The sequence below is a fragment of the Moschus berezovskii genome, chromosome 1 (genome assembly GCF_049115385.1).
Source record: "Moschus berezovskii isolate FMDL1 chromosome 1, NW_MosBer_1.0, whole genome shotgun sequence".
NCBI lineage: Eukaryota > Metazoa > Chordata > Mammalia > Artiodactyla > Moschidae > Moschus > Moschus berezovskii.
The window spans coordinates 20,425,767-20,497,855 of record NC_142460.1 but is presented as its reverse complement, the minus strand read 5'-3'; the positions used below and the strand labels follow the sequence as shown (position 1 = coordinate 20,497,855).

The 72,089-nt window shown below is 44.1% G+C and overlaps 1 protein-coding gene across 1 annotated transcript; it reads left to right on the top strand.

The window, feature by feature from the left end:
• Positions 1–28,108: 28,108 nt before the first annotated feature.
• IFNAR1 (interferon alpha and beta receptor subunit 1) lies at positions 28,109–55,347 on the top strand. The gene is made up of 11 exons (XM_088835753.1): positions 28,109–28,615; positions 35,323–35,443; positions 40,990–41,171; positions 43,461–43,618; positions 43,725–43,866; positions 45,411–45,525; positions 48,298–48,497; positions 48,604–48,761; positions 49,986–50,136; positions 50,625–50,770; positions 51,992–55,347. Exons 1-11 carry the CDS (start codon positions 28,546–28,548, stop codon positions 52,229–52,231), a joined length of 1,683 nt encoding a protein of 560 aa, XP_088691879.1. The 5' UTR covers positions 28,109–28,545; the 3' UTR covers positions 52,232–55,347.
• Positions 55,348–72,089: the final 16,742 nt, after the last annotated feature.

Sequence of the window (72,089 nt, the reverse complement as noted above, 5' to 3'; positions counted from 1 at the left end):
GTTGAGCAGCCCATGTCCACAGGTGGGGAAATTCAAATATCAAATTGGTTGGCACAATGCAAGCAGTAAAACTCCTGCCACACCTACTCACACATTACAGTTTGTATCAGAAAGTTCTCAAGTGTGGAATCTTGGGGTCTTTCTCTTCTTGACCCCTAGGCGGCTAATGAGACTCATCACCAATGTTGTTCTCTTGAAAGCCTGAAATTGCCCCAGGCAGGCTACCCTCAAAGGCCCTGTCATTTTGACTGCACTCGCTGCCCTGGAGGCTTCAGGTGCCCCTGAGGTCCTGAGCAGACCCAGAGGTAGAAAGGCCTCTTCTTGTCAGTCTTAATGATTACTGAGAAATAAAAATCATTGTCTATCCCCTACATGTGGAGTCTAAAAAGAAGTGGTACAAATGAACTTACAAAACAGAGACTCATAGTCTTAGAGAAAAAATTTATGGTTCCCAGGGGGAAAGGATGGGGGAAAGGGCTTCTTAGGGAGTTTGGGATGGACATGGACAGGCTGCTATATCTAAAATGGATAAGAAACAAAGACCTACTGCATAGGCAAGGGAACTCTGCTCAATGTTATCTGGTGGCTTGGATGGGAGGGGAGTTTGGGGAAAATGGATACATGTATGTTTGGCTGAGCCCCTTCACTGCTCACCTGAAACTATCACAACATTGCTAATCAGCGATCAAGTGTTCAAGTGTCAGTTGCTCAGTCCTGTCCCACTCTGTGCGACCCCATGGACTATATCCTGCCAGGCTCCTCTTTCCTTGGAATTCTCCAGGCAAGAATACTGAAGTCGGTAGCCATTCCCTCCTCCAGGGGATCTTCCTGACCCAGGGATCACAGCATTGTTAATCAGATTAACAATGTTAACCTGTCAATGTTAATCATAACACAAATTTTTTTTTTAATTTTGTAATTAAAAAAAATTTTTTTAAATATTGTCTAGGTCCATTGAATTGGCCATAATTAGTCAATCCAAACCAGGCACTTCTTGGAACAAGCAGTTGCAAAATGGCTTCTACTGGATGCATCATAAAGACATGCAGTTGGACACAGTCCATTATCAGCCTCTACTTTCAAGATAAGACCTTCAAACAGCATCGTTTCTCAAGGAATTACAAGACCAAGGACATTAAAAAAAATCAAACTGAAACAATTTAGAGCCAATAACCTGGGCAGGGTCTCATGTAATAAAGTCCATGCAAAAAAGTTAAAGAGGCTCTTCTGCCTGGACACATCCCTTGGATGACAGATCCAAGTCTCCTGTCCCTGGTTCTGAGCTATCAACTGATAATGCTGTATTGATCATCATGGGCTTCCGATGTGGCATTAGGGGTAAAGAACCTGCCTGCTAATGCAGGAGACGTAAGAGACACAGGTTCAATCCCTGGGTCAGGAAGATCCCCTGGAGGAGGGCACAGCAACCCACTCCAGTATTCTTGCCTGGAGAATCCCATGGACAGAGGAGCCTGGTGGGCTAGAGTCCATATGGTTGCAAAGAGTCAGACATGACTGAATCGACTTAGCACACGTGAATGCTTTGATCATCCTAACTGGTCACCAAAGGTCACTCTGATTTTACAAGTTAGGCAGCTGAAATTGTAACCTGATTATCAATCAGGGGTCTAAAAGGAAAGAGACGGCACACTCCAACAGAGCAGTTGAAGAGGATCACAAGAAGGGACTATCTGTAGGGGGGTGGACAGGGTAAGGGAAACCAACAGGAAGCATGAGGGTGGTGGAGAGCTTACTAGCTCCAGGCCTGGAGGGGAATGGGAGGAGCCATTATTCCAGAGAGAGTAAAGGGGTTGGCAGCAGGGTCTGTAGCCAACCCACGGAGACCCTCCAGGAAGGGATCCCACCTCAGTGTCCCCCACCCTCCAATCTCCAGCTGATGCCTCCTCCTGGCAGGACCCAACCAGACTCATAAGGTAAAGGACTCCATTGCTGCATTTTATACAAAGTGTATCCCAGGGCAGACCAGGGGGAGAGTGGATCTGGAGGGGCAAGTGGAGGGCTCCAGTACCCCAGAAAAGCAATATGAAAAAGAGGGAGCTCAGCTTGGTCCTCTGTGGTGACCCAGATGGATGGGATGAGGGTTGAGTGGGAGGGAGATTCAAGAGGGAGGGGACACACGTATACATGTGACTGAGTCACTTTGTTGTACAGCAGACACTAGCACAACATTGTAAAGCAACTGTACTCCAATTTTAAAAAGAAAATAAGAATAAGAACAGAGATAATAAAGGAGAAAATTTAGATATATGACAGTGGCATTTTCGCAACAAAGTTTTGTGGGCTGTATATTGAAAATTTTGTAATCATTGCATTTATGTATGTCAGATTTTTAAGATACTTAACGCATTTTATACTATCTCATGGGGACTTCCCTAGTGGCTCAGTAGTAAAGCCTGCCAACACAGGAGACCCGGGTTCCATCGCTGGGTTGGGAAGATCCCCTGGAGAAGGAGATGGCAACACACTTCAGTATTCTTGCCTGGGAAATCCCATGAATAGAGGAGCCTAGTGGGCTACAGTCCAAGAGGTTGCAGGGTTGGACACAACTTAGCAATTCAAGTAGCAGCATACTATCTCATAATTTGCCTTACAATTTTCATCAAGTTTTCATTTGAAATAGTTTAACCGATTAAGATCGCTGTCAAAATGTTTGGGGAACTCTTGTTTGTGAAATTCATGTTTTTGATATAATAATCATCTAGAGAGAAGGTGAATATTTAGATAATTGTTAACTTTAAAAAAACAAATAATTTAATGTGCATTCCTGTCAGTATAGAAGGATCCCTTGGACATTAAAATTTTTAGATGGGGTAAGTGCAATGTCGTTATAAGCCAAGAAGGAGGTAAGTGACAGGTGACGTTGAAAATCTCCTTTCCCAAGTTCATAGCTGATTCTGTCCTGGGTTGGCCTTCAGAGCCCAGTTCCAGAGCCCAGTTTCTTAACCTGAGGTCTTATACAAGTTGTTCTAAGTAGAAGCACTGGGGCTTTCAAGAGCCTCACAGGGAATAAAAAGACAAATAATCCAATTTAAACATGGGCAAAAATTCTGAACAGACATTCCTCCAAAGAAGAAACACAGATGGTCAAGATGGATGTGAAAAGTTGCTCAAATCATTAACCATCAGAGCAATACCATCCAAACCACAGTGAGGTACCACTTCACATCCAATAGGATGGCCATAATTTAAAAGACAGATAATAACAGTGTTGGCAAGGATGCGGGAAAATCAGAACTCCTGTTCCCTGCTGTTAGGATTATAAAATGGTGCAGCCACTTCAGAGAAGAGTCTGGCTGTTCCCTAAACAGAATTATCGTTTGACCCAGCAATTCCACCCTTAGAGATATACCCAAGAGAAAGGAAAACGTGTGCCAATATAAAACTTTTATTCTTGGTATTCAAAAAAAGGAAGGCAGCTAGTAGTTGACCCTCAGGGTATGCTAGTGTTATTTGTGACCTCATTTGTTCCTCACCACCAACCTCAGATGGGTGCATTTCACAGATGAGTAAACTGAGGTTTGGGCCCTCCGTTTCCGTGTATTGTCCAGTGTTCCTTAGAATCTTGGACTCTCTGTGCTGGAAGGAGTATTAGACATGACCTAGTCAAATCCCCCTGCTTTATATGTGAAGAACCAAAGACTTACAGAGTCCAGGACGCGGCCAAAACGTTGGAGTCATCCTTTCCTCCTCGAGTTGCCTCTCACTCTCAAATACAATCCATCGCCAAGACTTGCATGGCGACCTTCAAAATAGCCCAGTGTGTAGCTTTTTGGGGGAGGGAAGCGTGCTGGGCAGGGTCTTCGTTGCCTCTCATGGGCTTTCTCTAGTTGTAGCAAGTGCAGGCTCCGTCCGCTTCATTGTGGTTCTCAGCCTTCTCCTTAAGGTGGCTCCTCTTGCTGGGGACACAGGCTCTAGGGTGCACAGTAGTTACAGCACATGGGCTCAGGAAGAGCAACTCCAGAGCACAGGCTCAATTGCTGTCATGCATGGGCTTAGTAGCCTGGAGGCTTGTGCGATCTTCCCGGACCAGGGATTGAACCCATATCCCCTGCATTGGCAGGCAGAATCTTAACCACTGGTCCACCAGGGAGGTCTTTTTTTTTTTCCTTTTTTTTCTGCAATGTGCAGCAGTTCTGTCCACCACCATTGCTTCTACCCCAACCAGCCCTCCTTTAACCAATCACCTGGATTACTACAGGACCTTTTCAAAGGGTTTCTTTACTTCCTCTCCATCCCACCACTCAATACTGTAATCAACGTACAGAAAGCAGAGTGATCCTTTTGAGACACAAGTTCATTCCTCTGAAATCTCTGTAACGGTTTCCATCTCACTCAGGACAAAACCCAAACCCTCCCCAGAGCCTGCAGGCCCGACAGACTACCTGCCTGGCTCCTTTCCTCTGCACCCCTCCCTCTCTGCACTCCAGCTCCTTCATCCTCCTTGCTGTGCCTGCGACATGCCAAGCACACGTATGTCTCAGAGCCTTCACACAGGTTTCTGCTTATGTCCAGAACGTTCTCTGTTTACACAGCCCGCTCTTCGTGTCCTTGCATTTCTGCTGCCGTGTCTCCTCTTTGGAGACATCTCCCTCACCACTGTCTCTTGTCTTGCCTGGTTCTCTCATAGCAGGTATCATCATTTGACCTTCAGCTCAGTTCATTTCAGTCGCTCAGTCGTGTCCGACTCTTTGCGACCCCATGGACTGCAGCATGCCAAGCTTCTCTGTCCATCACCAGCTCCCAGAGCTTTTACATTATTTCAATTCAGCTCAACAAATACTTGTTCACAGAGTTGTTTGTGTTCACGTTAAACTGCAGGCTCTGGGAGGTCAGAGACTGTGTGTCTTGTTCGCTGCTAGATCCCCAACCCTTAAAACAGTAAGTTTCGCGTTACAGTTGAATCTGCTGCACCACAGGCAATGCTTTTTCTTTTTTCCCCACTGAAGTGAGATTCACATAACATAAAACTGACCTTATGAAAGTGTACACTTGAGTTTCATCTAGCACATTCACAGTGTGGAGCAATCGCCACCCATATCAAGTTCCAAACCACTTTCATCGCCCATACCTATTAAGTAATCACTCCCCGTTCTCCCCCTCCCCCAGTTGGCAACCACCAATCAGCTTTCTGTCTCTACAGATTGGCTTATTCTGACTGGAATGTGTATAAATGGGGTTACACAATATGTGCCCTTTTATGTTTGGCTTCTTTCACTTAATGTGAGGAATAATAGTCATATACACACACGCACACAGCATTTGCTCATTCACCCACTGATGAATATCTGGGTAGTTTCAGGCAATGTTTTCTGCAGGGGATCTGTAAAGATAAAGCTAAGACAGGAATTTAGTGCTTTCTAAGTTATGAAAGAATCTCGACCACAGTGAAGAATTAAAATAACAGCACTGGTTTAGCAGGTCAGTTAGTTTTGGCACGGATTAGAGTGGTAGGTTAAGTATGACTAGCGCCTTTATTTACCATATTTGGAGCAAATTCCATTTCCAAAAACAAACATACCTCATGTATTTGTCATCAAATACATTATATTTCTCCAGAAAGCCTCATTTCCTTTTTCATCTTCGCTCTTGATAAATTTGAGAAGGTTTGGCGTGGGGGAATGGATACATGTGTACACATGGCTGAGTCCTTTTGTTGTCCACCTGAAACTATTGCAACATCATTAATCAGCCCTACTGCAATACAGAATGAAGCATTTAAAGTCTCACAATAAACTGTGGAAAATTCTGAAAGAGATGGGAAATACCAGGCCACCTGACCTGCCTCTTGAGAAACCTGTATGCAGGTCAGGAAGCAACAGTCAGAACTGTACATGGAACAACAGACTGGTTCCAAATAGGAAAAGGAGTACGTCAAGGTTGTATATTGTCACCCTGCTTATTTAACTTATATGCAGAGTACATCTGGAGAAGGCAATGGCAAGCCACTCCTGTACTCTTGCCTAGAAAATCCCGTCCATGGAGGAACCTGGTAGGCTGCAGTCCATGGGGTCGCTATGAGTCAGACATGACTGAGCGACTTCACTTTCACTTTTCATTTTCACACATTGGAGAAGGAAATGGCAACCCACTCCAGTGTTCTTGCCGGGAGAATCCCAGGGACGGGGAGCCTGGTGGGCTGCTGTCTGTGGGGTTGCACAGAGTCGGACACGACTGAAGTGACTTAGCAGCAGCAGCAGCAGCAGAGTACATTATGAGGAACGCTGGGCTGGAGGAAGCACAAGCTGGAATCAAGATTGCTGGGAGAAATATCAATAACCTCAGATATGCAGATGACACCACCCTTATAGCAGAAAGTGAAGAAGAACTAAAAAGCCTCTTGATGAAAGTGAAAGAGGAGAGTGAAAAGGTTGGCTTGAAGCTCAACATTCAGAAAACAAAGATCATGGCATCTGGTCCCATCACTTCATGGGAAATAGATGGGGAAACAGTGGAAACAGTGCCAGACTTTATTTTTTGGGGCTCCAAAATCACTGCAGATGCTGACTGCAGCCATGAAATTAAAAGACGCTTACTCCTTGGAAGGAAAGTTATGACCAACCTAGACAGCATATTAAAAAGCAGAGACATTACTTTGCCAACCAAGGTCCGTCTAGTCAAGGCTATGGTTTTTCCCGTGGTCATGTATGGATGTGAGAGTTGGACTGTGAAGAAAGCTGATGGCCGAAGAATTGATGCTTTTGAACTGTGGTGCTGGAGAAGACTCTTGAGAGTCCCTTGGACTGCAAGGAGATCCAACCAGTCCATCCTAAAGGAGATCAATCCTGGGTGTTCATTGGAAGGACTGATGCTAAAGCTGAAACTCCAATACTTTGGCCACCTCATGCAACGAGTTGACTCACTGGAAAAGACTCTGATGCTGGGAGGGATTGGGGGCGGGAGGAGAAGGGGACGACAGAGAATGAGATGGCTGGATGGCATCACCGACTCGATGGACATGAGTTTGAGTGAACGCCGGGAGTTGGTGATGGACAGGGAGGCCTGGTGTGCTGTGATTCGTGGGGTTGCAAAGAGTCGGACACGACTGAGCCACTGAACTAACTAACCTTTTTTGTATCTGGCTCTTCAACAGAGCAATTGAAGCTTACAGTGTTTCTTATTACAGAAAATTGTAGCATATTTCCTGATGAGGACCCTTCAGAGACAATTTCTGCTTAAGTCACACTGGTAATGCAACAGCAGCTATATCTTTGCTGCTTCCAACTCAGGGAGTTCTTTTGGTTCCCCATCCCACCCTCAGGACCACTTTTTTTTTTTCTCTCCAGCACCTGCTCCTTGCTCCACGCCTCCCTCCTCAGAGCTGCCTGCCCTGTTCTCTTGCTCATCCTCTCCAACCTGCCCAGACTGTCTGGGTCCCCACGGTGCACAGTTAAGCTCTGCTGGTGGCTTTCCTGTATGCTGGCCATGCTTGCCACAGCCTTGCAGCAGAGGTCTTGCCTTTCCTCTCTCCACCCCATTCCTGGTACCAATTTTCCACCTTCTGGAAACACTGCAGTCCACAAACTCCTTAGGGGACTTTGTTCTTTATTCTGGGAAGTACAATACAAATGCTTCAGACTTAGGAAGATCAAAGCTTTTCCTTCAGAGCCAATCACTTTATGCAAGTAAAGAGTGTCCTAAAAGATTGGAAACTTTGTACCTTTGACAGAAACTGAACTGCCTTTGCAATATATTTGGCTATATTCATTGTCACATCTGAGAATAATGAGATTTCCAATGGCATTTAAAATTCAACACAGTAGGCTAATATTTTACTGGGACGAAAGAACTGCTAGTGGAAGAGGCTAGCCTAATATAGTAGAAAATTCTGAATATCCTAACATCTCTAATAAGAAACTTTGAATCCACTAGATGTTGGGTTGGCCAAAAAGTTCGTTCAGATTTCCCATCACATCTTACGGGGGAAAAAAAAACAACAAGCAAACTCTTTGCCCAACCCAATACAATACAATCACATGGAAAACTACAAAGATTGTGTTAGAATATTCCATGAAAGGAACAGAGACTAAAAAAGTATAATCACCTTAGCTAGGCTGGGAAGAGCCTCAAAATTTCTTAAAGCAATGATTCTCCAAGTGTGCTCGTTGGACAGCAGTAATCACCTGAAAAACCTATCAGAAATGCAGACTCTCTGGTCCCAGCCCGACAGTACTGGATCAGAAACTCTAGGGGTGAGACTTAAAATTAGCTCTGTGTGCTGACAAGCCCTCGGGTGACTCTGAGGCACACAAAATGTGGAGGGCCACTCCCTTAAATGATGCATCAATTGTTAATTTATTATGAAATTTGCAGGTTTCTGTATTGTGGTGACTTCTTATTTTGCAGGACTCGAGAAGTACCCACTGTGGTGGAGATAAGTGGATGTGAAACACCAACATCAGCAGAAGAGACTCTTGGTGACAGCTGAGGTCTGTCCTCCTGCCCGTCTGGCAGGTTTGTGTTCTTTGTGGTTTAACAGTCTTAGAGACAGGTCTGCCACATTCTGAGCACAGGCATTCTTCCTCCCATTAGCAGTGGTAAATACTCCCTCGGAAGCACAAGAAGAGAAATCTGTCCCTCCTCACCAGACTCTCTTAATGAATTTCCAGAGAGAAAGGAGTGGGGCTTTTGGTAGAAGCAGAAATGGGGATGGTGTCAGCTTTTGGTTCACATTACGATCTATCTTAATTGAATCCCCCCCAGAAGATCCCAAGGTGATGATTGACAGCATGTAGTTTTCCTGGCAGGTGCAAAGACAAGAGCAGTGAGAACATGACACAGGGAAATGAAGATTTCCAATAAACCAGCTTTCAAGTGGATGAGTGAATCGCAATCCCACGGAGAAGCTCGAGAAAATGGTGTAGAACACATTGCTCAGAAGCATCCTGTCTAAAGGCTTAGGGAGCTGGAGTATTTATATCCCCCACACATCATTCCTGACAACTTCTAGGCTGGCTCCAACAAAGGTATAGGTGCGCTTCCCAATAGCAGATGCTGGCTGGCATACACAGACAGGTAAAGGGGTCCTCAAGGGCCATGGTTTACCACAGCATCGGTATATGGAAGGCCAGGCAATAATGTCTGGTCCCAATTCTAAGATGGGAAAATAAGACTCAGTCCCTGCTTAGGGTGGACTGCTATTTAAGTTTATTCCTGAAGCAGCAAATAAGCATTGCAAATGATCAAAATAAAAAACAGGTGGCTCTCAGTGGCTTCCCTTATGAATCAATTTCATAATTCTGTGGTCTCAGCAGTTGCACTGAGAAGAGCCTACTGTTGTGAATTCATAACCTTTTATTACCTCCAACCCAGCCACAACGTATTCTGTTAAATAAGACATCCGTTATGATGCTCAAGAACCATTTTTGGTGCGTTTTGAAAGGAAAAAAAACAACTTTTGATCAGTTAAATAGATGCCCAAAGATTACCAGACAATGAGAAAAGCTAGTGGCATAAAAGAAAAGTATAAAGATAAGCAAATAGAGCAAATTGACTCTTGACGAAACAGACTATTGAAACAGAAGAGAATGTCACAAAAACCCAAGTTCAAAAGATTTGAGACGCTTGTGGATCCATAAAACAAGAACAAGGTGCTACTTTAAAAAAAATCAGAATAATAAAGTGCTTTTAAAGTTAAACACACAATTGCAGAAATAAAAATTTCATTAGAAGTCAAATAAGTCCTTTAAAATCAAGAACAGAAGTAGAAAGAAATAAAAAAAAATAGAATGAGCAGATTAAGAGACACTGAGGGTCAATGAAGAAAGTAAAATGTCCTAGTAATAAGAAAACAGAGAAAATGGAGAGGAGAAAGTAGCTGAAAAGCAGTACAATGGTGGGACTTCCAGTTCTGGATATTTATCAAGATACAGTCAGGACAGCAGTCCTTGAGAGAAGAGAGACAAGCTCTGAGATAAGCTCTGTGACTGCCCAAGCTGATTTTCCAGAAAGACTTGCCAGGCATCAGCAAAGAGAGGAGGAAGAGGAACCCAAAGCCCCTGTGGGTTGAAGAGATGGAACTAGGAGCCCACAAAGACTGAGGCAGCTAGATTTCACAGGGCAGGACAACAGGGAGGAGAATTCTGACAGAGAGAAAGCTCTAGATATCTGCAAAGGGACTCCCTCAAATGTTTGCTTAGGTACTGATCAGAGCATGTGTTATGAGAAAACTTGAGGCTATGGGAAGACCCACCCAAAGAAACAGTGAGGTCAATACCGAGGGTTCATGCAGAGTAGGGATAGTTCACCCACTAGAGTGGAAAACCTGATGACTCATGGGACACCAGGCAGTCAGGCAAATTTAGGACATACTGAACACTTCTCCACTCCCACCTAACAAAACCAAGCCTCAAAACAACCAAACTCTTTCAAAATGCCTTAACTGCATCTCAGAAGAAAACTCAAGCATACTTACAGGAACACAGAAATTTCAAGCACCAAACAATATAAAATTTACAATATATGTCATCTGATCAAAAATTACCAGGCATGCAAATTACCAAGAAGCAGGAAAATATAACCCATAATGAGGAAGAAAATAAATTTTTAAAAAAGCATGAATAGAACTCATAGGTTGGAACATTAAAGCCATTCAAGAAAGTAAAAGGAAGCATTCTTTTGTTAAAAAAAGAGATATGAAGGCTATAAAAATTCAGACGCCTGATGATGAAAAATACAATGTCTGAGATGAAAAATATACTAAATTAACAGCAGATTAGACTCTGCAGAAAAAAAAGATCAGCGAACTTGATGACATAGCAACAGAAACTATCCAAAATGAGAGAGAGAGAGAGAAAAGATTGGGGAAAAAGTGAAAAGAATATCAGTACGCTCTGGCATAACTTCAAGAAACCTAATATGTGTGTTTAGAAAGGGGGCAGTAAAGAAAAAAAAGTCTGAAAAAAATCATGCCAAATAATTTCCCAGGCTTGACGAAAATTGTAAATACACAAAGATCTAGAAACTCAACAACTCTATTTCCTTAAGCCAAAGAGGGACACAGTTTTCAAATCGAAAGGGTCCAGTGAATGATGTCAGGCAATCAAAGTGTCCAGGTAGTCCATTAGGGCAAGAGCCAAACTGAAAGTAACAAGCAAGCCTTTATTCATTTAATTCTATCGAGCTTGCCAAAGAGGCACCATGGAGGCTCTCCCCACAGCACTGCTCAGGCCAGTCAGGTTCCCGACACAGGGACTGAACCCAGGTCTCCTGCATGGCAGGCAGATTCTCTACCCTCTGAGCCACCAGGGAAGTCCCAGATACAGCACAGACAGGAGAAATGTCTCACTGCCAAGGACCCCTGAACAAAGGAGGTCGGGGAGGGGGAGAAGGTCTGGGAGAGAAGAGGTACTGAATCAAAGCAGAGAAAAGGTGACTTCCCAGGTGGTCCAGGGGCTAAGACTCCACGCTCCCAATGCAGGGGGCCCAGGTTCAATGCCTGGTCAGGAAGCTAGATCCTGCAGGCCTCAACTCAGAGTTCCTGTGCTTCAACTGAAGATCGTGCGTGTAACAACTAAAAAGACCTCACGTGCTGTAACTAAAGAACCTGCATACTGACACAAAGGTCAAAGATCCTGTGTGCCGAAACGAAGACCCAGCACAGCCAAATCAATCAATCAAACAAACAAAGGAAAGGAAAGTACCTCAGCTGAGACGTCTGAACAGACATCCCTAGAGTGTAGATATGCCTTTGAACCCAGCTAGCCTTGCTGGAGGTGGGGGACTGGTGTATGGAACTCAGCTTCCCTTTACTGAGGCCCCCCAGGCAAAACCTTTTTCTGGCCTGTGGTCTGGACTGAAAAGTCACATGTAGGATTTTGGCCCAGAAGCAGAATCCTCAAACAGGATGCAGAACAACCGAGAAATATTTCCGATATGCTGCTGGGTATCAAATCTGGAAATCAGGAGAGAGATCTAAGCTGATGACAATTTGGGGAGCTATCAGTGTATATGATGGTCAATAAACTCATGGAGGGGAAGAGATCATGAGGGGACAATGAATAGAAAGAGGGCCCAGGACAAAGCAGTTGAGGACATTAAGTAAAAAGCAGTGGTGTGAGTTTGCAATGGAGATTGAGAGTGGCCAGAGGGACGGAAGAGACAGCAAAAGAATGTGAACTGAAATGAGGCCCGAGAAGAAGGGAACAGGGAAAGATAGACAGTGCTGTTGAGAGGTCAGATAAGATAAAGCCTGGAAAGAGTCTCAATAGGTTTGAAGAAACTAGCTGGTGGTCTTGCTGAGAACAAGGTAAGCACAGTGGTAGGGAGGGAAAGCCTGACTTAGTACACGGAGGAACACATGGGAAGTAAGAAAACAGTGTATGGATGAATGTGTCTAAGTTCAGCTCAGTCGCCAGCCGTCTCTGACTCTTTGCAGCTCCATGGACTGCAGCACACCAGGCCTCCCTGTCCATCACCAACTACCTGAGATTGCTCAAATGCATGTAAATCCAGTCAGTGATGTCACTCATAATCTCACCCTCTGTCATCCCCTTCTCCTCCCGCCTTCAATCTTTCCCAGCATCAGGGTCTTCTCCAATGAGTCAACTCTTCAGATCAGGTGGCCAAATTATTGGAGTTTCAGCTTCAACATCAGTTGTTCCAATGAACATTCAGGACTGATTTCCTTTAGGACTGACTGGTTGGATCTCCTTGCAGTCCAAGGGACTTTCAAGAGTCTTCTCCAACACCACAGTTCAAAAGCATCAATTCTTCGGCACTCAGCTTTCTTTGTAGTCCAACTCTCACATCCATATATGACTACTGGAAAAACCATTATGCCAGCAAATTTGGAAAACTCAGCAGTGCCCACAAGACTGGAAAAGGTCAGATTTCATTCCAATCCCAAAGAAAGGCAATGCCAAAGAATGCTCAAACTACTGCACAATTGCACTCATCTCACCATGGATGGAGGAGCCTGGTAGGCTGCAGTCCGTGGGGTCGCTAAGGGTCGGACACGACTGAGCAACTTCACTTTCACTTTTCACTTTCACACATTGGAGAAGGAAATGGCAACCCACTCTAGTATTCTTGCCTGGAGAATCCCAGGGACCGGGGAGCCTGGTGGGCTGCCGTCTATGGGGTCACACAGAGTCGGACATGACTGAAGTGACTTAGCAGCAGCAGCACACACTAGTAAAGTAATGCTTAAAATTCTCCAAGCCAGGCTTCAGCAATACGTGAACCGTGAACTTCCAGATGTTCAAGCTCAGTTTTAGAAAAGGCAGAGGAACCAGAGATCAAATTGCCAACATCCGCCGGATCATCGAAAAAGCAAGAGAGTTCCACAAAAACATCTATTTCTGCTTTATTGACAATGCCAAAGCCTTTGACTGTGTGGATCACAATAAACTGTGGAAAACTCTGAAAGAGATGGGAATACCAGACCACCTGACCTGCCTCTTGAGAAACCTGTATGCAGGTCAGGAAGCAACAGTTAGAACTGGACATGGAACAACAGACTGGTTCCAAATAGGAAAAGGAGTATATCAAGGCTGTATATTGTCACCCTGCTTATCTAACTTCTATGCAGAGTATATCATGAGGAACGCTAGGCTGGAAGAAGCACAAGCTGGAATCAAGATTGCTGGGAGAAATATCAATAACCTCAGATATGCAGATGACACCACCCTTATGGCAGAAAGTGAAGAAGAACTAAAAAGTCTCTTAATAAAAGTGAAAGAGGAGAGTCAAAAAGTTGGCTTAAAGCTCAACATTCAGAAAACTAAGATCATGGCATCTGGTCCCATCACTTCGTGGCAAATAGATGGGGAAACAGTGGAAACAATGGCTGACTTTATTTTTCTGGGCTCCAAAATCACTGCAGATGCTGATTGCAGCCAGGAAATTAAAAGACGCTTACTCCTTGGAAGGAAAGTTATGACCAACCTAGATAGCATATTAAAAAGAAGAGACATTACTGTACCAACAAAGGTCTGTCTAGTCAAGGCTATGGTTTTTCCAGTGGTCATGTGTGGATGTGAGAGTTGGACTGTGAAGAAAGATGATCGCCGAAGAATTGATGCTTTTGAACTGTGGTGTTGGAGAAGACTCTTGAGAGTCCCGTGGACTACAAGGAGATCCAACCAGTCCATCCTAAAGGAAATCAGTCCTGAGTGTTCATTGGAAGGACTGATCTGAAGCTGAAACTCCAATACTATGTTCACCTGATGGAAAAGCGGACTCATTTGAAAAGACCCTGATGTTGGGAAAGATTGAGGGCAGGAGGAGAAGGGGAAGGCAGAGGATGAGATGGTTGGATGGCATCACCAACTCGATGGACATGGGTTTGGATAGACTCCAGGAGTTGGTGATGGACAGGGAGGCCTGGCGTGCTGAGGTTCATGGGGTCACAAGGAGTCGGAAACAACTGAGCGACTGAACTGAACAGACTGAGGACTATAGCCTGAGAGATGCAAATTCAAGAAGCACTTGAATTGTGCTCTGCTGGACAATAAGATAGGGGAGGCTTATAGAGGTAAAACCCACAAAATTATATGTTTGTCAAGAATTATAATTGGAACTGACAAGAAGCATGGGTGCTTGTCAAGCAAGGATTGGTTGATTCTGAAATAGTTGCCTAGTTACAAGAGAAGAACTTGAGACCAGAAGGCTCCAGCTGGCAACTGCTGGCAGATAATTGTTTTGAGAACGGTCTGACGTGTCTTCCAGTTAAGAAAATTCAAGTTCCCAGTAATGCTGGAACGTGTCTGAAACCATATCCACGGGGACTACCCAGTTCCATTTTCAATGCTTGAAGTACAACTACTCCATATTGAGTTTTAAATGCATTCTTTTCTTTAACGGTTAAAGCAGATATACAATGCATGTTTGCTGCTGCTGCTGCTGCTGCTGAGTCACTTCAGTCGTGTCCGACTCTGTGTGACCCCACAGACGGAAGCCCACCAGGCTCCCCCGTCCTTGGGATTCTCCAGGCAAGAACACTGGAGTGGGTTGCCATTTCCTTCTCCAATGTGTGAAAGTGAAAAGTGAATGTGAAGTCGCTCAGTCGTGTCCGACCCTCAGCGACCCCACGGACTGCAGCCTACCAGGCTCCTCCATCCATGGGATTTTCTAGGCAAGAGTACTGGAGTGGCTTGCCATTGCATGTTTAATAGGCCACAAAACACGCTGTTCTGGTTAGCATAAAGTTAAATCATGTGTAAGCCAGAATGACTTCCGCATTCCTCAATGTGTGAACATTTCTTCCATCATCCTCAACTACAACCTCGCCTACAGCTAATTAACAAAAGATAGATGCTACTTCATTGATATTCACTAGCTCCTTCCCTTATCCATGACTCCAGTTCTGCCTTTAAAGGCCCACCCTTTCATCCCAGCCTTACTGTAACTGTGTTTTTTAAAACTCTTTATTTTATATTGGAACATAGCTGACTCACAATGTTGTGATAGCTACATACTCTGGTTCTCTTCAGATCCTATAAATCTTTCAGCTTTTTAACAATGTTGTGATAGTTTCAGGTGTACAGCAAAGTGATTCCGTCATACATACACATGTATCCATTCTTTTTCAAATTGTATTCCCATTTAGGTTGTTACATATGGAGAGCAGTGTGGAGGTCCCTTAAGAAACTACAAACAGAGCTACCATATGATCCTGCAATCCCACTCCTGGGCATACATCAGAAGAAGAACGTGGTCCAGAAGGATGCATGCAGTCATACTTTAAGAAACCTTTCATTCTCCCACTGTTCTAACTCACTCTCCACGCTGCTGCCAGAATGTTTCTACATGGAAAGTTCAGTTCAGTCGCTCAGTTGTGTCCGACTCTCCGCGACCCCATGAATCACAGCACGCCAGGCCTCCCTGTCCATCACCAACTCCCGGAGTTCACTCAAACTCATGTCCACAGAGTCGGTGATGCCATCCAGCCATCTCATTCTCGGTCGTCCCCTTCTCCTCCCGCCCCCAACCTTTCCCAGCATCAGAGTCTTTTCCAGTGAGTCAACTCGCTGCATGAGGTGGCCAAAGTATTGCAGTTTCAGCTTTAGCATCAGTCCTTCCAATGAACACCCAGGATCGATCTCCCTCAAAATGGACTGGTTGGATCTCCTTGCAGTACAAGGGACTCTCAAGAGTCTTCTCCAACACCACAGTTCAAAAGCATCAATTCTTCGGTGATCAGCTTTCTTCACAGTCCAACTCTCACATCCATACATGACCATGGGTAAAACCATAGCCTTGACTAGACGGATCTTTGTTGGCAAAGTAATGTCTCTGCTTTTTAATATATTATCAAGGTTGGTCATAACTTTCCTTCCAAGGAGTAAGCGTCTTTTAATTTCCTGGCTGCAATCAGCATCTGCAGTGATTTTGGAGCCCCCAAAAATAAAGTCTGACACTGTTTCCACTGTTTTTCCATCTATTTCCCATGAAGTGATGGGACCAGATGCCATGATCTTTGTTTTCTGAATGTTGAGCTTCAAGCCAACCTTTTCACTCTCCTCTTTCACTTTCATCAAGAGGCTTTTGAGTTCCTCTTCACTAAGCAAATTATTTCTCCTTTTGAAGAACGCCTTTCAGATAATCTCCATAGCCTTCAGTCTAAAAATTAAACCTCTCAACGTAATAAAGGGCTTGAAAGAGAGAGAGAAGGGCTGCAGTTTCGAGTGTATGCGAGATTTTGCTGGTGAGAAACTGCAGTCTGATCTGTTGCTTGCTTGAATTTTCCACGAAGGTAGGAGTTGGGTGGGACATCTGTTGAAAGTGGGAAGCAGTGGGGCAGAGATTTGCAGTGAAGGCAGAAGGTTTAAATTTCAGCCCAGCTGAGGTTAGACAAAGAAGTTTCGATCTTTGGGGCTATGTGATCCTTCAGAATAGCAGACCTAGATGCCCCCTTGAGCCAAAAGAGAAGTAACCAATGCAAGAAAAAAACTGACCCTCCTCTGTCCCCTTGAAAAGCAGGAAATAAGTCTCCCATGTGAAAAGCAGAAGTAGGATACCTTTATCAGAAGAGATGGGGAATTCAGAAGACAGGGAATCCAAGAAGCCTATACAAACAAACCTTGTTATTTCTTTAATTTACTGCCCAAGCCCAAATTCTGCTTAGATTCTTCACTAGCTAAGCACCTAAAACGGTAACCCACTCCAGTACTCTTGCCTGGAGAATCCCATGGATGGAGAAGCCTGGTAGGCTACAGTCCACGGGGTCGCAAAGAGTCGGACACGACTGAGCGACTGAACAAAGCACCTAAAACTAAGTTTCTTTGTCCTGTTATTCCTCACAGATTTATTATTTCTTTATCAAAAAAGTACAGAAGCTGCCTGCTTTGGCCACTTTTTAGGGTGCATTTCTATGAGAACTCCATGTGCATGAATTAACGTTTGTTTCTCTTCTCCTATTAACCTGTCTGTGTCAATTTTATTAATGATCCACCTGTGAGAACTCAAGAGGAGGACGTTTCCTCCTCCCTGACAGTTGGTAAGCCAGCCAGGAGACTGGCCAGACTGCCACCCCAAGGCTGCTACAGCTAAGAAATCCTGGGACACATAACAAAGACCAGCTAGTGGCTCAGACGGAGAAGGCAATGGCAAGCCACTCCAGTACTCTTGCCTAGAAAATCACATGGACAGAGGAGCCTGGTGGGCTGCAGTCCATGGGGTTGCTACTAGTCGGACATGACTGAGAGACTTCACTTTCACTTTTCACTTTCATACATTGGAGAAGGAAATGGCAACCCACTCCAGTGTTCCTGCCTGGAGAATCCCAGGGACGGGGGAGCCTGGTGGGCTGCCGTCTATGGGGTCGCACAGAGTCGGACACGACTGAAGCGACTTAGCAGCAGCAGCAGCAGTGGCTCAGAGGGTAAAGAATCTGCCCGCAAGGCAGAAGACCTGGGTTCAGTTCCTGGGTTGGGAAGATAACCCGGGGGAGGAAATGGCAACCCACTCCAGCATTCTTCCCTGGAGAATTCCATGGACAGAGGAGGCTGGCGAGCTACAGTCCATGTGGTCTCAAAGAGTCAAACATGACTGAGTGACTAACACACACACACCCAGGTCGGTGGGAGTCCCTTTTCTCTCTTCTGTTTAGATTAGCAGGAGTTAAGTTTTGGAGCCAGTTCCTTATGACCACAGAGCCTTCACCATTTGGTAAATGAGTATTCCTGCTTTATATTGATTCTCCCTTTTCTCTATCTGTTGTGTCATTACCAGAAGGAAGGCCAGAACACATGCATAGGACCCATAAGTCTGCTGTTCAAGAAATAGTAGAGGTCTTCCCCTCAAAATTACTTGGTCTGAGGTTGAATGGAGAGCATCCAAAAGCGTTTGTTAAATGATTTATACAAACTTTTCAAAGGCACACAGTGCTGAACCTGAAAGCCTTAGAACACAGGGATCTCCTCATGTCTGCTTTAGTGGGAAATTTTTTCCCTGTTATTAAAAATAGTGTGGTCAGGGACTTCCCTGTTGGTCCTTTGGCTAAGACACCACATTCTCAATGCAGAGGGCCCAGGTTCCATTCCTGGTCAGGGAATGAGAACTCTGCAACTACGGGTTCACATGCCACAACTATAGATTCCACAAGCTTCCTTGGAAAAGGAAGACAGCAGATCCCGCATGCCACATCTAAGACCCGGCGCAGCCAAACAAACAAATAAATAAAGTATACTTAAAACAAAACAAAAACACATGGCACTAAAAAAATGGTGTGATTGGTTTGTCTGGGTGACCATCAAGCTAATAATGGAAGCTGCAATCAATTCTTTGAAAATAGTCTGCAGGAATGAATGGCAGGGGAAAAAGAGTTATTAATAAACAAAACAGTTCTTGCTTTGCAACTGGAATCTTTAGAAAAACAAAAGCATGACTCTAAGAGCAACTCCAAGACCACTCAGAGATCTTCCTATTTGCCTCCAGACAATTGCAGATACTGTAAGAAATCCAGACACTGGAAGAGACGTTGTCCTGCACCTAAGAGGAAGGAAGCTTCAAGACTCCTCTAGGCCCCAGTACTCCCAGGTTCATTTTTCTCCTCCTGAGGGACAAAAATTCCCTCAAATGACAGTGTCAGCTGATCCTCAGTTCAACCCCAAAAGCCTACCATTAAGCTTAAAATAGAGGCTCCTAATTGGATTTCTTAATTGACACTGGTGAGACTTCCTCCCATCCACTCAAAGGCCTTCTCTCTACCTGTCACTTCTGAATCTATTCAGCAGCTGGAGTCTGCGGGCATTGTCTCATCGCCCACGTCTCAGCCCACCCTAATATCTTCAGGGCCTCTTAACACCCACCATGCCTTTCCAGTTTCCACCTGCTCACCAGCAAGCCTTTTGCTACTTCTCTGGCAGCCTCCAGATAGACTGTGGCTGACACCTCCAGCCGTTGGCTTACCTCCTTTTGACAGACCTTTTCATCATGCTGCCATGAAAGCAGTGGAATGGCTACAGGCATTACAGGACAGCCTTTGCCTCTTGGATGAATCCTGTAGCTTATCTCTCATGCCAAATAGACCCTGTAGCATTAGGTAAAGCCCACTCTGACCTGCGTGGGCACAGCTGCCATCTGGATTGACAAAGCTAGTACTCTAACCCTGTCAGGCTCCTCTGTCCATGGGATTCTCCAGGCAAGAATAGTGGAGTGGCTTGCCATGCCCTCCTCCAGGGGATCTTCCCAACCCAGGGATCGAACCTGTATCTCTTACATCTCTTATGTTAACCCAGGGATCGAACCTGTATCTCTTACATCTCTTATGTTGGCACCCCTAGTGCCAACCTGGGAAGCCCCAGCACTCTAAGAAGAGGCTCCGAAATGCGGGTTTATTCCCCACTCTGTGTCCTCTACCTTACAGTTCATAGTACACAGGATCTCCCTACAAAGGGAACAAACCACCCATGAGCAGGCTCTTTTAACGACCCCTTCCTTCACCTTCCGTCATCGTAATACTCTAAATCCAGCTACTTCATGCCCCTCCCTGGTGACGGAGAGCCCAGTTCACTCCACACGATTGCCTTGCAGCCACAAAACAGTCTCAAAGCCATAAGAAGACCTCTCAGACATCCCTCCAGACAACCCAGACTTCTATTTTGTGATGCCTCTTACAAGTGAAATTTTCACAGAAACATAATAGCTAGTTATGCCATAGTCTCTCCACAAGAAACACTTGAAGCATGATCTTTGCCCACTGTAAAACCAGTCCAAGCTGCTGAACTCATAGCCTTTACTAGAGTGTGCACATTAGCAAAAGGGAAAACTGTCACTTTGATCAGAGTCTGCCCTGTTGTTGGCTCAACTTGGAAATCCCCCGGTTTCTTAATCTGTGCAGGCATTCCTACTGCTAATGGGCATGTAACTGCTGCCCTATGACAAACCACCCACTTCCCTTCTAAAACCGCTACCAGTCACTGTTCAGCCCATGCTGAGAAGACAGATTCTACAGCTTTAGGGAACAGCAGAGTCTGCCTGCAGTGCGGGAGACCACCTGCAATGCAGGAGACCTGGGTTCTATCCCTGGGTTGGGATGGTCCCCTCGAGAAGAAATGGCAACCTACTCCATTATTCTTGCCTGGGAAATTCCATGGACATAGGAGCCTCATGGGCTACAGTCCATGGGGTCTCAAGAGTCAGACATGACTTAGTGACTAAACTAGCACAGAGTTGACAGAGTAAAATGGACCTCCTTATCCTTTATCCACCCAATTTTTAAGCCTACCTTTATCCTTGACTGATATTATTATCAGTCAAATGTCCCACAGTCTGAAAAAAAAAAGAAACAAAATGGTGCTAAATGGTTATCAGCTGGATTAGACACTGGGCCAAACAGACGTCCTTAGCTTGTTTTCTTTTGACTTTATGATTTGCATTTCTATAATTAAAACCAAAGTTTCAGTGCCCTGATCTTGGTTTCTAAATACTATAACCCACTAAAAGAAGCCTGGACCCTTGGAGAGATGGCTAATTTCAGGGCTGGGGCAGGAAAAGTATAAGATGAGCCTAGAACATCTTATGCCTGAAAGTAAAGAAATGCTTTAAAAAAAAAAAAAAGAGGTAGAAAAAGGTAGGTTGTATCAAAAGGAACAGGAACCAGCTTGAAATAGCTCCCACTTGTCAAAACTGGGACAATCTGAGCACTAATAATGAAGAGGGTGAAGGGATTTCCCTGGTGGTCCAGCGGTTAAGCACCTGTCTTCTGATGCAGGGTGTGTGGGTTCGATCCCTGGTCAAGGGAACTAGACCCCACAGGCTGCAAAAAAAGAGCCCATGTGCCACAACTAAGACCCACTGCAGCCAAAACAGAGAAAAACAAAAAGCTTTCTTCATGTAAAAATAAATAAAGAGGGTGAATAGCTGGAGTACAGGGGATTTTCGGAGCAGTAAAACTATTCTGTATATTACTGCAGTAGTGGATAAATGACATTAACCATTTGGCAAAGCCCATAAAACTATACAACACACAGAGAGAATCCAAATGTAAATGATGCACTTTCAGTTAATAATAATGTGTCAATTCAGAAAACGAAGACATGGCATCTGGTTCCATCACTTCATGGGAAATAGATGGGGAAACAGTAGAAACAGTGTCAGACTTTATTTTGGGGGGCTCCAAAAATCACTGCAGATGCTGACTGCAGCTAGGAAATTAAAAGACACTTACTCCTTGGAAGGAAAGTTATGACCAACCTTGACAGTATATTAAAAAGCAGAGACATTACTTTGCCAATCAAGGTCCATCTAGTCAAAGCTATGGTTTTTCCCGTAGTCATGTATGGATGTGAGAGTTGGACTGTGAAGAAAGCTGATTGCTGAAGAATTGATGCTTTTGAACTGTGGTGCTGGAGAAGACTCTTGAGAGTCCCTTGGACTGCAAGGAGATCCAACCAGTCCATTCTAAAGGAGATCAGTCCTGGGTGTTCATTGGAAGGACTGATGCTAAAGCTGAAACTCGAATACTTTGGCCACCTCATGTGACGATTTGACTCACTGGAAAAGAGTCTGATGCTGGGAGGGATTAGGGGTGGGAGGAGACGGGGACAACAGAGAATGAGATGGCTGGATGGCATCACCGACTCGATGGACATGAGTTTGAGTGAACTCCGGGAGTTGGTCATGGACAGGGAGGCCTGGTGTGCTGTGATTCATGGGGTCGCAAAGAGTCGGACACGACTGAGCGACTGAACTGAACTGAACTGACTGAATGTGTCAATGGCTTCCCAGGTGGCTCAGAGGGTAAAGAATCACCCTGCAATGCTGGAGACCTGGGTTTGATCCCTGGGTCAGGAAGATGCCCTGGAGTAGGGAATGGCAACCCACTCCAGTATTGTTTCTTGGAGAATCCCATGGATAGATGAGCCTGGTGGGCTACAGTCCATGGGGTTGCAAAGAGTCAGACACAACTGAGCAACTAACACTTTACTTTATCTTGTAGAATCATTAAGTGTACCATAAAAGATATTAGCAATAAGGGAAACTGAGGCAGGATGGAAGGGAACTGCCAGTACTTTCTGCTCAATTTTTCCATAAATCTAAAACTGCTCCAAAAAGTGAAGTCTAATTAATTTTTAAAGTTTTTAAATAAATCAGGATAGTAATAAACTATAAACATTGAATAAAATAAGAATCTATAAATCTATGTTGTTGCTGTTGTTGTTGTTCAAGTCCAACTCTTTGCTACCCCATGGACAGCAGCACACCAAGCCTCTCTGTCCACTATCTCCTGGAGTCAGCTCAAGTTCATGTCCATTGAGTCAGTGATGCTATCTAACCATCTCATCCTCTGCCACCCTCTTCTCCTTTTGCCTTCAATCTTCTCCAGCATCAAGATCTTTTCCAATGAGTTGGGTCTTTTCCAATGAGTTGGCTCTTTGCATCAGGTGGCCAAAGTATTGGAGCTTCAGCATCAGTCCTTCCAATGAATATTCAGGATTGATTTCCTTTAGGGTTGGCTGGTATGATCTTCTTTAAGTCCAAGGGACTCTCAAGAGTCTTCTCCAGCACCACAGTTTGAAAGCATCAATTCTTTGGCACTCAGCCTTCTTTAAGGGCCAACTCTCCCATCCATACATGACTACTGGAAAAACCATAGCTTTGACTATCCAGACCTTTGTTGGGAAAGTGATATCTTTGTTTTTTATACACTTTCTAGGCTTGTCATAGCTTTCCTTCCAAAAAGCAAGTATCTTCTGGTTTCATGGCTGCAGTCACCATCCACAGTGATTTTGGAGCCCAAGGAAAGAAAATCTGTCACTGCTTCTACTGTTTCCCCATCTATTTGCCAAGAAGTTATGGGACCAGATGCCATGATGTTAGTTTTCTGGATGTTGAGTTTTAACCAGCTTTGCCACTCTCCTCTTTCACCTTCATCAAGAGACTCTTCAGTTTTTCACTTTCTACCATTAAAAAGTGAAGTATCATCCGCTTGAATGAGATGGTTGGATGGCATCACCAACTCAATGGACATGAGTTTGAGCAAACTCCAGGAGATGGTGAAGGACAGGGAAGCCTGGTGTGCTGTAGTCAATGGGGTCGATAAGAGTCAGACATGACTTAGCAACTGAACAACAACAATCTGCATATATGAGGTTGTTGATATTTCTCCGGGCAATCTTGATTCCAGTTTGTGAGTCATCCAGCCTGGCATTTCTCATGATATACTCTGTATATAAGTTAAATAAGCAGGATGACAATATACAACCTTGCTGTACTCTTTTCCCAGTGAATCCATACTGATAATAAATGGAAAGAAGAGAAATCTCTCTCCAACAATGTGTCAACCAATACTTGCATTTTGAGAGACAGAGTTGAAAATGACCATTTCCCAGCCATCAGAGTAGACTGGTTCAAGTAGAGATCATCAAAGGATGTTCTTTCTAGATGTAAAAGTTTGCTAAGAGCTGAGTATTTGCAGGATCTCAGGGCATCTCTCCACAGATTATTGTGAGGAGGCAATAGGACACTGGATAGCACCTTGACCATCTGCTCAAAATTAGCATCACCAAATAGGTACTAAGGAACATAGTGTGGCTTCAGGTGGAATATCAGAGGACACAACACAATTTATACAGTATTCCACCCAGAAATGCGTTATTACTTTAGTTGCTAAGTCATGTCCAACTCGTAACCCACCAGGCTTCTCTGTCCATGGGATTTCCCAGACAAGAATACTGGAGTGGGTTGCCATATACTTCTCCAGGAGACCTTCCCAACCTAGTGACTAAACAACAAATAAAATAATTAAGTGTATTTAAAAAAGTAAAGTAGGTGTTATAAAAGACCAGGACCAGTTAACTGCTCCAGATTAAAGAAAGCTGAAGAAGTTCATGGAAAAAGAAGTTTGTATGCATACTTGTGTGTGTAGACAGAGATAACAAATACGGAAAAATATCAGTTTGGTGAATCTGAGCAAAGGGTGTACAGGAGTTCTTTTATTATTTTTGCAACTTTTCTCTAAGTTTGAAATTATTTCAAAATAAACAGTTAAAAAGACCATGCATGCATGCTAAGTCACTTCAGTTGTGTCCAACTCTTTGCAACTCTATGGACTGTATCCCACCAGGCTCCTCTGTCCATGGGCTTCTCCAGCCAAGAATACTGAAGTGGGCTGCCATGCCCTTCTCCAGAGGATCTTCCTAACTCAGGAATTGTCTCTTAAGTCTCTTAAATGTCTCTTAAGTCTCCTGCATTGGCAGACACATTCTTTACCATTAGCGCCACCTGGGAAGCTCAAAAATACCATGCTTTACAGAAAAACTGCAAGTGTTACTGATGTCAAATCTCAGCCTCTGTATACACTTGCACTGGATTGCATTTTGGAAACAGAGCTTGCAATGAAATAGAAAGGGCTTTATTGCTTTGCCGGGCAAAGGGGTCCACAAAGACCTAAAGCCCTCGAGACTCTGTGCCCCTCCCTGGTGGGAGATGGAGAGGAGTCTTATGGTGTTCTAGGGGCAGGGTGTGATTCACTTGTGGACATTCTTCTGACTGGTTGGTGGTGAGGAAATTGGGGGTCAGCATCATCAACATTCAGTTCCAAAAGGTCTGTAGTCTATGTGCTTGTGAGCAGCTTACAGTTAACTTCTACCCAGTGAGGGTTTCAGTATCTGCAAAACAGCTCCAAGGACATGGCTCAGAATATTATCTATAGTCTCTGAGGAAGAACTAAAGGTCTTTGACTTAAATGGCTAAAATATTAATACTACTATTTTGTCTTGCTTGACTGTTTTCCTTTCTTTCTGCATTTTCTCACTTCTCTGGCCAATTTTATTCTTTGACCAAAGTTTTTCTACAAAGGGCAGGTGGAAAACGCAGAGGTGGGGGCTCTATTCTGGGAAGGCCTCATAGGGTCCTGCTCAGTTATCTAACCTCAGATGGATTGTTTTGACTTGAATAAAAGGGGTAAGAGAGGTTCTAGGTTAAGGTTACAGAGCTAGCACCACACAGGAAATTAGTTCATGCTTCACCCAGAGACAAACTTTTACAGCAAGTAAGTTGAAAATGAAGTGCACGGAGTAATACAGGGTGTCATGCCTTATGGTCATGTTTTTTAATTCAATTTTATTAAAATGCAATTCAAACTTTACAGTTATTGTATTAAGATGGGAAAGACCGTGAAAGTCTTCTGTGCCATGCAAATACTGTCAACTTAAAGGTGAACTGTGGTTTTATAAAATATGATTGACCTTTCTTTAACAAGTGGAAAACATTAGCATGTCATGTGTCAATACTGAAAAACAAAGCATTAAATCCCCTAAAATTGTTTTTATTGTATAAAAATGAAAATCAAAAGAAACTCTATAGGTATTCACTAAATATAATTCTTGCATTTAAAAATGTATTTAGAAATATTTCCATTTGAATGTGATTCTCATTGCCAAATGCTATGTGCATCTAAAAAACCTCTATCAGTTCAGTCACTCAGTTGTGTCCAATTTGTGATCCCATGGACTGCAGCATGCCAGCCTTCCCTGTCCATCACCAACTCCCAAAGCTCGCTCAAACTCATGTCCATCGAGTAGGTGATGCCATCCAACCATCTCATCCTCTGTCGTCCCCTTCTCCTCCCACCTTCAATCTTTCCCAGCAACAGGGTCTCTCCCAAGGAGTCAGTTCTTCACATCAGGTGGCCAAAATATTGGAGTTTCAGCTTCAGCATCAGTCCTTCCAATGAATATTCAGGACTGATCTCCTTTAGGATTGATTGGTTTGATCTCCTGGTAGTCCAAGGGACTCACAAAATTCTTCCCCAACACCACAGTTCAAAAGCATCAGTTTTTCAGTGCTCAGCATTTTTTTATAGCTTTATAAAAACCTCTAGCTGCCCACCAAAGTGGAGGGAAATTTTTCAGCATATTTTAAAAGACTTCAAATGAAATATTTCAGTTCATGAGATGTTTTGGGCCCATTGTTCTATTCCAACTAGTTTGTAAAAACAACTTTTGAACAGCAGGAAATAAAAATTTTAATGAAAACTGTAAGTCAAAGAGTCATAGTCAAAGATTTTAATGAGAGTATGATTAATAAATGCAACCAAGAACTTCCTTCTTCCATTTAGATCCACATATTCTCACCGGGTATTTTTCCATCTACGACCTCACTGAAGCAAAACACTGACATACTTGGAATCAAACCTAAAAATTTATGAATCACAAAGTACTAATATGAAGTTTTTAAAAATTAGGCCTAACAACCAGACAGATTTACTAAAAATCACTGTGCACTTGGAATGAGTGAATTTCATGGTATTTAAATTATGTGTTAGTCACTCAGTCCTGTCTGGCTCTTTGCAATCCCAAGGACTATAGTCCAACAGGCTCCTCTGTCCATGCGACTTCCCAGGCAAAAACACTGGGAAATGGTAGCCATTCCCTTCTCCTGCGTATCCTCTCAACCCATGGCTTGAACCCAGGTCTCCTGCAATGCTGGTGGTCTCCTAACTCTGAGTCACTAGGGAAGCCCCTCTAAATTATACCTCAGTTGTTTACAAGGCCACACTCAAGAGCAAAGTTCTTTACAAAAACTCATTTTACCTTACAGTTGATAATTAAATTGTTATAATGAACAGCTATGTCTTTGACTGCTTATTTCATCACTCATCCTTTATATTTTCCCTTTTATTTTTATAATGTGCATAGTCTATTATTAAGATACTTAATCTTGGACAGTGGACTCAAAAATCTGGTGCTGCAGTCCATGGGGTTGCAAAAAGCCGGGCACGACTTATGGACTGAACCACGAGGGCAGACAACCGGAAGAGCTTACAGACCTCTGTTCCAGACAGCATCCCAAGGCCGTAGGCTGGATCCTCGCCAGTAGGTAACCACGTTCGCACCCAGGTCGACCCCCCCCAAACGAGCTCTCTACATCAGTTCAGTCCAGTCGCTCAGTCGTGTCCGACTCTTCGTGACCCCACGGACTGCAGCACGCCAGGCCTCCCTGTCCATCACTAACTCCCTGAGTTCACTCAAACTCATGTCCATGGAGTCGGTGATGCCATCCAGCCAGCTCATCCTCTGTCGTCCCCTTCTCCTCCCACCTTCAATCTTTGCCAGCATCAGGGTCTTTGCAAATGAGTCAGCTCTCTACGTGCCTAGGCTTAATTCTGGACACACCTACCCAGATGGCAAACGACTCCAGTAATTCTTGCTTGGGAAATCCCATGGACAGAGGAAGAGGCCTCGTGGGGTCGCTGAAGAGTTGAACACGACTTAGCAACTAAACATCAACAAGCCTTGGCTCACAGAAAGAGAAAGTGAAGTTGCTCAGTCGTGTCCGACCCTTTGCAACCCCATGGACTGTACCATCCTACCAGGCTCCTCCGTCCACGGAATTTTCCAAAGCAAGAGTACGGGAGTGGGTAGCCGTTCCCGGCTCCAAAGGATCTTTCCAACCTGGGGATCGAACCCCGGTCTCCCGCATTGCGGGCAGACGCTTTCCTGTCTGCGCCACCAGGGACGCTCTGCACAAAGGAAATGGCTTAACCCGCTCAGAGCGTCTTCATTCCTTCCCCCCTTAGCCTCCCCGACACCGTTCCCCGAGGCTCCCCAGTGCGCGTCGTGGCCTCCAGCCCCCCGATCCGCCCCCAGGGCCGAGAGCGCCCAGTGAGCCCTCCGCTGCCACTAGCGGGAAGGGCGGACAGCGGGCTTCGGGGTTTGCGCAGGCGCACTGGCGACCTCCGCGTTCCCGCCAGGGGTCAAGGTATCAAGTGAGGCGCGGTCTTCCCGGAACCCGGCGTCGCACCGCTTAGTGAGCAGTCACTGCCGGGAACCAGGGGGCGGGCGCCGGAGGCGGGGCCGCCTCTCCCCCGCCCCGCCCCGCCGCTCTCCCGCGCGCGTGCGCGGACGGGGACGCGCGTGATGAAGGCACGGCGCGTGCGCGGGTCGGAGGGCTGCGGGAAGGGCCGACGCGGAGGGGGCGGGGCCAGAGCGGCTCGAGGGGACGCGGCAGACGTGGGGCGCTGGCAGTGGCGGGGAGGCCTGGGTGCCTCAGTCTCCGCTGCGCCGGCGCGCGCTGCCGGCGGCGGCGGTGGAGGGGGCCGAAGGATGTGACTGGAGGGCTGCCGGCGGCCCGCGGACGATGCTCGCGCTCCTGGGCGCGACGACCCTGATGCTGGTCGCGGGGCGCTGCGTGCTGCCCGCCGCCTCAGGTGAGCGAGAGAGCGGTCCCGGCGCTGCCTCGTCAGCTGGACCGCGGTGGCGGCGCGGGAAACGTTGGCCCCGGGGACGGGGGTGGAGGGACAGACGCCCTCGGTGGGAGACCTCTGGTTGTCCGCGGTCACAGCGCCTCATTGAAACGGACTCAAAAATCAAACTTCAGTTTCAGTCGCTCAGTCGTGTCCGACTCTTTGCGACCCCATGGATCGCAGCACACCAGGCCTCCCTGTCCATCACCAACTCCCGGAGCTCACTCAAACTCTTGTCCCTCGAGTCGGTGATGCCATCCAGCCATCTCATTCTCTGTCGTCCCCTTCTTCTCCAGCCCTCAATCTTTCCCAGCCTCAGGGTCTTTTCCAAGGAGTCAGTTCTTCGCATCAGGTGGCCAAAGGATTGGAGTTTCAGCATCGGTCCTTCCAAAAGTGAAACAACAGAAAGTGATGTTCGAGATTCTTCCCCAGCCGCTTGCTCGGGGCGGGGGGGGGCCCTCGTCGCCATCCCTGCCTCCCTCTGCCTGCCCCCACCTTCCACCCCCGCAGGGCTGGGTGTGCACAGCTTTGGTGACCAGTTTGTTTCCTTCCGAAAAGTCAGGCAGCTCCACCGCACCGTTTCATGATAAACAAGGCTTAGAGCTGTGCTACTGGTTTCCTTCAGTCAATAGACAGTTCTTGATCCCACGGGTAAATGCCCAATAAGGTGTGCAAGGATTTCTGTGCCCTCAGGATTCAGATAAGACCAAGTGAAGTCGCTCAGTCGTGTCCGACTCTTTACGACCCCATGGACTGTAGCCTACCAGGCTCCTCCATCCATAGGATTTTCCAGGCAAGAGTACTAGAGTGGGTTGCCATTTCCTTCTCCCGAGGATCTTCCCGACCCAGGGTGCAGTGTAGGCAGACGCTTTACCGTCTGAGCCACAAGGGAAGTCTTAACAACAAAGGCCCCCCAACCAGGGATCAAACCCTCGTCCCCTGCATTGCAAGGCAGACTCTTAACCACCGGGCCACCAGGCAGGGCAAAATAGGAAGGCTGGGACCCACCAAGCTAATTTGTCACCTTTCTTAATTTAGGGGGGATACATGGGGGAAATATCAGCTATTATAAGATTGACCTTGTAGTAAGAAAACATACCAAAGACAAACAGGGCCTCGCAACACAGCAGAAATCCGGGAGTTGGTGAGGCCACCTGCATGCTTGCTAAATTACTTCAGTCCTGTTCGACTCTTTGTGACCCCATGCACTGTATGTAGCCCACCAGACTCCTCTGTCTCTGGGTTTCTCCAGGCACCACTACTGGAATGGGTTGCCATGCCCTCCTCCAGGGGATCTTCCCAATTCAGTACCTTTACCTACGTTGGCAGGTAGGTTCTTTACCACTAGTGACACCTGGAAAGCCTAGTGGCTTAAATACTTATTTGTTTTGAAAATCATACCCTGATTTTCTGAGGTACATGATATCCTGTCCATCTTGTCTTAAAAATATGTTGTTCTTACCAGCAAAATGGGTTTCTTCGAGAATAGCAGAGGAATTGCAATTTAGGGCAAGCAAGCTTATAGCAAGGGATTTCCAGATAGCTCACTGGTAAAGAATCCACTTGCCATTGCAGGAGACATGAGTTTGATCCCTGGGTGGAAAAGATTCCCTGGAGAAGAAAATGGCAACCCTCTCCAGTGTTCTTGCCTGGGAAATCCCATGGACAGACGAGCCTGGTGGGCTACAGTCCATCTAATCTCTAAGAGTCAGACACGACTTAGTGACTGAAACAACAACAAGCTACAGCAAAAACCATAGCCAAGTCCAACAAGGAAAGGAGAAGAACATTACTTTATAGAGCAAAAGAAAGAAGTTGGGTGGGGTTGTTTTCAAAGAAATTCCATTGATTGAAGGTGAGAGTTCGGGGTGGTGCTACTTTTCTCATTGTCTGTGCTGGTTGCTGGGAGAGGAGAATTTTTCCTTTTGGGGTCTGGAATTGCTGGTTAGTGAACATACATGAGGACTCCGGCTTCTGGCCTCCTGACTTCATTTTAAATGAGGTGTCCTTTATTATGTTTCACACCTATTTCTCAGACTGTCACACAAATATAGTATATAATATATGGGTACTAGGGTCCTGGTGTAACCCCTGATAATTTCATTGGAGTCTTTTGTTCATGAAAATTTTGCATTAATTCATATTTGCTTTCGTATCAAAAGAATTTCCCCAGAATTTTCATTTAAAACTCACATTCCAGGAAGCTGTTCATTAAGATCATAATTTTAATCTATATTAGAAGAGAGCTAAAATAAACTTCATACACAACTGGCATTTTTTGCTCTCTTAACTACGTACCAGACACTAAGTGTTTTAAAGGTACAAACTCATTTAGCTTTCAGAATAAAGCTGAGCACCATTATCCTCATTTTATAGAGGAGCAGGCTGAGGCCATATAGCTAGCCTGTGCTTTAGGGGGAAATCAGACCCTGAAAATCTGGCCCCAAAGCCCTGGGGTTTATGGCTAGCTGTTTTCTGAAGACCACACAATTTAGTTCTTGATTATCCACCTGTATGTTAAGGACTTAGTTCTCTTTCAATTAACTAATCTACTCTTTTTCACAAAGGAAGAGTAATGTTCAAAACTAAATGTAACGTTAACCCTGACCTGAGATCATAATATTGCTCTGTGTTTCGAAGTAATCCAAATATTTGTACTTTCAAACCTAGTAAATGCAGCTCTGAGATCCTAGTCTAAGAAAACTGTCCAAAATATGGTAGGAAGTTTATATTTGTATAGATGTGTTTGGGTTTATGTCAGATTTGAAAATACAGTAAACTGTTTCTGGTCTGAATCTGAAGGGCTGGAAACAACCAACTGTATAAAAAGTACTGGATTACATACCCATTTAGGGCTTCCCTGGTAGCTCAGTACATAAAGAATCTGCCTGCAGTTCGGGAAACTCAGGAGGCTTGAGTTCGATCCCTGGGTCAGAAAGATCCCCTGGAGCAGGGCGTGGCAACCCACTCCAGTATTCTTGCCTGGGAAATTCCATGGACAGAGGAGCCTAGCAGGCTACATGGGGTCACAAAGGGTCAAACACGACTGAAGCAACTGAGCACACATGCATGCAGCTACCCATTGATATATTTTACATGCTAAAGGTTGAAGTAAACTATTATTAAAGGGCTATTGCTAATACTTTACTGTCTGAACCACCAGGGAAGTCCAATAGAACAAAATCTATGAACTCTAAAATCTTATTTAACAACTATTTCCAAGTCCCTGTCCATGCCTGGTAGCTCAGCTGGTAAAGAATCTGCCTGTAGTACAGGAGACCCCCGGTCAATTTCTGGTTTGGGAAGATCCCCTGGAGAAGGGAATGGCTACCTGCTCCAGTATTCATGCCTGGAGAATCCCATGGACATTTATTGGTCTCGTAATGCCATCAAACCTTTTATTAACGCCGTAAACCCAGTCGCTCTCTTTTGGCTGCATAGAATCTAAACTTCCAACAGCTTGGCATGGGAATTAAGTTTAGAGTGGGATAAAGGGAAGTAATTCTATTTGGTAATGAAGTCTCGGAGAATACAAGTGTAAAATAGGTAATTGAGGGTGGGGAGACTCAATAAATACCTCCCCAAATTAAAAAAAAAATTCAGAAAATGTTTTCTCAGGCATCTCCCTTTTTGACTCTGTACCATAATGTATCTAACTGGAAAGTAGAGGCAGCAATCCATTTTTTTAAAGTTCTTTTTTTCAGTTCAGTCGCTCAGTCGTATCCAACTCTTTGTGACCCCATGGACTGCAGCACACCAGGCGTCCCTGTCCATCACTAACTCCCTGAGTTTACTCAAACTCAAGCCCATTGAGTCAGTGATGCTATCCAACCATTTCATCCTCTGTCATCCCCATCTCCTCTGGCTTCAGTCTTTCCCAGCATCAGGGTCTTTTCAGATGAGTCAGTTCTTCACATCAGGTGGCCAAAGTACTGGAGTTTCAGCTTCAGCATCAGTCCTTCCAATGAATATTCAGGACTGATCTCCTTTAGAATGGACGGGTTGGATCTCCTTGCAGTCCAAGGGACTCTCAAGAGTCTTCTCCAACACCACGTTTCAAAAGCATCAGTTTTTTGGCGCTCAGCTTTCTTTATAATAAGTCCAACTCTCACATCCATACATGACTGGAACAATGTATTTCTTTATATATATATTTATTTTCATGTTTTTTAACACCAGAAACATTTTATATTGGGGTATAGCCGATTAATAATGTTGCGATATTTTCAGGTGAACAGCGAAGGCATTCAGCCATACATATTCCTGTTCTTCTCTAACCCCCACTCCTATCCAGGCCGCCACGTAACATTGAGCAGTGTTCCTTGTGCTATACAATAGATCTTTGTTGGTTATCCACCCTATAGCAGAAAGTCTGTAAGGAGATAGCATCCTTGTCCTGTGGCAGAAATACTGTAGGAAAAAGAATAAACTTAAAAGCTGGTCTTTTAAAAATTTCAATTTTTCATAGTGAAAAATCAGTCTTCTGTGATGTGGAAAAAGTTCTTGTGAACTCAGCATTAGTCTGAGGATGCTGAGAAATGCCGATTAAGTTTGAAGCTATATAGACCCTGCCTTAAGGAACTTGCGTTCAGGTTGGAGGTTGTGTTTAACATAAGAAAGCAATTTTTTAAAAGACGTCTTCACCTTCACACATCAAGTTTTGAGAGCCTACTAGATGTCAGTACCATGCTGAGTACATCTGCTTCAGTGTAAAATTGAGTGGTGCAGTGTGAAAAGAGAGCAAGGTTGGCATTTGCTGCAGTATTTGAGAAAAGCTTTCCTTGGAGGGCAAGCTTAAGCTGGGTCTTGGAAGGTTTGGGTGGTCAGGAAAAGAAAAGCTATTTGGGTGGGAGGCCAAAAAGGAAGAATCAGAAGAGAGAGAGCATCCAACTGGGGGAAGACTTGTACTAGAAGTATAAATATAAATATGTACGTATCACCAAATCACTTTGCTGTACACCTGAAACTAACACAATATGGTAAATCAACTATTCTTCACATTTTTTTAACAGTATAGGAAATGAAATAGGTCTCTAGATGGAAGTCTGTAAAATAAACAGAAGGACTCAGGCTTGGTATGTTGAGCAGTCAAGACCATTTCAGGGTCCTGTAGGACCTGGCTGACATGAACTTTCATATCTCATCAATTTTGTAAGTGAATGTTTGGCTTCTATAAATAGTTGTCAGTTCTGAAACCACATCTGTTCAGTTCTGTGTCAGAGTATATTCCTGTCTGAACACAGTATATGAGAAAAACCAAGTTGAGGCTATTAAACAGTTGAGCCCATATCCTTTATGTCAGTGTCACTTCTATGACAAAAGAAAAATACTATTTTTATACACAGACTTTTCTTCCCAGTTAAAAGACAAGTACCTTTTTATAGTTCGTTTTTTCCACCTTTATGGAGCTATAATCGACATATAATATTTGCTTTTTATAGATTTTAAAAACCTCAACCGTTTTCCAGTTCTCTTGAATGCAGAGATAGATATAATTAGCAGCCTTCCCATGCTGAGAACAAGCACTAGGCTTTTTATAGAGTTTTTTTATCTACTTAATTTTGTTATAGTTAAATGTATTCACTGTCCAGTCAGTGATGTCAAGGAAAGAATGATTTTTTTTTTAAATAGGAAGCAACAGTTAGAACTGGACATGGAACAACAGACTGGTTCCAAATAGGAAAAGGTGTACGTCAAGGTTGTATATTGTCACCTTGCTTATTTAACTTATATGCAGAGTATATCATGAGGAACGCTGGGCTGGAAGAAGCACAAGCTGGAATCAAGATTGCTGGGAGAAATATCAATAACCTCAGATATGCAGATGACACCACCCTTACGGCAGAAAGTGAAGAGGAACTCAAAAGCCTCTTGATGAAAGTGAAAGAGGAGAGTGAAAAGGTTGGCTTGAAGCTCAACATTCAGAAAACAAAGATCATGGCATCTGGTCCCATCACTTCATGGGAAATAGATGGAAAAACAGTGGAAACAGTGTCAGACTTTATTTTTTTGGGCTCCAAAATCACTGCAGATGCTGATTGCAGCCAGGAAATTAAAAGACGCTTACTCCTTGGAAGGAAAGTTATGACCAACCTTGATAGTATATTAAAAAGCAGAGACATTACTTTGCCAGCCAAGGTCCGTCTAGTCAAGGCAATGGTTTTTCCCGTGGTCATGTATGGATGTGAGAGTTGGACTGTGAAGAAGGCTGATCGCCGAAGAATCGATGCTTTTGAACTGTGGTGTTGGAGAAGACTCTTGAGAGTCCCTTATACTGCAAGGAGATCCAACCAGTCCATTCTAAAGGAGATCAGTCCTGGATGTTCATTGGAGGGACTGATGCTAAAGCTGAAACTGCAATACTTTGGCCACCTCATGCGACGAGTTGACTCACTGGAAAAGACTCTGATGCTGGGAAAGGTTGGGGGCAGGAGGAGAAGGGGACGACGGAGAATGAGATGGCTGGATGGCATCACCGACTCTGTGGGCATGAGTTTGACTGTACTCCGGGAGTTGGTGATGGACAGGGAGGCCTGGCGTGCTGTGATTCATGGGGTCGCGGAGAGTCGGACACGACTGAGCGACTGATCTGATCTGATCTGATAACGTGTATATACGTATAACTGTATAGTTTGTCTGTATAACTGTCTTCTGTCTTATTATCTTGACAGGGGAAGCAAATCTGAAGCCTAAAAATGTCGAGATCCACATCATTGATGACAATTTTTTCCTGAAGTGGAACAGCAGCAGTGAGTCTGTCAGGAATGTGACTTTTTCAGCAGATTATCAAATGTACGTTACTCTATACTCAGGGATCTGCTGAATAATTTTTATCATTTTAACATCATAAATTTTCAAATTTGGGAAACATTTGGTGTTTCCTCTTTTTTTAAAGAAAATATATGGCAGTTTCGCATAATAAGTATAACTTCTTTGCTACAATTAGAGACTTAGTCTAAGAGTAAGAGTTCAGACTTCATCTTTGGGTTTTGAAGCAAAAGATTTGGGGGATTGGGCTAGCCATACATTCTCTGTTCTGGATGCTCCAGCTTCTCTAAACAGAAATTAGGGTCTGACCCTGAGATTATAGAAGACTGTCCCTGAAAGCCCAGCCGCTGTCTTGGAATCAGCCACCAGGTCTTCTGTGGTCAGGTTTTCCTCTTTTCTCCATCACGCACGAAGTCTTAGTCCTAGATACCCTGGCTGAGTATCAGTGTACTGGGCCCTGCACTTCCACAGTGTTTCTGGAGTTTCTGCCTCCTCCCTGGGTCTAACTTTCCACCTAATGATTGCCAAGATGATAGGCAGACTGGGAGTTGGCAGAAGAAAGGATTTCCGAAGGAAAGAAGAAGTATAGCACTTTGTGTTGGGTCCTAAGACCCTGTCTGCTCACTGTGACCCCTGTCCCAAGAGTAGGCAGGGAGTCAGGCATGAAGAAACAGAGTGTGGGGTCTCTAGAACCAGAGTTCTGCCACTTCAACCACAGCCCTGCTGTTCTCTGCATGTGTGCGTGCTCAGTCGCTCAGTCCTGTCTGACTCTTTGCAACTCCATGGCCTGTAACCTGCCAGGCTCCTCTCTCCATGGGATTTTTGTAGGCGAGAAGACTGGAGTGAGTTGCCATTTCCTTCTCCAGAGGATCTCCTTGACCCAGGAATTGAGCCCGCATCTCCTGTCTCCTGCATGGGCAGACAGTCTTTACCGCTGAGCCACCTGGGAAGCCCTAGTTGTTCTCTAGTTGATTGTGAATAAGCTGTTAGTGTGTGTGTGTACAGTTGACCCTTGAACAATGGCGGGAACAGGGGTGCCTAACCTGCTGCTCCTACCCGCTGCCCCTGCTGGCTGCAGTCAGAAATCTGAGTATAACTTCAAGTAGACCCTTGATATCTGCATCCATGGATTCGCCCACACCAAGATCTTCTAATACTGTAAAGTGTGTATTTTTTGAAAGAAATTTGTGTGTATGTATGCACACACTGTATATTGTTTTCCTCAGAATTGATCATGTAAAGTTTTTCTTCTTTTTCTTTAAATTGAACTTTGAGTTTTGTTACCAGTTTTGTTCTTTGCCTTAGTTCTTATTAAACAACTATTTTTTAGGCGTAATAGAGATTATTTTATATTCCTTTATTTAAAACGACCATTGTATTAGAAGAGCGGAGCCATAGACAGTGGTCTCGTGTTCCGTCACACATTCTGTTGCTTTTACTAACTTCTCCAGTTCATGATAATTTCTTACTCTTCATTCTGACTTTGGTCCAGTGCAGTTTCAGTGTGTTCTTAGCCTGTCCTTTCTCTATTCTGCTCTGCTAGCTTTATGAGCACTTGCCTTGTAAGAATATGCCAGGTTACAAGTTTGGAGCGCCAGTTCAGCAGTTAGTATGGGATAGTGTAGTATGGGCTTGAGCCAGGCTTGTTGTTGAGTTGCTCAGTTAAGTCCAACTTTTTGCAACTCCATGGACTGTAGCACGCCAGGCTTCCCTGTCCTTCACTGTCTCCTGGAGTTTGCTCAAAGTCATGACCATTGAGTCAGTGATGCCATCCAACCATCTCATCCTCTGTCACCCACTTCTGCCCTCAGTCTTTCCCAGCATGAGGGTCTTTTCCGATGAGTCGGTTCTGCTTGGGTTTTAGTCCATCCTCTGCTACTTACTCTATCAGTTTCCTTATCTGTGAAGTAAAGATAAAAAACTAATATGACCACATGTAATTTATCTTTCAAACCGAGATACTTCTGAGAATGAACAGAGCACTTGATTTTAGATAAGCTGCAACAACAAATTTAAAGCAGGACAGTGCCAGGCAGACTGCTCTGGAACACCCCAATGATGAAGCATCTAACACAGAAGCCTGTTGCAAGTGTTGCTAATTGTGTATATAGTGCACAGAACAGTGGTACAGAGTATGTGATCAACAAAAGTGAGGTTAATAGCAGCAGCAGACACATTTTTCAGTACAGTATTTCTCAGAACATAAGCTACATCACTGGTGATAAATGATGTACAGACACATGAATAAGCTACTGGGATGCTAGTGCCTGTAGAACGCACACCACCTAAGACATCAGTGTTTGCATTCTTATTTAGTTGCTCCATCATGTCTGACTCTGCAACCCCCTAGATTCTAGCCTGCCAGGCTCCTCTGTCCATGGGATTCTCCAGGCAAGAATACTGGAGTGGGTTGCCATGCCCTGCTCCAGGGGGTCTTCCAACCCAAGGTTCAAATCCACGTCTCCCGTGTTGTGGGGGGCAGATTCTTTACCGCTGAGCCACCTGGATGCCCTCAGTGTTTGTGACTGACATCTGAAATGTATTATGACGGGGCTTCCCTGCCGGTCCAGTGGTTAAGAGTCCACCTGCAGTGCAGGGGACACTGGTTTGATCCCTGGTCTGGGAAGATTCCACATGCTGTGAAGCAGCTGGGCCCACGCATCCCACACTCTAGAGCCCGAGAGCCACAACTACTAAAGCCCACGGGCCAGAGCCTGTGTTCCACAACAAGAGAAGCCACGGCAGTGAGAAACCCATGCACAGCAGCTGGAGGGTAGCCCCCTTCTCCACAGCCAGAGAAAGCCCGCATGCAGCAGCAAAGAGCTGACACAGCCAAAGCTTGTAAAAAGCTTTTTTAGTTGTAAAATGTATTATGATGTTAGGTAGCATGGAGTTTTCATTCAACAAATTCCGATTGCGTTTTATGCCGAACACTTTCCTCAGTACTTGGGATTATGTTAGTGAATAGGAGAGACAGAGATGGCGTGAAGTTTTATTATGACGCTGGTTTCATGAAATGAATTTTCTATTGGTTGCATATTTATTTTCAAATTATATTTCTACTCTGATCTAAGTACTGTATATGATAAAGTTTTTTTTAAAGAAAATGTAAAAGAAGCTGCAATAGCCCCCTTACGTGTAAAAGCAATTATAGAGTGAGTAGCTGTGTCTCCCGAGCAGAAAGGACAGACATGGAGTGAAGGTGGGTTGAAACCATATCAAGGCTTAGTTACAAACTTTTTATAACGTTTTCTGCTTATAATAAGAGCTCTCCAGGTAACAAGAGAAGAGATGCGTTACTGGCTTTTTGCCTGGAGCTCATTTTATTTCGACCCTCTGTGCCCCTGTTTGAAAGAAGTCCGTGTACCAGTCCCACTTCCCAGATGTCCTTATATCTCCTGATTTCTCTAGAACTGTATTTTCTAATAAATGACATGGGGGGACTGAATTTTGGTTTAGATGTTTAAAATCTGAATTTCTAAAAATAGATTCTGATGTGGAGGAGTTTCTCAGGAAGATCTGCATGTAAATCAAGGTGTTAATACTACTTAATGAAAGGGAAGTCACAACTGCTTGACGCAGGTCATTCTGTTTGGGAGCACTTCTTACTGCTGTGATTTTTCTGACTAAATCCAGATTTGTCCACATGTTACATATACAGTCTCAGGAAACAGACGTTTCTGGGCAAAAGATGTCCTGAGTGAGGGAATAACATGTATGCCACATATGCAAACAAGTGGCAGTCAGGCTGCCAGTCATGATTTCCAGAAGCTTCATGAAGGATTTCTATCCAGACGAGTTATCTTTCTGAACAGAATTGTAGAAATGCCATAGCATTTTTGTGTACTCCACTGTTGTGCTGTTATTTGTGAGTTATTTTTGATAATTTAATAAAAGGTTGTGAACATTAATAAATAAATAAACAAAGGTGTTATGAATGCCAAGTCTACTCTCAGAGTTCAAGCAGGTAAAGTTAGAAGGGCAGACTGGCCAGGAATGAAGTGTGCCTACATGGTAGTTTTTATTATTGGCACCTTTTTTAAAATGTTTCTTTTTTTTAAAAAAAAAAAGGTAGACTTGAGTTGGAGTCAGCACAAAAATTATTTAGATGTCACTCCTAGTTTCTGTTAGCTCTAAGTAAAGAGCATATTTAGCTTTTAAACAACTTTCATTTATTTTTGGCTGCACTAGGCCTTTGTTGCTGCACATGGGTTCTCTCGAGCTGCAGCCAGTGGGAGCTGTTCTTTCTGCAGAGCACAGGCTCTGGGTGTGAGGCCTTCAGTCGTTGTGGCACACAGGCCCAACTGCCTTGGAAACTTCCCAGACCAGGGATCGAACCCATGTCCCCTCCACTGCAGGCAGAATCCTGGCCACTGGACCACCAGGGAAGTCCATCCTTTAGCTCTTTATTAAAGACACTTTAACATCTTTAAAACGAGGTCTGTAATATGTAAACATGAACTTATGCTAGAACTATGAATTAAACTTAACAAAAACGTCTTCTCAGAGGTTAGTTTCTCTGTTTGGTATGAGGCAGACAGGGCTTTCCATAGGCAAAAATTTTGGAATCTAGTGTTTGTTTTCTGTTGCTCACCTTCACTTCAGCCTCCTCTCCTCTTTGTGGCAGCGTGGCCTTTTTTTTGAGGCACCCTGTGTCAACTTGATTTCTTCATGTGTTTTAAAAAAAAAGTCTAGTATCAGTCACTTAAGCTTGCTTCGTGATGGACTGAGTCCACATGGAGAAGTTTGTTAGCTTATGTTAACATGTTAAGCTCTTTGTTTCTGGTGGTGTAATAGAAGGAATTACAGAGATCAGTATACAGAAGGGATGGTTTGGTTTTAAGGAGAGCAGAGGAAGTTCACAAACCATACTGATTCTGAGGTCTTGCTTAGGGCTAGTAAATCTCTTCCTAGGAGGAGATCAGAAGGGAATCAAATCCAGATTCCGAATTTTCAGTAGGGAAGAGAGGATCCAGAATAGAAAGCAGTTGGCTGAAAGCGACACAATTGTTTTTAACAAAGCCAACACTAAGTCCTCTTTCGTCTTAGGGGTTCTTTCTCTGCTTCTTTGAAATCCTAATGCAACCACCCACAGAATTACAGAACTTTATTAAGTTGACTGTATGTTAGAATGATTCCACTGTATAAATAATGACTTGCTGTGTATGCAATGAAAAAGAGTAGTAGGATGTTACACACAAAAATATTATCAAAACATTAACTGAAGTAGAGTTACTAGAAGAAATAACTACTTGCCCTAGCTTAGAGGCTTCCCTAGTGGCTCCGATGGCAGAGAACCCGCCTGCCAGTGCAGGAGACACAGGAGACGTAGGTGCCATCCCTGGGTCAGGAAGATCTCCTGGAGGAGGAATTGGCAACCCACTCCCTTACTCTTGCCTGGAGAATCCCACAGACAGAGGAGCCTGGTGGGCTGTAGTCCATGGAGTTGAAAGACACGACTGAGAGACTAACACACACACTAGCTTTATAATGTTAATGTCAATAGAAAACGTGTTTGTCACTCTTGTGTTTATAATGTTCGTTCATTCATTTGCTTTTTTATCTTGAAGACTCGGGACAGATAACTGGAAAAAATTGCCTGGGTGTCAACATATTAGTAGTAACAAATGCAACTTTTCTTCAGTCGAGCTTAAAAATGTTTTTGAAAAAATTGAATTGCGCATAAGAGCAGAAGAAGGAAACAACACTTCTACGTGGTATGAGGTTGAGCCATTTGTACCATTTCTAGAAGGTAAGAAAAAGTTGCCAGCTGAATTATATTGAACTCTTTATTAAATATTACCAGCACAGCTCACTTCCCAAGCCCATTCATTTGCATAACATAAAATCTCCCATCTTTAAAAAAAATAAAAAGAACAAAGATTCCCTTAAACTGGTATCTCCTTCCTGCTATGACTTCATTTTCCTGCTTTCCTTCTAGTGGTAGTTCTCAGAGCGTGGTCTCCAAGAGATGTATCAAGTCAAAACCATTTTCCTAATGGAAACTTACTTAATAAATCTTACTTGCCTTTTTCATCTTCATTCTGTCGTGGGTGTACCCTAGAGTTTTCTAGAGGCTGTTTGATGTGAGATGGTGACTGACTGGTGATGCAGAAGTAGGTGTGAGACCCAGCTGTCTTCTTTATTAGGCCAAACATTAAAGAGATTTGGACAAAATATAAGATGAACACCACTCTTCTCACTAAGTGTTTTGGCTTGTTTGTTTTGGGAAATACAGTCATCTATTATCATGCAATAGGTTTCATCATTACTGTTTTATAATGAATTGATAGATATTTTACATTTTTATCAATTTTGACATTTGATATGCTGAACATTCAAAGACACAGCCCATGTAAACAAGAGCTCTTTAAGGACCCTCAGTTTCTCTTAAGAGTGTAACAGATCCCAAGACCAGAAAGTTCAAGAACCACCATCCTATTCCATAACTCACACAAGGATGATCCGTGTCCCCTCTCTGTACACTTTCCCTCCCACTCCCTCTCCAGCCCTCCCCGTTGGAGCTTTGTTCCCCATCACTACACTAAAACCACTCTTGCCAAGGTCACCGTGACCTCAACAGTGCTGGGTGGATTCCCAGGGAGTGAGTGTCACTCCCTTCTGCATGAAACCCTTCCCTCTCAGTTCTCGAGGGCACTGCGCTTTCCAGGCTCTCCTCCTGCTCCTTGGTTGCTCCTTTGCCAATTTCTTCTTGTACCCCAGACCTTAAAATGTTGGACGGCAGCGGGCCTCAGTCTGCAGGGCTCCGCCATTGAACCTCTTCTCTCAACGCAGCCTCCACCAGAAATCGTATGGCTTTCAATACCGTCCGTGCTCTCAACACCTCAGTTTACGTCCCCAGCGCTGTCCTTCCCCTTCCCCTAGAGAGCTGCATCACCAGCTCTCTAGTCAGCATCTCCACTTAGAGGCCTAAAAGTCATCTCAAAAAGCTCTTTGAATTTTTATTTATTTATAGTTGGCCGTGCTGGATCTTCGTTGCTTCTCGTGGGCAGGTGGGGGCTCCTCTTAGTTGCCGTGCTTGGGCTTCTCATTGCGGTGGCTTCTCTCGTTGCAGAGCACAGGCTCTAGATGCTCAGGCTTCAGTAGTTGCGGCAGACGCACTTAGTTGCTCTGAGGCATCTAGAATCTTCCCTGACCAGGGATCAAACTCATGTCCCCTGCTTTGGAAGGTGGATTCTCAACTACCGGCCCACCAGGGAAGTCCCTCATCTCAAATTTAAAATGGCCAGAGTTCTAGCTTTCCCCTCTCCAAACCTCCTCATCTTGCAGTTTTTTCCATCTCTGTTAATGACATCACCTATTATTTGCTCAGGCCAGGAGCCCTGGCATCACCTTTGATACCTCTCTCTTATCCTCCATCCAGTCCATCAACAGATTACTAGCAATCAGATCGCTTCTCACTTCCAGCCCGGCTGTCAGCCATCCCCGGCCGCTCTCATCTGCCCAGGAGCTTTCCTGCTTCCTGACATGCTACCTGGGGTGGTCTTTCCCAAATGTAAATCAGGTCCTGCGGACCTCACAGACCCAGACTACAAGTTCTGCCTGTTACCCAGAGTCTAGCTGCCTCTCGGATCTCATTTTCTACCACCCAGGCACTCAAGCGCCCCCTAGTGTCTCTTGAAAATGGTGAGCACGTTTCCATCTCAGGGGCTCCACCCTGGGGCCCTCTCAGCCTGCCTTGCTTGACCTCACGGTATTCAGCCCTCACCTCTATCAGGCCTCAGCTCAAACATCTCAGGGAGCCTTCTCCTCACTGACTCACCTAAAACAGTCGTTGCTGCCCTTCTCTGTCCCTTTATATTGTTTCATTTCTTATTACAGCGTGCATGATATTATAACATTATATATATTTGTTTATTGGGGATTTTTGGCCACATTTCCCACTAAAGTGTGAGCTCCATGAGGGATTTTCTCCTTTTTTAGATGCCAGGCACATATTTAAGTGCTTAGAATTATTTATTGTATGAATGTTTTGACTTGTATTAGTGAACTTACGTAGTAAATATTTTTATTTTCACAGCTCAGATTGGTCCCCCAGATGTGCATTTAGAAGCTGAAGATAAGGCAGTAATACTGAGCATCTCTCCCCCTGGAACAAAAGATAGTATCATGTGGGCTCTGGATCGTTCAAGCTTTACGTATCACGTTGTTATCTGGAAAAACTCTTCAAGTCTAGAAGTAAGCATTATTTTTATCTTTGTTTGACGTGAGAGAAGAATGACATTAATTAATTGTAAAATTTGACTTTTTTTAAAGAGCAGACTTCTCTTTTTTAAAATTATAGGAAAGAACTGAAACTGTTTATCCCGAAGATAAAATTTATAAACTGTCACCAGAGATTACTTATTGTTTAAAAGTTAAAGCAGAACTGCGTTTACAAAGTAGAGTTGGTTGCTATAGTCCAGTGTATTGTATAAATACCACAGGTAAGAAGAAAGTTTTGCTTTCAATTCAGTAACTATATATATAAGTTGTTTGTTGTTGTTCAGTTACTAAGTTGTGTCTGACTCTTTGCGACCACATGGACTGTAGCCCACCAAGCTCCTTTGTCCTCCACTACCTCCCTCAGTTTGCTCAAATTAATGTCCATTGAGTTGGTGACTCTATCTAACCATCTCATCCTCTGCCGCCCTCTGCTCCTTTTGCCTTCGATCTTTCCCAGCAACAGGGTCTTTTCCAGTGAGTCAGCTCTTTGCATCAGGTGGCCAAAGTGTTGGAGCTTCAGCTTCAGCAACAGCCCTTCCAATGAATATTCAAGGCTGATTTCCTGTAGGATTGACTGGTTTGATCTCCTTGCAATCTATTAATTAATTGGCAACCTTTTAATTTTGGCCTTTTTCCCATAGTTGCTGAATTTTTTGTGTTGGTTTAATAGACATCAAAACAAAAACATTCTCATGTTGATAAGTAGGCAGAATCCAAAGCAATATTATAAAGCTATATCCTCCAATTAAAAATAAATACTTTTTTTTCAAAAACATTTTAACAGCATTTACACAAGCAACAATGTTATTTGGGATTTTTATCTCAAGTAAACAGTCATGAAAATTCTGTGTAAAAGTCCAAGTATTTTTCTAGTGACAGAAATTGTTTTTACTTGTTCAGAATCCATGAGAAGGGGAGATAGTCACTAGAAAAGCAGTTAATACTCCAAAAAGCATACATTTATAGGTGAAATGTTAAATTATGAAAGCATCCTGATAAATTTTATCCGTGGCATCTTGCCAACAATTAAGGTTTAAGGGTAGGAACTTGAATTTATTATTTTAATTATAAATTTAGTATGCTTTGTTCTTAAAATCAAGCAGTATAGAGGGAGTTAAAGGAAAGATCTCTCCTGCTTCCTGACCCTACTCTCTTCACCAGAGACAAGCATCCCCAACAGTATGCATACAGCCTTCCCTGCGTTTCCTCAGGGCTTATATTAGCATATACTCAGACTTACAGTTTCGGGGTGTTTTATCTTTTAAATTAAGGGATAAAGTTCTGTATACACTCTGCTGTATTTAAAATGGGTAACCAACAAGGACCTATACGGCACATGGAATTCTGCTTAGTGTTACCTGGCAGCCTTGATGGGAGGAGAGTTTGGGGGGAATAAATACATGTGCATGTATCTCTTAAGTCCTGTCACTGTTCACCTGAAACTGTCATAGCATTATTAATCTGCCATATCCCAAAGTAAAGAGTTTTAAAAAATAAAAAATAAAGTCCTGTCGGATATATTTTAAACTTGCTTGCTTAACCCAATGTATTGAGGTTCTCTTTTTCTGTCCATACATATAGATCTATCACATCCTTTTAAATGTTTTACCTTGTGTGAAGGCACACCATAATTTGTTGAGCTATTACCTCATAACGATAAGATACAAGCCTCTTCTCTTCCTGGCCATGCTGTTAAGAATTCTTGCCATCTGTAATCTCACTAGAGTAAATGTGTGTGCCTTCTTGTGTGTTCCTTGTCTTCTAGAGAGACATAAAGTGCCTTCACCAGAAAATATACAGATCAGTGCTGACAACCAGGTCTATGTTCTTAAGTGGGATTACCCGTATGAACACACAACTTTTCAAGCTCAGTGGCTCAGGTAAGTTCTGTTCCACAAATGTCCTTTTGCAGCTTATTTTTGCCCAGCGTGTTAGGTTTCTTTTCACTCTGCTTCAGCCACCTGTTGTTCTCTGCACACATTCGGCCTGATGGAAAGGTGGTTATGATGCACTGGAACTGGGCTGTTAAATTCTAGTCCCGGCTCTGCCAGTGACCGTCTGGAGTGTCACCGAGACCCGGTCACTTCCTTAGGCCTCAGTCTCTTCACTTGTGAAACGGTGTATTATAATATCTAGTGTTCTTAGTAATGTTAGTCGTTCAGTCACGCCCGATTCTTTGTGACCCCATGGACTGTAGCCCACCAGCCTCCTCTGTCCATGGAATTCTCCAGGCAAGGATGCTGGAGTGGGTGGCCATTCCCTTCTCCAGGGGATCTTCCCAACCCAGGAAATGAGCCCATGTCTCCTGCATTGGCAGACAGCTTCTTTACCGTCTGAGCCACCAGGGACTTACTAGCTCTTTTTTTTTTAAGGTGTGATTCTAATTACATGTGTTATTTCCTTGGTCTGGAATACTTGACACATGACAGAGATATTTTCTTCAAAACCCACTCCTTCCGTGAGTCTTTGAAGTTATCTCAGTCTAGTCACTCGGTCTAGTTCAGTTCAAGTCAGTCCTCCTGCTGTCTTGATTGCTGTAGTGGCTTTGGCAGCTTCCTGAGTGATTAGTGGGAAGCTCAGGACGTTGCAGAGAAGTGTGCTGTGTGCCTGAGTAGAGACCAGCCAGACACGAGCAGAGCGCAGCACGACGTGAGTGACAGAGGGCTGGGCATAGAAGGAGAGGGAGGAGAGACGAGGATAATCAAGCGGAAGGTGAAGCGAGCTGGGGGGGAAAGGGGCCACAGAGACAGAGGCACTGCGAGCAGGGGACCTGCGGGGCCAACGGCGCACATCGGGCAGCTCGGGAGGAGAGACAGAGGAAAACAAGGGAGAGGCGGAGGCGATACTGCTGCAGTTGACTCCTCTCTGCCCTTCAGTGTTAGTTTTGAAGCAACAGCAGTCTGGATGATACATGCAGTCGTGTGTGGAGTACAAGCAGCAGAAATTGCAGAGGTCAGAAATGTAGAGGTGAATGCGGGACCGGAGAGTCCGCAGAAGCCATTTGGAAGGAGAGGTTTTGTGAAGGAGGTTTTTCAGTGACGAGAGAGGGCATTCCAGGCTGGGGCTACACATACATGGGAAAGCTTGGGTGTGAAAAGACAAAATCAGACCAGGGTAACGAGGAGGTATCCATTTCCCTTTGCTCTGCAGTAAACTAGCACAAATGCAACAGCTTAAAAACACGGCTTGTTATCTCTCAGTGACGTCAGATCAGGAATTCAGGTGTAGCTTAGCAGGGTCCTCTGCTCGGGGTCTCACACAGCTGTAGCCAGGCTGTCAGCTGGGTCTGCTGTCTCATCCAGGCTGTCTCGTGGTGTCTCCTAAGCTCACGTGGTGGTTGGTAGAATCCATTTCTGCAGCTACAGAACGCATGGTGGCCTGCTGCCTCAGAGGCCGTCAACAGAGACAATCTCTGCCCTCTAGACCCTCCTTTAAAGGCTCATCTGATCAGGTCAGGCCCAACCAGGATAGGCTTTCATGTGATTAACTCAAAGTCCACTGGCTTGGGACCTTGATTTCATTTGTAAAAGCCCTTCACCTTTCAAGTAAGGTAACCTAATCAAGAGTTCATGGATTCTGCCTGCCCACACTCAGGGGGAGGGGATGATGTCGGGCTTGTGCACCAGAGGGTAGGAATCTTGGGGGCCGATTTGGAATTTTGCCCATGAGAGGGGAAGACCTGCTTCAAGAATAGCAGAACACTGGGCCTGGGAGAGCAGCGCGAGGGAGCCTTGAGTTAACAGGATGGAGTAAAGTCAGGTTTCGCCTTAAACTCTGCTACAGGCATTCGAGTGCCACTGGGAGTCTGGTGTTGAGCAATGGGTAACATGAGGCCTGTGTTCGAGGAGCGTGACAATGGCCACATGGTATGTGGTGCAGGGGACTGAAGACAAGGGAGCCTGCTCACAGGCTGCCGTGGTTCCGGGCTTGAACTGACAGGCTTGGAGCCGTTGGTCTCGGAGCAGTCCGTTAACCTCTCCAGGCCCGCTCTGACTGTTCAGACTTGATCTCAGAACCCTGGTTTGTGTCTCGGCACTGACCCATGGGTATGCTGGTACACGTCTAGCAGCTGGCCTTCCAGAAGGGAAAAGCTTTACTTTAGTGTTTGCTGGGTTTTATAACACAGCTAGTCCTATTGTGGCCACTTTCAGGCTCCCAGCAGCATGACTGTCCACTGGACGTGGAGTTGGGAAGAGGCACAGTAAGCCTTCCACCATATTCCACTGTTTAGACACGATAGATGTAAATAGCATCGAGCATAGATAAAATGTAGGAAAAGCAATTAGGAGAAGATGAGTTTTGTATTTTTATCACTTTAGTTTTTAATACAACATATTTATCTGTAAGTTTATATAACTTTTAACAGTGGCTGCATTGAACAGCTAGCTGGTAGCATTCCTGAAAATTTAGCAATTTTTGTGCACCAGCAGGAGCCAGCCCTTCACACTATTCCCTTATCACACGCTTGAGCAAGGTCTTTGGTTTTCTTTTGTGAACATGTCTCTTCCACTGTCCTGTGAGTTTCTCGAGGGTGAGGACCGTTTACCTCTGTAACTTTGGCCCCTAACAGAATGTCTGGCCTATTACAGCTACTCAGTACATGTTTACTGAACTAATGTGTTTGGAATGAAAAACATTTTTTTGCCTTAAAGTGCCTTTTTAAAAAAGATTCCTGGGAAGCATTCAGACAAATGGAAACAAATACCAAGCTGTGAAAATGTCACAACTACCCGCTGTGTCTTTCCTCGAGCTGTTTTCTCAAGTGGAATTTACTGTGTCCGTGTACGAGCATCTAATGGAAATGGCACCTCTTTTTGGTCTGAAGAGAAGAAATTTAATGCTGAAATGAAAAGTAAGCTGATAATTTTTATTTTACTTTGTGATTTTCCAATCATGAATTCTTAGGGTTGTTTTGTAGTCTAATTTGAACTCTGTGTCTTTACACACTTTTCTCCCAGCTGTCATACTTCCTCCAGTCATCAGCATGAGATCCACGACTGACGATTCCCTGCGCGTCAGTGTCGGCGCTTCAGAAGAGTCTGAGAACACGCCTGTGAATCTGCTCTACCCGCTCATTTATGAAGTAATTTTTTGGGAAAACACTTCAAATGCTGAGGTAAAAAGACTGTGTAGTATAGGTTTATAACTTAGAGTTATGGCTATGATTTGGGTAAGCAAAGCTTGAAGTTAAAATTGCAGGGAAATTTTTAAACTTTTAGGCTATATGATTAACTCAGATATTTTCCATGGGAAGAAATTGGCATTTCATGTTTTACTTGGTAAGAGTTACGGTCAGCTGTATCTGGGCCCCAGTTAGTTGCTGTTGGTTTGGGGGAGTTTTTTGGCCACACCAAGTGGTGTGCAGAACCTTAGTTCCCAATCAGAGAAGGGAACTTGTCTGCCCTGCAGTAGAAGCACGCGGTCCTAACCACTGGACCACCAGAAAAGTACCCCAGTTCATTTCTAAAATTCAGATCCTGAGTTCATTTGTACTCAGGCAGAATCTCTGAGGGTAGAACTCAGGAATTTTTGTCATGATCCACAGGTATTCATGAGCCAGGGTTTCTCAACACTGCTGACGTTTGGGCTGGACGGTTAGTTGTGGGAGCGGCCTTGTGCATTATAGGATGGCTAGTGATGCCCCTCCCCACTCCTTGCTAGCTGCCGGTAGCCCTCCCTCCCAGGCACGGCAGCCCAGACTACCGCCGAGTGGTGCCAGACCCCGGGGCGCCTCCACGGGGACAAAGACTGGCTTTGAAGGGACAGAGGACTCGTAGCTGATACCATGCTTTGTGGCCCTGAAACTCAGAGACCACTGACAGGCTAACGCACATCCGATAACCCACATTATTCCTAGATCACTCTTCCCTGTGCAATTACCGTCAAGGAATCGGCCTTTAAAAATCTGGTACAGTTGGTGAATTTTGTAACTTCATTTTCGGCTGAAAATCTAAGAAAAGTCCAGTGATTTGGATATTTTGATTTTAACTATCTGAAGACTCTGTAACCATAGCATAGTTTAGCCCTGTTGAGTATTGTGGTTAGTTCTAAGTCCTCCCTAGATCATGATGGTAATTCAGCCAAATCGGTTTGTACTGATAAAATAACTTCGAGTTGTCTTAGGACTATATGGTATTCTTTTGCAGCAGCATGTTTCACTTTTTAGTTTGGTAATGGTGTGTTGTCCAAAATAAATTTTTATTTCTTAAAATATACCAACCAAGTGTTTGGGAGAGGCTAATCTTGGAATGAATATTTAAGGAATTCAGAAAACAGATATTCCCTCTGTGATTTCTTGGGGTTCTAACTTTTATCAATGATTTACTTTTTTTTTTAATAGAGAAAAGTTCTAGAGAAAAGAACCGATTTTACCTTTCCTAACTTGAAACCACTGACTGTGTATTGTGTCAAAGCCAGAGCACTCATTGAAGATGACAGGCGGAATAAAGGGAGCAATTTTAGTGAAACTGTGTGTGAGAAAACAAAACCAGGTCAGGATCTGTTATTATACTTTTTCTTTTTTAATGTCACCAGGTTTAATTAAAAATAACCAATTCATTGAAAATTGTAAAATATTTGTGTTTTGCTGCAAAAATATAGAGAATATTTTCTTCATGGACTATGTAAGTCACAATCAGACCTTCACACTGACCTTCACAAAACTTCACACTGAGTTCTAGAAAATATTTTTAATACTCAGTTCAGTGGTTTTTGCATGCTTTATATTTCATGCATACCCACATAATTAATTTCTTTTATTACTCTTAGAATTTAATGAGACTTTTATTTTTTATATAACCTTTGATATAATTATCATGTGGAAATCCCTTAGTTGTGAATTTTTCATGTTATTGGTATTATTTAACAATGTAAATTTCCTTTCACATGGCTGTATTTCTTTCATACAAACTGCCAGCAGTCTTAATGTATTTGTGTGTCAAACCTATATTGATGCTAAACACCATTTATTTCTTTTTAGGAAACACTTCCAAAACCTGGCTTATAGCTGGAATTTGCACTATATTGTTTTCTATTCCTGTGGTCATTTATGTTGTAAGAGTCTTCTTGAGATGTGTCAAATATGTGTTCTTTCCATCAAGTAAACCTCCTTCCTCTGTTGACGAGGTAGGTTACTTTTCTTGGTCAACAGCTAGCTGGATTTTTCTTAAAATGAAAGGGAAATATATTTGATTGCAACAGAATACAAATGTGTTCCCGATATTCAAAAAATAATACAGACTGACCTGGGTTTTTTCCTTCAGAGTTTTAGAAAACTGACTTCAGAAGCAGTCATTTAATAGAATGTAACATGGAATAGAAGGACGTGTCCTTAATCCCATGTTTTTCTGGCAGTTTGGCTGCTGTGACACTTTACCACCTATATTCCCAAAAAGGTTAAAACATTGTCGCCAGTGCAGAAACTTTATTCTGTGGATGAAATCACAGAAAACGAGATAGAGAAACACGCGTTTCCTCTCGCAGCACCTCGGTGTTTTGGTTGGCACATCCTTGCGGTTGTCATAGTTAGTGAAAGCACGAAGCGATGACCGCCAGCGTGTACACTGCCCAGGGGTGGCGTCTGCACCTGGAGTGGCTCCCACGCTGCCTGCCTTGTATCAGGTTCTCAGACTTTGGAGCTAGAGGCCAGAAGGTGACTCACTGATGGGCTGTGAACTGACTGTCTATGAACTTGTGCAGCTCAGTTGTGAGCACTTGCACAAGTGCCAGTAGCTATAAAGCAGCGCCAGCAGAGCCATCCCATAGAACTGTGCGGAGCGAGGGAGGGAGACCAGAAGGACCCACCACTGTGCCAGCACTCTGTCCACGTGAGCTGTTTCACCCTCTTATCCCTAAGTTTTCTAGTGTCATTTCTATGTGCTCTTCTATTCAGAGCTGTTATTTAAAGAACTTTAAGACTGGCAAGTTACTCTTAGCGGAACTGGGAAAAAGTTAACTTCTCCCTTGTGCTTCTTCTGGATGTTTTTGGATTGGGTACCAACATTTTTATTATTTCACAATAAAATGCTCCCATTCCCATTACCCTCCCATTCCTTCCTTACCCACCACACTCTTCCACCCCCTACCCCTCATAGCACAGTGGACTTTCTTAGAGACTCTTTGGATAATTTCCCCAAAACAGTACTGAGATGTACGTGACCTCACTGGTGGTAGTTTTATTCTAAACACGATAGTGCAGTGAATATGCTCTTACCTCACTTTTTAATATGCATGTCAAAAGATAGGATTTCTAGATAAAGGATTTAAGAAACTGAAGCTTATTGGAACTCAAAAACCACTTTTTGTTTTTTTAAATAATCTGTTTCTGTTCTTTCCCTTTTGAATTAGTATTTCTCTGATCAGCCACTAAGGAATCTACTCCTTTCCACTTCTGAGGAACAAACGGAAAGATGTTTTATAATTGAAAATGCAAGCATTATTACTGAAATAGAAGAGACTAATGAAATTGATGAAGTTCAAAAAGAGTACAGTTCCCAAACTAGTCAAGATTCAGGAAACTATTCGAATGAAGATGAAAACAGTGGAGTTAAAATAAGTGAAGAGTTTCTGCAACAGGACAGTGTGTGATCAGTAATGACCCCTAAAACATTAGGGAGTCTTGCAAGAGTCAGAGTGGGAACCTGAGCTTTTTGCTCTTCTCAGTAACTGTCAAAAGAAGATTGCCCCTGTGGGGGAAGAAAAAGCGTCTTCAGATTGCAGGTCCTAAAAATAGAGACAAGCACGTCACTATTTAAAATGAATTTTGAGAAGTTTTCTGCGTCCTTTGCCATGTGTCAAGTCTTGAAAGGCCTGTCATTGGACCTGCCTCAGATGGGAGGCGTTAAGTGCAGAAGATACCCTCTGTCTCCCTTGCTACTGTAAGCACCCTGTGCTGTCACGTGGCTTGGGGGCACTGTCGCTGTGTATCACTCGTTCTTCTCCCTCGCAGCATCACAGTTCGCTATTTTTCAGGAGATACTTAGAACATTTGGTCTTGTCCAAAGAAGAACTTGGATACCACCATCACTTGATTTTCTGATAAAGTACTCGTAATTACTCTTACTCTGGAAACCAGCTGCAGATGCCAGAAACATGGTCCTTATAGGTTTTCAGGGGGATTCTGTTTATACCAATCACATTTATACCAGTTGCAAGAGATGTGGGTTCAGTCCTTGGGTCTGGAAGATCCTCTAGAGGATGGCATGGAAACCCACTCCAGTATTCATGTCTGGAAAATCTGATAAACAGAGGAGCCTGGTGGGCTCCAGTCCACGAGTTCACAGAGAGTTGGACACGACTGAAGCGACTGAGCGTGCATGCACACGTACCAATTACATCACAGTTGCCCATTCCTTCCACAGTTTAGGATTAAAACCATGTCATCTCTTACTGTATGTACATTAAGCCTTCCTGATTCAGAACATTAGGACAGTAGCTTCTGGTTAGAAGGCATAATCCCTAAAATTTCAGAGAAATGGGAAACAGTGAGTAGAGAAGTTGCTGTTCTCTCTTAAGATGTGGGAGCGTGTGACATTAGTGACAGTGTGTGTAAAGTCTTGGGATCAGAAAACGCTACTGACGAACAATGAAGAGAGTGAGTCAGTGGGCAGGAAGCAGGCAGCTTTGGTGAAAAATAGGAATAATGTGCGTCGTCCCTTCTGATTACTAACACCCTGAGGGGCGGCGTTTGCTTTCAGGGCTCATCTGTGTCACTTCTTAATAGCAGGCCGGCTTCTGTCCACCGTGGGGCGATATTCAGGTATCGCTTCCACTCAGCCTGCATGCACTCAAGGAAATGCGAGTTACCTATCATCCGAGTGTGGCAGGAAATGAAGTAGGAAGGAAACCGAAGTTTTTAAATTATGTGATACCTCTCAAAGGCGTCTGTGGCTGATGTTTAAATGATTTTGCTGTTTGGGCTTATTCGTGGAGCTCCTGCAGAGAAAGGAAGTGTAGGAATGCTGGCTACCTCTGAGGCCAAGTTCTCAGCTTCAGTCGTTGCAGCGGGACTGAGAGGGAAGGGAGATGGCACCACCCAGCGCATCAAGTCCGGCCGGGCTCGTTTCGAGTGGTCCACGGGGTCTTCTGGGTGGAAGAAGAGGTTGGAAGCAGCCGCGCTGGGAAGGGCTGTGACGCCCCTTCTGGCCTCTCCAGAGCACCTCGTGCTCCCCTGGGCCTCCATCCAGCCCCTTGGGGAGCGCACAGGTCAGGGCGCCCCCCCCGCCCCAGGGCAGGTCTCTGCTGCAGAATCCTTCCAGGGACCCAAACGCACCTCTGATCCTCTGGCCAGATTTATTTGGTTTAAAGCAGATCAGGGTTGGCCCTTTGCTGGGATAGGCCCCGTCCGTCCGTCTGTGGGAACTTGTCACTGTCTAGAGGACCCTGCCCCTGCCGGCTTCTGCGCTGGGTCAGGGCAGCCTGCCTGCCCCGCACTCGCGTGGAATTTTCCACAGGAAAAACGCTGCTTCGGACTGGGAACAATGCCTTTGTAGGACATGGCAGAGGGAAAACTAGGGCATTATAAGGCAGAGACACTGCTGAAGTCGCTAGGTCCCTGGATGTGGAAGTATGTGTGTCTTTGGGGTTTAAGATCCCCTGTGGTTTTCAGTGAACAAGTATCTGAGCAGCCTCGAACAAAAACCCCTCCGTTTTGCCGCGTCTTGCAGACCTGAAAATGCAGTTCCATCCCGTTCTTCATTGTGGTCTACATGTAGCTTAATCAGGATATGCTTACGTGTAAGATGGTAAGTATTTTTTTCTGAAAAAATAGTTTGCTTGCAAATACTATATTCTTGAGAGCAGCAGTAAACGTCCTCAGATCTGTGATACTGATAGCTTTTGGAGAGGCTGGATATAGTCTAAACATTTATGCAGAGGATCTGTGTCATTACAGCCAGAAATCATGTATTCGTGTGTAATATAGGTTAGTATATACATGGTGACATGGGTCTGTAAACATACATGCACACACACGTGATACTGGCTGCTGTGCCACTATTGTGCCCGTAAACACTCAGCGTAGGTTCTAGTTAGAGAAGGGTAAACGCTGCTCTGGAACTTTGAACTTCAAAATCTGGACCAGAATTGCAACATATAAAGTTATTTCAAAAGTATATATTTAGGGGCTTCTTGGTGGTCCAGTGGCTAAGACTCTGAGCTCCTGATGCAGGGGTCCCGGGTTTGATCCCTGGTCAGGGACACTAGATTCTGCATGCCATAACTAAGACCCGGCACTGTCAAATTTTTTAAGTATATATATATATAGTTTGTATAACGTCTTTTCCCCAAACCTACCTTCAAAGCAGCCTCAGATGCTCCTAAGAATTTGGAACCTACCTCCCCATCCCTGTAACCCTTGTACTCCCGGACACGTCTGTGTTCCTTTCACCTGGGGTCTGTCTGCCCCTCCAGGGGACCAGAATATACACTTAGCATTGTGTCACCAGGACCTCCCAGAGTGCGGTGCCTCACGCGGAAAAAGCGCGTAGGAAATTGTCAAGTGACGGAAACCTAGAATTTGAACCCAGCGGGTGTTTCCGTTTGTGTGTCTTACTGAGGTATAGGGGGACACGGCCATATTTCCAGTGTTCTATGAAGCCACAGCCAGCGTTTGTATCTTATTTCGTGTGTACTTTGTCTTAATGGCCACTGCCATTCTTTTTTAAACAGTTTAACAGTTTCTGTAATAAACACTGATGCCAAAAGTCTTGGGTTCCATGGTGGTTTTGCTTGAACTGATTGAACTTAAGCATCACGGGTGCTGTGGCTGCTGCCTTCATGAGGTGTTCATAACAGAGGGGGCTGGTCCTGTGCCGGGTGGGTTGCGCCCAGTGTTTATGTCCTGAAGGGGCCACCCCTGGGCGGGGAGCCCTCACACAGTCTTTGCTTTTTTTCTACAACCTTGTGCTTAGACTTGGCCGGACACAGCCTTGAGCCAGTGGGTCTGCAGTCATGATGCAGACCCTGTCCCCTCAAAGCATGCTGCTCCCTTTTGCCAGCGTTTCTTCTCCAGATAGGCTCTTGAAGGAGACACCCCAGTCCCACATGTAAATTGATCTGAAGTTAAACACCATTGAATTCAAGCTGAGAACCCTCATATGTTTTTAGTACGAGCCCTCAAATATTTTCCCACAATGTACAGGGAAGTGAACATTAATAATTTCATCTCTGAAGCACAGGAGATGCCCTGTTACTTCACACTAGTGACAGATACCGGTAACATCCAGTTTTTTTTTCACTTCAGAGGAGAGGCAAAAAGAACTGATGCGTCTTTCATACAAAGGATATACAGTGCCAGTCTCCCACCATACTCTGTCCCCACTGGAACTTATGTTCTAGAAGAAGCTACCTTCCGCATGGTAGCTCATGTCAACAGCTCATGGTAGTTGACTGACTGTGAAAAGAAGTGGGCAGAGTTGATATTCCGACTTAGAAAAAGGTCTTGGGAAGCGGGAGAAAATGGAAAAATTACGTCTCTCATTAGCACTTATAAATTAAACATTTCTCAGTCTTCCCTGGTGGTCCAGTGGTTAAGACTCCAAGCTCCCAGTGCAGGGGGCAGGGGTTCAATCCCTGGTTGGGAAAGATCCTGCATGGCATAGCCAAAAAAAAGTTACTCAATAAACATTTCTCCTCACAGTGACTTGCCAATCCCTCCACAGTCCTGCTTCCCCAAATTTCCTGGATCCATCAGAAGGAGCAGAGGGGAAGTGAATGAATGAATAAGAAAACATTTTCCTATCTCTCCACGAGAAAGACGGACCATTTTCCAAAAGACTGGATTTGGGCCTTAAATGTATGATAAAATAGCAAAGTGCCATTTTGTGTACCACTGTCTGATCCAGATTTTATAATGCTTTAATCCTCTGGAGTTTAACTTTTAAAAAGACATGGAGAATTTCCTGGTGGTCCAGTGGTTAGGACTCAGGTTTTCATAGCTGTGGGCCCAGGTTCACTCCCTGGTCAGGGAACTAAGATCCCTCATGCTGTGTGGAGCACCCAAAAAGAAAGGTGATTCTGTTTCAGAATAAAGGGGCACTATCCAGTCTGAATCTTCCTGGAAGACCTCCCCCACGTGCATACGTGAAAGTCAGCTTTATGCCCACCTGTCCCTTCATGTCTGTCAGAGACACTGCCTAGGAGAGAGTTTATAGCGTCCCCCAACATGCATCCCCTTCTGTAGGCGGCAAGCTGCATAAACGCAAGGACCTTTTTTTTTTCCACACTTTGCAGCTGACAGTAAATGATTAGTTAAAGTGATTAAGTGCCACCTTGAATTACCACTTGACTGGATTTGCCACTAGGGGAAGACAAGTCACCCTCTTTACGTTATAACTAGCTGGTATTTTCAAAACAGGTTCCTAAATGGTTGTATCATGAGGAAACATGAAGAAAGTGGTATGTATCTGAAAACTACATACCGTTTAGGGTTGCTACATTTAACAAAAGCACAGGACACCCAGTGAAACAGTTTTCATTTCAGTGAATAATGAATAATTCATAAACAGTGAATAATTGTTTAGTATAAGTGTATGGGACATTACCAAAATTTTTGTGTTGCTATACAATGCTTTGAATACTCTGGCATTTTACTTATGGAAAGAGATGATTATGAATTTTTATTAAAAAAAACTTTTGAGGGCCTTCCCTGGCGGTCCAACAGTTAAGACTCCGCTTCCAATGCTGGGGGTATGGGTTTGATCCATGGTCGGGGAACTATGGTCCCAAATGCCACATAACATGGCCAAAAAAAAGAATACCTAGGTCACTATGTCACTCACAGTGGCTCTGCTTCTCTGATTGAACGCTGATACATGCCGCGAACCAAGGGCTCCATTTTATGTCAAAATGGGCACAACAATGGGCACATGATCGTGGGATCCAGTGATCGTGCTGCACAGAACATCACCTAGAAGTTACCAGTTTGATTAAACATTGAGATGGCCTGAAATACCACAATGAAGGCACCATTGGTAGGTGAATACTGAGGGATGGGGGTGCTGGATTCCGATTGGTAGAACCCCCAAAGTTCTGGGCACCAAGGGATGGATGTCTAGTGGCATCTCTCATCACCACTCCCAGGGTCCCTCTGAGGAATTTGCATTTCAGGTTTGGCTGGGCTAGAAGTCTCAATCTCCTGATGGGGGATAAGGAGGTGTTTTGCAAAAGGATATAGGACTCCACTAACTCTGTGACTAAAACCTGGTTATTCTGAGCTCCTCATGCCAATAGGGGCTTCCCTGGTGGCTCAGCAATAAAGAATCCACCTGTGATGCAGGAGATGTGGGTTCAGTCCCTGAGCTGGGAAGATCCCCTGGAGAAGGAAATGGCAACACACTCCACTATTCTCACCTGGGGAACCCCGTGAACAGAGGAGCCTGGCGGCCACAGTCCGTGGGGTCTCGAAAGAGTCGGACACAGTTTGGCAACTAAGCAACGTGCCAATAAACCAGAAGACAGAAAAGGGAAGTGCTGTAGACCAGAGTAATTCGTCTCTAATTATTATAGGAGATACAGTTACGTCTACATAATGAGGGAAGGAGTGTTTGCAAAACACAGGGAATTCCCTGGGGCGTGTCTTCGTGCTTCCACGTCAAGCCATGACTGGAAATGGATAATTACCATGACAGCCTGGTAAGGTCACAGTTCTGGAGGCACAGTCTAGGTCACCCCACCAGGTGAGCAGCCCAGATCAGAAGTGCTAGATGAGGACTTCCCTGGTGGTCCAGTTAAAATAACTGGAGGTTACAATTCCTGCCCTTCCATTGCAGGTGGAACAGATTCCATCCCCAGGCATGGACGTTCTGCAGGTCGCATGGTGTGGCCAAAAAAAAAGAAACAAGATTGCTCACCAAGAGTGAGGAGAATCTCAACTGGGTGGAAGAGGAGGGTGAAGATGAGTGTCTAATATGGCCTTGTGAAGTCGCCTTCCCGATCCAGGGATCGAACCCTTGTTTTTCGTGTCTCCTGCTCTGCCAAGCAGGTCCTTTTACCACTAGTGCTGCCTGGGAAGCCCATCCGAGTGCTGTAGGGGTTAGGTGTAGCAGATACTACTGGCGCCTCCCCACACCTCCCTGGCATATAATGCTTCCAAGCCTGAGGGAAAATCCAAATCTCTAGTTTCCAAAGCCCATTGTACCCAAGAGTTGATAAGAATTGGCATCAAGCAAGTAGAAACCAGTTGCTGTTCGGTAGCTCAGTCGTGCCTGACGCTGTGTGACCCCATGGACTGCAGCACGCCAGGCCTCCCTGTCCATCACTACTTCCCTGAGCCTTCCATGGAGTCGGTGATGCCATCCAACCATCTCGTCCTCTGTCACCCCTCTTCTTCTCCTGCCTTCAATTGTTCCCAACATCAGGGTCTTTCCCAATAAGTCAGCTCTTCGCATCTGGTAGCCAAAGGATCAGAGCTTCAGCTTCAGTCCTTCCAATGAATGTTCAGGGTTGACTTCATTTAGGATGGACTGGTTTGATCTCCTAGCTGTCCAACGGACTCTCAAGAGTACAAGTCAAAGGACTCTCAAGGTAGAGGCTAGAGATGCTGCTAAATATCCTACAAAGCACAGGACAACAAAGAATAAATTTTAGGATCAGCTTTTCAATTTCTACAAAAGAATCAGCTAGATTTGACAGAAACTGAACTGAATCTCTAGACCAAGTTAGGGGAATAGTGCCATATTGACAATATTAAGTCTTCCAATCCATGAATATGGGTTCAGTTCAGCTCGGTTCAGTCGCTCAGTCATGTCCAACTCTCCGCGACCCCATGAATCACAGCACGCCAGGCCTCCCTGTCCATCACCAACTCCCAGAGTTCACTCAAACTCATGTCCACAGAGTCGGTGATGCCATCCAGCCATCTCATTCTCTGTCGTCCCCTTCTCCTCCCGCCCCCAACCTTTCCCAGCATCAGAGTCTTTTCCAGTGAATCAACTTGTCGCATGAAGTGGCCAAGGTATTGCAGTTTCAGCTTTAGCATCAGCCCCTCCAATGAGCACCCAGGATTGATCTCCTCTAGAATGGACTGGTTGGATCTCCTTGCAGTCCAAGGGACTCTCAAGAGTCTTCTCCAGCACCACAGTTCAAAAGCATCAATTCTTTGGCGATCAGCTTTCTTCACAGTCCAACTCTCACATCCATACATGACCACGGGAAAAACCATAGCCTTGACTAGACGGACCTTTGTTGGCAAAGTAATGTCTCTGCTTTTTAATATACTATCAAGGTTGGTTATAACTTTCCTTCCAAGGAGTAAGCGTCTTTTAATTTCCTGGCTGCAATCAGCATCTGCAGTGATTTTGGAGCCCAAAAAAATAAAGTCTGACACTATTTCCACTGTTTTTCCATCTATTTCCCATGAAGTGATGGGACCAGATGCCATGATCTTTGTTTTCTGAGTGTTGAGCTTCAAGCCAACATTTTCACTCTCCTCTTTCACTTTCATGAAGAGGCTTTTTAGTTCCTCTTCACCTTCTGCCATAAGGATGGTGTCATCTGCATATCTGAGGTTATTGATATTTCTCCCAGCAATCTTGATTCCAGCTTGTGCTTCTTCCAGCCCAGCGTTCCTCATGATGTACTCTGCATATAAGTTAAATAAGCAGGGTGACAATATACATCCTTGCCATACTCCTTTTCCTATTTGGAACCAGTCTGTTGTAGCTTTCTGTTTATTTAGTTTTCTTTCAATTTTTTTCAATATCTTTTAGTTTTCAGTATGATAGCCTTGTACTTCTTTGGTTACATTTATTCCTAATTGTTTTATTCTTTTTGAAGCTTTGCAGTAAACGGAATTATTTTCTTAATTTAAATATCAAATTATTCATTGCTAGTATACAGAAACAAAATTAGTTTTATATTTATCTTGTGTCCTCTGTGTGTGTGTGTGTGTGTGCTCAGTCACTCGGTCATGTCTGCTCTTTGCAACCCCATGGCCGCTCCTCTGTCCTTGAAGTTTTCCAGGCAAGAATATTGGAAAGGGTTGCCATTTCCTACTCTAGGGGATCTTCCCAACCCAGGGATCAAACCCATGTCTCTTGCATCTGCTGCACTGGCAAGCGAATTCTTTACCACTGCGCGACCTGGGAATCCCCTGTATCCTGCAATATCACTGAATTTGCTTATTATCTCATACAGGTGTTTTGTTTTCATGGTGAATTCCTTAGAAGTTTCTATATACAAGATTAAGTCATCTGTAAATAGAGACAGTTTTACTTCTTCCTTTCTAATCCAGATGCCTGTTATTTGTTTTTCTTGCCTAATTGCCTCAACTAGAACCTCTAATGCAGTGTTGAATAGACACGAAAGAGTGTGCTGTTCGTGAGCTTGGTGAGAAAGCTTTCAGTCTTTCACCGTTAACTAAGATGTTAGCTGGGCAGTGGGTTGTAGATGTCCTTTATTAGATTGAGGAAGTTCCCTTCTGTTCCTCGTTTCTTTTCTGTTTTTATCATGAACAAGTGTGAGACTTTTGTCACAGGCTTTTTCTGTGTCTACTGAGATCATTTTCCCCCCTTATACTATTAAGATGGCACGTCACGTTGGTTGGTTTTTGTGTGTTAAACCAACCTGCAGTTCTGGAGTAACTCTCACTTGATCATGGTGTATAATGCTTTCTACATATTGCAGATTTCAGTTGCTAGTATTCCGCTGAGGAGTTTTGCATTTATACTCATCAAGGATATTGATTTGCAGCTTTCTTCTGATGCCATTGTCCAGTTTTGGTATCAGGTTTTGGTCTCATGGAATGAGCTAGGAAAGATTTCCCTCTCTTCTATTTTTTGGAAGAGCTTATGAAGAATTATGTCAATTTTTTTAATGTTTTGTAAAATTTAGCAGTGAAACCACGTTGATTTGAGCTTTTCTTTGTGGGAAGCTGGATGATAATTGGATTCTTTGGCGTCTCCCCAAATTGACAATTTTGAAATTATAACATTCCTTAAATATGTGTGAATTTAAAACCAAATATAGGGTCTTCCCTGGCAGGTCCAATGGTTAAGACTCTGCACTTCCACTGCAAGGGGTACTGGTTGGGGAACTAAGATCCCTCATGCTGTGCAGTCAAAAAGTAAAATAATGCATAAAATAAAAAATAAAACTAAATATAATCTTCAGTTTGTAGCTCTCATACAACCACAAAACTAAATCTAATTTATAAATGACTTCTAATCATAACTACAGAGGGCTTCCCTGGTGGCACAGTGGTAAAGAATCCGCCAGCTAATGCAGATGTATAATGCATAAGACATGTAGGTTCGATCCCTGGGTTGTCCAGATCCTCTGGAGGAGGAAATAGTAACCCATTCCTGTATTCTTGTCTGGAAAATCACATGGACAGAGGAACCTGGAGGGCTACAGTCCATGGGGTCGCACAGAGTCAGGCATGACTGAAGCAACTTAGTGCAGGCACAATCAAAACTACAAGATGATAATATTGAAGCAAAATCATCAATCCAATATTTAGAATAGTGTTACTTTGATGAAATTAAATTTCCGCTGACAAAATGAATCTGGTCAGAGTGAAGGTTCTTCTGAGTTCAGCATGGTTTGTCTCCCCTGGACCCTACAACTAACCAATTTAGCCCTCACTTTTTTATGACCAACTATGATGACTCTCTGCTTATGCAGTACATGGTTAATACAATGTGACTACACCTGGCTGGGGATTCCCTGGTGGCTCACCTGGTAAAGAGTCCGCCTGCAATGCAGGAGACCTGGATTCGATCCCTGGGTTGGGAAGATCCCCTGGAGAAGGGAAAGGCTCCCACTCCAGTATTCTGGCCTGGAGAATTCCATGGACTGTATAGATCAGAAGGTCTCAAAGAGTCGGACATGACTGAGAGACTTTCATTTTCACATTTGGCTGGAATAGAATATATTAAGTCTGTCTCTCTTTAGGTCCCATTATCTGGAAATTATCAGAATAGTGTTGGTATATCTAATGGACTGTAGCCCACCAGGTTCCTCCGTCCACGGAATTCTCTAGGTAGGGATACAGGAGTGGGTAGCCATTCCCATCTCCAAGGGATTGTCCCAGACCAGGGATGGAGCCCTGGTCTCCTGCATTGCAGGCAGATTCTTTACCATCTGAGCCACCAGGGAAGCCCAGTACATTTAAAGGAGACCCTAAACACAAACACATTCTGATGTTCATTCTGATTTCAGAATATTCTTGTATTAGTTTTTTTAAAGATTACCACCAAAGTGCAAACAAATTCTTAAATTTCTGGAAGAGAGTTAGGATATCCTACCTGCAATCTGAAAAACACTGGCTTAAAACTTTTCTTAAATGGTGCGCCTCAATCCTTTCTAGCCCTTAGAGGTAGCTCAGTGGTAAAGAATCTGCCTGCTAATGCGGGAGACTCAGGTTTGAACCCTGGGTCAGGAAGATCCCTGCAGAAAGAAATAGCAATCCACTCCAATATTCTTGCCTGGGAAATCCCATGGACAGAGGAAACTGGTGGGCTAGAGTCCATGAAGTCACAAAGAGTGGGACATGACTTAGCGACTGAACATGCACAATCCTTTCTAAAGGGCTCCATGGGAATCCTTAGGTGTTGTTACCCTCAGAGGATAGTCAGTCAAAGTGTGGTTATGCAAGGAACTTCTTGAAGTTCTTCTATTTGTAAATATCTCCTCTTAAACAGGAGGGAAGGAAATAAAAAGTTAGAATCTTGTGTTGGTCACCGTGACCTGACCCAGAAATGGTTTGGTTATTGGTTCTGCTAAACAAGATAAAGCAATTGAGTAGAGATCCATAGCCACCACCTGCTCTACTACAACCACCTTTGCCTTTTAATAACTAGGACTTTGCAGTAAATGAATCATTGAGAAGGAAGCCCCAAGTCTGTAGAAATACCCTTGGGGAGGATGGGAAGAAGTAGACCCTGCTTCAGAGCTGAGTTGGACTTGAGATGCCTTGGCCCCTCCCGCACCCCTCGTGGCTGAGTTGCCTCTGACTCATCTCTTTCACCTTTTGAACAAGCTACTGAGGATGGGGTGGTACAGAACCGTCAGAGCTGTTACCCAAGACAAATAACCAACACTGTAGCTTCTCCTGTCCTACCCCTCCTGGGGAGAGGCCAGACCACAGTGGTACCAGTTTGAGTTTGAGCATAGAGTACAACCTGGGGACAGAGTCTGGTATCACACCTTCCTTCTTTGTCAACTGAACTCACTAAAAATTTTGATGGTACATATCCTCCAATACTTTGGCCACCTGATTCGAAGAACTGACTCATTGGAAAAGACCCTGATGCTGGGAAATATTGAAGGCGGGAGGAGAAGGGGACGACAGAGGATGAGATGGTTGGATGGCATCACCGACTCAGTAGACATGAGTTTGAGTAAACTCTGGGAGTTGGTGATGGACAGGGAGGCCCGGTGTGCTGCAGTCCATGGGGTTGCAAACAGTCAGACATAACTGAGCAACTGAACTGAACTAAAGTGGTCCTCCAATAAACTTTGAGAAGGGTACCAAGACCACACAATTGGGAAAGGACAGCCTCTTTACAAAAATGATATTGGGAAAACTTTATATCCACAAGCAAAAAAATGAAGTTGGACACTTACCTTATACCATCTACTAACTCAAAATATATTAAAGACCTAATTGTAAGACCTAAAACTGTAAAACTCCAAAAAGAAAACATAAGAGAAGAGCTTTACAACACTGAATTTTTCAGTGATATTTTTTGGATATGACACCAAAAGTACAAGCAACCAAAACAAAAATAGGCAACACAGGTGACATAAAACTCAAAAATGGCTGCAGATCAAAGGAGAGAGTCAACAGAGTAGAAGGCAACCCACGGAGAGAAAACATTTGCAAATCATGTATCTGTTAAGGGGTGAGTGTCCAGAACATGTGAGGAACTCCTACAACTCAAAATCAACAACAAGAAAACATTTAGAAATGGACAAAGGATGAGATACTTCTCAAACAAAGATGTACGAATGACCATAAGCACGTGAAAGATGCACAGCGTCACCAACCCTCAGGGAAATGCAACGAGGATGACCATCATCAAAGCAAAACAGAGAAATGTCGGTGAGAATGCGGGGAAACTGGAACTCTGTGCACTATTGCTGGAAATGTGGAATGGCGCGGTTGCTATGGAAACCATACAGACGCTCCTCAAGAAGTTAAAACTAGAACTGCCATACGATCCAATAATGCCTCTTCTGTGTGTATATCCAAAAGAACTGAAAGCGTGATCTCGGAGAGAGAACAGCACATCCATGTTCATCACAGCATTATTTACAACAGCTAAGACATGGAAGCAACCCAAATGTCCAGTGATGAGTGGATGGATAAAGAAAACATATTTACACAGGGTCCACCTCCTGACAGAGCTCAGCTCAGTTCAGTTCAGTCGCTCAGTCGTGTCCAAATCTTTGCGACCCCATGAATCGCAGCATGCCAGGCCTCCCTGTCCATCACCAACTCCCGGAGTTCACTCAAACTCATATCCATCGAGGCGGTGATGCCATCCAGCCATCTCATTCTCTGTTGTCCCCTTCTCCTCCCGCCCCCAATCTCTCTCAGCATCAGAGTCTTTTCCAGTGAGTCAACTCGTCGCATGAGGTGGCCAAAGTATTGGAGTTTCAGCTTTAGCATCAGTCCTTCCAGTGAACAGCCAGGACTGTAGAATGGACTGGTTGGATCTCCTTGCGGTCCAAGGGACTCTCAAGAGTCTTCTCCAACACCACAGTTCAAAAGCATCAGTTCTTTGGCGCTCAGCTTTCTTCCCAGTCCAACTCGCATATCCACACATGACCACGGGAAAAACCATAGCCTTGACTAGACGGACCTTTGTTGGCAAAGTAATGTCTCTGCTTTTTAATATGCTATCTAGGTTGGTCAAAACTTTCCTTCAAGGAGTAAGCATCTTTTAATTTCATGGCTGCAATCACCATCTGCAGTGATTTTTCAGCCCCCCAAAATAAAGTCTGACACTATTCCACTGTTTCCCCATCTATTTCCCATGAAGTGATGGGACCAGTAGTCTACCCCAAAAAATAAATCCTGATCTGATCAAGCCTTGGAGCCAATTACCAACTTACAGGAAGTACAGGGGACAAAGAAAAATCCTACAGACCGATGCAATTAGCAAACTCCAGACTCTGAGCAAGTCTCCAAGACAAATTGTCTAGTTTCATTAAAAATCAAGTTCATCAGAAAAGAGAGACTTCATCTATTCTCAATTTTGATTTAAACAAGCAAACTTGAGAGAAATAGGGGGAGAGGAGGAAGGAGTCATGACATTTATGAGACAATTTAAAACCTGGGGGCTTCCCTGGTATTCCAGTGGTTAAGAATCCGCCATGCAATTCAAGGGACACCAGTTCGATCCCTGGTCTGGGAAGATCCCACACGCCACAACTAAGCCTTTGAGCCACGACTGAGCCTGCATGCTGCAACTACTGAAGCCTGCTTGCCCTGGAGCCAGGACTCTGCAACAGGAGAGACCACTGCAATGAGAAAGCCCACACCACAACTCAAGAGCAATTTTTTAAAACATTTTTAACAATAATAAAGATAATTGTGGGTTTTAAAAATTAGCACTAACTGTGTTCTTATAATATGAATTATTAATGTATTTTGGATGAGATCATGAGATCATGGTTTCTAGTATTTCAAAGACATGCTGAAATGTTTGTAGATGAAATAAGACTGAAATGTTTACTGATGAAGTCATGTGGTATACCACTCCAGTATCCTTCCTGCGAGAACCCCATGAACAGTAGGAAAAGGCAAAAAAGATATGACACCAGAAGACAAGCCCCAAGGTCAGAAGGTGTACAATATGCTACTGGGGAAGAGCAGAGGGCGATTACTAATAACTCCAGAAAGAACGAAGCGGAAATGACACCTAACTGTGGATGTGTCTGGTGATGGAAGTAAAGTCCGATGTTGTAAAGAACAATATTGCACAGGAACCAGGAATGTTAGGTCCATGAATCAAGATAAATTGGACATGGTCAAGCAGGAAATGGCAAGAGTGAACATCAACATTTTAAGAATTGGTAAGCTAAAATGGACTGGTATGGGTGAATTTAATTCAGAAGACCATTATATCTACTACTGTTGGCAAGAATCTCTTAGAAGAAATGGAGTAGCCTTCATAGTCAACAAAAAATGCAGTACTTGGGTATGATCTCAAAAATGACAGAATGAGCTCGGTTCATTTCCAAGGCAAATCATTCAAAATCATAGTAATCCAAGTCTATGCCCCAACCACTAAGGCCGAAGAAGCTGAAGTTGAATGGTTCTATGATGACCTACAAGACCTTCTGGAACTAACGCCAAAAGAAGATGTCATTTTCACCATAGGGGACTGGAATGCAAAAGTAGGAAGTTAAGAGATACCTGGAGTAACAGGCAAGTTTGACTTTGGAGTATAAAATGAAGCAGGGCAAAGGCTAACAGAGTTTTATCAAGAGAACACATTGGCCATAGCAAACACCCTCTTCCAACAACACAAGAGAAGACTCTACACGTGGACATCACCTGATGGTCAATACCAAAATCAGACTGATTATATTCTTTGCAGCCGAAGACAGAGAAACTATACAGTCAGCAAAAACAAGACCAGGAGCTGATTGTGGCTCAAATCTTCAGTTCCTTATTGAAAAATTTAGACTTAAATTGTGGAAAGTAGGGGAAACCACTGGGCAATTCAGGTATGATCTAAATCAAATCCTTTACGATGATACAGTGGAAGTAACAAATAGATTCAAGGGATTAGATCTGATAGACAGAGTGCCTGAAAAACTATGGATGGAGGTTCATAACATTGTACAGGAGGCAGTGATCAAAACCATCTTCAAGGAAAAGAAATGCAAGAAGGCAAAGCAGTTGTCTGAGGAGGCCTTATAAATAGCTGAGAAAAGAAGAAAATCAAAAAGCAAGGGAGAAAGGGAAAGATTTACCCAACTGAATGAAGACTTTCAGAGAATAACAAGAAGAGATAAGAAGGCCTTCTTCAATGAACAATGCAAAAAAGTAGAGGAAAGCAGAATGGGAAAGATTTTCTCTTCTAAAAAATTGGAAATATCAAGGGAAATTTTCATGCAAGGATGGGCAAAATAAAGGAGAGAAATGGTATGGACCTAATAGAAACAGAAGAAATTAAGAAGAGGTGGCAAGAATATACAGAAGAACTGTACAAAAAAAGATTTTAATGACCTGGATAACCACGATGGTGTGGTAACTCACCTAAGCTAAACATCCTGGAGTGTGAAGTCAAGTGAGCCTTAGGAAGCATCACTACAAACAAAGCTAGTGGAGGTGATGGAATTCATCTGAGCTAATTCAAATTTTGAAAGATGATGGGGTTAAAATGCTGCACTCGATATGCCAGCAACTTTGGAAAACTCAGCAGTGGCCACAGGACTGGAAAATATAAGTCTTTATTCCAATCCCAAACAAGGACAGCGTCAAAGAATGTTCAGACTACCAGACAATTGCATTCATTTCACATGCTAGTAAGATTATGCTCAAAATCCTTCAAGTTAGTCTTCAACAGTATGTGAACTGAGAACTTCAAGATGTACACATTAGGTTTAGAAAAGGCAGAGGAACCAGAGATCAAATTACCAACATTCGCTGGATCATCAAAAAGCAAGAGAATTCCAGAAAAGCATCTACTTCTGCTTCATTGACTATGGGACAGCCTTTGACTATGTGAATCAGAACAAATTGTGGAAATTTCTTCAAGAGATGGGAATACCAGACCACCTGACCTGTCTCCTGAGAAACCTGTATGCAGGTCAAGAAGCAAGAGTTAGAATCTTACATGGAACAACAGACTGGTTCCAAATCAGAAAAGGAGTATGACAAGGTTGTATATTGTGTATTTAATGTATATGCAGTGTTGTTGTTGTTGGTGTTACTAACTCAGGTTGTTGAGTCATTAACTCAGGTCCAACTTTTTGCAACTCCAAGAACTGCAGCACACCAGGCTTTCCTGTCCACCACAGAGTACATCATGCAAAATGCTGGGCTGGATGAATCACAATCTGGAATCAAGATTGCCAGGAGAAATATCAACAATTTCAGATATGCAAATGACACCACCCTTATGGCAGAAAGTGAAGAAGAACTAAAGAGCCTCTTGGTGAAGGTAAAAGAGGAGAGTGAAAAAGTTGGCTTAAAGCTCAACATTCAAAAAATGAACATCATCGCATCCTGTCCTATTCAGTAAGTTCAGTTCAGTCACTCAGTCGTGTCCGACTCTTTGCAACCCCATGGACCATAGCACGCCAGGCCTCCCTGTCCATCACCAACTCCCGGAGTTTACTCAAACTCATGTCCATAGAGTCGGTGATGCCATCCACCATCTCATCCTCTGTCTTCCCCTTCTTCTCCAGCCTTCAATTTTTACCAGCATCAGGGTCTTTTCCAATGAGTCAGCTCTTCTCATCAGGTGGCCAAAGTATTGGAGTTTCAGCTTCAACATCAGTCCTTCCAATGAACACCCAGGACTGATCTCCTTTAGGATGGACTGGTTGGATCTCCTTGCAGTCCAAGGGACTCTCAAGAGTCTTCTCCAACACCACAGTTCAAAAGCATCAATTATTCAGTGCTCAGCTTTCTTCATAGTTCAACTCTCATCCATACATGACCACTGGAAAAACCATAGCCTTGACTAGATGGACCTTTGCTGGCAAAGTAATGTCTCTGCTTTTCAATATGCTGTCTAGGTTGGTCATAACTTTCCTTCCACGGAGTAAGCGTCTTTTAATTTCATGGCTGCAGTCACCATCTGCAGTGATTTTGAAGCCCAGAAAGAAAGTCAGCCACTAGTTTCCCCATCTATTTGCCATGAAGTGATGGGACCAGATGCCATGATCTTAGTTTTCTGAATGTTGAGCTTCAAGCCAACTTTTTCACTCTCCTCTTTCACTTTCATCAAGAGGCTCTTGAGTTCTTCACTTTCTTCCATAAGGGTGGTGTCATCTGCGTATCTGAGGTTATTGATATTTCTCCCAGCAATCTTGATTCCAGCTTGTGCTTCTTCCAGCCCAGAGTTTTTCATGATGTACTCTGCATATAAGTTAATTACCAGTCCCATTACTTCTTGGCAAATAAAAGGGGAAAAGGTAGAAGTAGTGACAGATTTTGTTTTCTTGGGCTCCAGAATCTCTGTGGATGGTGATTACAGCCGTGAAATTAAAACATGCTTGCTCCTTGGAAGGAAAACTCCTAGACAACATATTAAAAAGCAAAGACATCACTTTGCCAACAAAGGTCCATATAGTCAAAGCTGTGATTTTTCCAGTAGTCATGTACAGTTGTGAACTGAACCATAAAGAAGGCTGAGAGCCGAAGAATTGATGCTTTTAATTTGTGGTACTGGAGAAGTTCTTGAGAGTCCCTCAGACAGAAAGGAGATCAAACCAGTCAATCCTAAAGGAAATCAACCCTGAATATTCACTGGAAGGACTGAAGCTGAAGCTGACCTTGAATACCACCTGATGAGAAGAGCTGACTCATTGGAAAGACCTTGATGCTGGGAAAGACCGAAGGCAAAGGAGAAGAGGGCAGCGGTGAATGAGAGGGTTAGACGACATCACCGATTCTCAACGAACAGGAGTCTGAGCAAACTCCGGGAGACAGTGAAGGACAGGGGAGCCTGGTGTGCTGCAGTCCATGGGGTCACAAAGAATGGACACGACTGATCACCTGAGCAAAAGCGACAAGCTAACCTTCATCTCAGGGAGCTGATTCTACAAGAGGAAAGGACTTTGACGGACTTCAAAGAGGGTGCCCAAGATCCCCACACCTGGTATAAACATCCTGCATGATCCCCAGGGCTGTGAGTATAGTGGGTTTTACGCTCGTGATTAACAAGTTAGAATATAGAACACAGCTGACTTTGGAGAGGGAGATTATCCTGATGGACGTGACTTAGGAGTCCTTTAAAAACTGAGCCTTTTCTCTGGTTCATCACAGAAGAGGAAGTCAGAAATTTGAAGCACTAAGATCTGACACGCTGCTGCTAAAGGGTGGGAGCCCCATGGCTGGGAATTCAGGTGGCCTATAGCCACTGGCTGACATTCAGCACAGATGTAAGGTGCAAGTCCTCAGCCCTATACCTCGAGGGATGGAATTCGGCCAACAAGAACAATCTTCAAGGGGGTTTTTTCCCCCAGAGCTCCCGGCAAGCATTCAGTCCAGCCAACACTCTGGTTTTTCTGCCTTATGGCGTGTTGAGCAGAGCACGTCACTGTGCCTACATGGTGTGGTTAACAAACCTGCAGCCCTAGGAACTGGGAGAATTCATCCTAAATGACCACCGACCTACAGAATTTGAATACATATTTACCCAGAATGAGAAGTGTTCATTTGACTTTATTAAAATCATAACCATAGGGAAAATAATAGATGTGTGTAGATTTTTTTTTTTTTAAATGATTTGGCAAAATGAAACATTTGTCTTGCATGTATGTTTTCCTCGGAAACTATACTGAGGTTGTACCCAAAAGCTTTCTTCCGTACTTGGGCCTGGACCAGCTGGTATCTGCTTCCTGTAGTTCACATTTGATGATGATAACCATCAAGAGTAAATAAGTCAACTGAAGCCTGCGTCTTCCTAGTTCCGTTGCTGTCTGTCATTTCAGGGAAAGGAAGTTGGAAAAAAAAAGAAGAAGAAGGCCGAGAGCATTCATTCACCCTACAAACCCTGATTGTGTACTGTATTACGCCCACACCATGCTGGTCTCTTCATTACCATGTTCAAGGATCATCAGCTCCGACTGCTTACAACTCAGGATGTTTACTGCTTCTGAACTGTCCGTTCAGTCTTCAACTATTATCACGGAGAAGTGTGAATTTCTCTGATTCTTTGTTGGTCTCTTGGCCAGGCCTCTTGACCTCTTGTTGGCATGTTAACCCACTTCCTCAAATGAATACTGTCTTTTATTTCAAAAATTTCCCCTTGACTAAGCTTGCAGTTATCTAGTTACACTTCCTCTAATGCAGGGAAGCTCATTTTTCTCAAGGGTGGGACTTAAGCAAAAACTCAACTGCCGCAAGAACAAATAACCTACTGAATTCACTGTTCTCGAGCATGAGGATGGATAATTCAGAATGTTATCAAGCCCTTCTTTCTGATGGGGCACAACATTCAGTTTTGCAATTAGGCACCAATCTGTGTGTCAGAGGGGCAGGAGCTTCAGGGTCCAGCAAACAGGTCCCAGCTCTGCCACCAACCGACTAGATAAGCTTGGGTAAACCTCTGCCTGAAGCCCAAGAACTGTTTGCTAAGCATGAGTGACCATTAATTACAGCACAGGTATAACAAAATACATCATACGGTAATGAACCAAAATTTGGCAAGTCGCACCAGGTCACATGGATGAGCTAAGATAAGCAGTTATTGAGCTAAGCAGTGATGCATGTATGGTTCTTTAGACAATTCATGGTTACAGATTATCTAGAAAA

What these genes read in the sequence shown, in the direction of transcription:
- IFNAR1 (XM_088835753.1), top strand. Translation starts at nt 28,546, where the DNA reads ATGCTCGCGCTCCTGGGCGCGACGACCCTGATGCTGGTCGCGGGGCGC. An exon ending in TTTTCAGCAGATTATCAAAT is followed by an intron (nt 35,444 to 40,989) that starts GTACGTTACTCT and finishes TTTATCTTGAAG; the next exon opens with ACTCGGGACAGATAACTGGA. An exon ending in TTTCAAGCTCAGTGGCTCAG is followed by an intron (nt 45,526 to 48,297) that starts GTAAGTTCTGTT and finishes TTTGCCTTAAAG; the next exon opens with TGCCTTTTTAAAAAAGATTC.